Raw genomic sequence first — 71,468 nt, forward strand, 5'->3', positions numbered from 1 at the left:
TGTCCATCTTATCTTTTACTCCTTCCGTCCCAGTTTGTTTGTCCTCTATTCTATTTTGGAATGTCCCAAAATGTTGTATTGTTTCTAAAAATAAAATTAATTAATTTACTAATATTCCTATTATACCCCTTCTTTATTTTCAAAATTATTTGAAAAGAAAACAAACAAATATTTTAAAAAATCAATCTAATTAGGGCACCTTTTTAGTTGCCTCATTAAAAATAATTTTTTTTTTAAAGCTGATAAATCTATTTAAGAGCAGTTTTGTAAATTTATACATTTTTATGAGGTAGACAAGACAATAAATGATATTCCCTTAAAAAGTTTGATTTTTCAAATAGAACAAACAAAGTGGAACGGAGGGAGTAATTTTTTTGGCAAGTAAATTACTAAGTGAAAAAACTGAAGTCTAAATCCAATTATATTCTAAATTATGTGTGTGTGTATATATATATTACACTCATATTTTAAAAATCTAAGGTTTAAAAAATGTGTAAGCTAATAGCATGTATAATTTCAACCCCTTCTAAAAACAATGTATAATTTGAATTGTATAATTGTGATTGTTTTTAACTGTACTCGTGCATATGCTCATTACACACTAGTATTTATGGTACATCTCGCTAATTAAATTTACAGTAAAATTCACCATGAATATGTGATGAAAGAATACCATGTTACCATGTTGATTTTCCTTGATTGGAATACAATGAAAATTTTATGCATACTTTAAAAGGAGCATCATAAGTATGCAATTACATTAAAACTTTTGCTTGTCGTTCCATTTAACATTTGAACCCAGTGAGTTTTAGTTAGCTCAATTGATAAAGTCTCTAATAGTTGTATAAGAGATTTGAGGTTCAATTTCTACCTACACCAAAAATTGATTGGTGTCTTGGTCTGATGATAAAAAGTTATCACCGTAAACGGACGCTATAGGTTAAAACTCTCTTAAAAAAAAAGAATTGGACCCAAATCAGCCTTTAAATTGGTAAGAAAATTGTTGAAGTTAGGTAAAATGGTGCAAATAAGAACCTACCAGCTTACAGAAGTACCAATGGTTTGGATTGGCCGCATTTACTTTGTTTAATGTGAATTGATTGCCTAGTAATTGGGTTATTGATGTTGCTTTGTGCAGGAAAAATAAAATATTGAAGATGCCTTGGATTCTGGGGGCAGTTGCCACTTGCCATTAGCTAAGTTAAGAGTCGTGGTGGGCCTATGAATAAATAATGCAAAGTGAGAGTCTTAGTTGGATATAATCATATCCTACTATAGACTCTTTATCCTAGTTTAACTAAGAAGAATCATATTAATAATGTAATGTGAGTATAGTCAAGATATCTTGACTATTGCTAAATCTGCATTTCGAAAAAATGTATGGATTAATTAAATTAATATAAGAAGTACTTCCCCCAAATCTCGTGCAGGGTGCTCAAAATGCTTAAACTTGGCGCACTAGTCATGGGCTTTTTTGCCTATGTCTTGGTGTTCTTTTCTATGCTTTGTCGTGGTATGTGTGCTTTCCTTGCTTGACCCACTTCTTAGTTTACTGGCTAGTAACTGAAGCTAAATTAATGTATCTCTCTCTCGCTCTCACACACAGTGAGCGAGTGAATGATTGAGAGAGACGGACAGAGGGGTTTGAAATTTAGACATGAAGTTCTTGGAATGAGATCAGCAGGTTCCTGAATTTCACCAATTTGCACTAGCACTTGCACAGAAACAAGTGACATATACACAGGCAATTTGAAGCCAAATCTGCTTGTGCGTTTAGATAAAGTTTGGACTTTAATGGTTTGGCTTTATATTGTCTTCCTATAAAAGGTCCAAACGGATGTGCCCAAATAACTACTACTAGTCTACAGCAACCTATCCCACTTTTTTGTGCATTTAATCTTAATGATTAGTATTCAGATCACGTGAAAGAACGAATGCAGTAATAATAAGCGACTTTTATCTAGAAAAAAAAAAAGTATTAAAAGACTTTAAAAGTCCATTTGTTAAATGATTTCGGCATCTTTAACTCCAACCCCAAGCGATTATGAATAAAAGTCTACATAAAGAACTTTTTTCATAATGTTTTTTTTTTTTTTTCACAATCTTATTAATCTATGATTAAAAAGGATGTAAATGAACGAATAGAAGAGTAATATTGCACATATAAAAAAAAAAAAGTTATTATATATATAACAGATAGAAAGTGGAAAGTATATTTGTAAAAACAAAAACAAGAACAAAAAAGAGAAAAAGAAAGTAGGATTTGTTTGTGAAATCAGAAATTTGGATTTTTTTTTTTTTTTAAACTAAAGAAAGCTAAAAAATGTATAGTTTTTAGCAACTCAAAACATCACTTTATCTATTTTAACACATCATTTTATAATACACCTAACATCAAAAGTTTTATTTTAACATTCAACACATTAAAATAATATAAACAACATAATAAAATAATATTTCTAACCTAATAAATAACAATCACAACCATCACATTAAAATACTTTTTTTAACACCACATTTTTTTTTTTTATAAAAGTTTTAAGCTACAGTGAGTTGTTATCTATAGCAGCTCATTGTAGCTAATACTCAATTTTTTTTGACTTTACCTCCTTTACTATGCAATACATTTTGAGAGTATTGCTTGCTAAATTGACTTTTTACTCAATTTAGCTACCTTATTAGGGATCCTCTTAAAGTTTAGGTTTGTTTTTATTTTGACCATTCATATTTAATTTTGTTTTCATTTGACTTTATTGTTCATTTCTATCAGAAATCTGATTGTTCAATGCCACTTATATTTAACTATTTTATAAAACTCTAAAATGATATCAAATGCAAGAATTTCATTATAGTAAATAAAAGGAAAAAATTATAAACAAACAAATTACTAATAAAAATGAACGATACAACAAATATAAAAATTGAATCTGACGCAATGACTAAAATAAAAATAACCCCTGTAACGACGTAAATTGGTTCACGATCCAATAGACTTGGACAATGGTCCAGTAAGCTTACAAGAATAAATTTGTTAGAGAATAGGTTTAATATTGAATGTTCAGTGAGTCAAGTAAGAATCACTACGGGTTAGTTTAATGTTAGAATGAACGAGAATAACAAGTTGAAAAGAAAAACACTCCTCGCTCAAGTCTGAGGATGGTATGTTTTTGTATTTAGCTCTCAGACTTGTACAAATATTTAAGTTCTTCCTTACAAACTAGTTCCCTCTCCTTTATTTTTCTCCAATCCTCTTTTTGTAAGGGAATCCTTTCCCTTTTATACTCCTTCCCCTTCTCTAATCTTAGTCTTTCACTTGTTGATCAAGTAACTAATCTCATTGATACTTGTCCCATCAGATTCTTTTTGAAATCTTTTATGGGTAGCTGTAAGGCTAGAAGTCACTGTTCAGGTATCACCTCCACATTAATGCGGCCAGTTGGTTATATGCAGAGCATTAAATGCGGTGGTAGCAACTTTATTCTTAGATATTTCTCAATTCTCTATTGGCTCTCTTCTCTCCAAAGCTTATCCTCCTTCCAAGCATGGTTGTCCCCTTCCTAGTACTTGTTGGGTGATCGGACTTCAAGCTTCCACTCTGTTTCCCGAGGAGGTTTGTCTTCTCGGACAACATTACCTGCTTGTCCTGACCAGTTCTTGTCTTCAGCTCGATAACCTACTTGCCTTTACTAATACTTTTTTGTCCTCAAGTTCTTTAACGTTCTCGGGCACGATCCACAACTGAATCCCCTTATCCAAGTCATTTATTCCCACAATCCCAAATTTCAAAAGTTAAAGTTTTTTTTTTTATACCAAAAAATGAATTAAAATTGGATTACAATACCACTCACCAAATTTTTTAGGAATGTACCTCACCTTTCATGTCACCTCATAAAGATCGCCATAAAAGCATTCAAAGGACGGTAGAAGGGTAGAAATGCTGATATAAATGAAAGTGAACACTGGTTTTATTTTCAAACGGAATTTGATGGGCTGAGGTCAAAATTTTCAAGCATTGATAATTTCATTCAGATTACCTCCCCGCTCCAAGAAGGGAAAAAAAAAAGAAAAAAAAAAAAAATTTAAGATAGAGATTATACGTTTTAGAGCTTTCTTTATTTGAATCAAGTGGTACATGTGATATTCACACATAGCTCTTATTATAAACATTTTTGAGAAATGATATGTCCACAACATTTTTACAACAAATCCTAAGTGGCAGGATGTTACTGGTTGTTATTGTTGGGGCAAAAAAGTAATCTTAGTGTTAGGTTCAAATTTGAACCAATAACAACTAACCACCTATGATTTGTTGTAAAAATATTGTAAAAATGTTGTGGACGTAACACCTCTCAACCTTTTTATTTTATTGGAATATATTCATGATATTTTCGTAGAATGATTATGAACAATGTAAATCCGACCATCCAATCTGATACGGCTGAAATTACAAATTTGAAACTCCTCTCCAAGTAGAATAACTCCGATGGACCTATAATAGTCTCTCAGCCCATGTGGACCATGTTAATAGTATTAATGGCTCAACACCAACCTTGTATGGCCCACAAAGCTCAAAAAGCAAGAAATAATTTAGAGCAAGAAAAATTAAAAAAAAAATGTTAGGGTCAGAATCACGGGGTCACATTAGTTTATTCACCTAGTTGTGACATGAGGATCGAAATTAAGGTGTACAAAAATGTGGGGTTAGTGATTGGGAATAGAATTGGTCTCTCACAAGCTGGATAGTAGTATTTCCCTATCATAAGATGCACATAAAAATTTGTACTAATATGTGCTCGATTGAGATTTTTTGGAATTTAACCAAAATATTCAATTATTTAGGCAATAAAGCAGATGAAACGCAGGTGGCAAGCAATTTCACGTTTAGACATGGATGATCACATTCACACAAATCACAACGCCAATGGTCCTCTTCCTCTCTTTATAATTCAGGACATGAACTTTTTCATTTCTATTTCCTCCCCCCGTTTGACATCAGGACATAGAGAGAGACAATGCGTTGGAGTGGTTGAGATTCTGATGTAATTCAAAAACAAAAGGAAAGAAAATTTGGGAAAAGTAAAATCAACCATATGATCCACTTTTTCGAAATTTGTTCATGCCCTATTTGTCCGGTCTGAGATTTTGGATTCCAACACTTTTTCAGTTTTTCCCCCACTTTATTAAAATTTTCTCAAAAAAATCAACCACTTTGACAGTGTAAAAAAATAAACAACAACAACACAAAAGAAAAAAAGAAAAGCGAAGTGATTTACGGAGGTCAAGTCCATTTCCCACCCACCAAACCGCTAGAGAATTTTTGTTGTTAGGGCTTTTCCAAGTTTTTCAACTCCTACAGCTACTACCCTCCTAGACATCCCAGTTTTCCTCTTTGTTTGTTTTTTCCATCTACATCTACTATAAAAGACAAACACCCTCTCTCTTTATTATGTCATTTTTGCATACAATGGATCTAGGTTTTTAGTTTCCTATACCAAATAATTCTCATAGACCCAGATAAACATATAGACAAGAGAGATTTTTTTTTTAATTACCTGAGGCACAAGGCAATGGCGGCGCCTGAGAAACCCATCAGTAGCTCCAAGGGTCAAGCATGGTTTTGCACCACTGGTTTACCAAGCGACATTGTTATCGAAATCGACGACATGACCTTTCATCTTCATAAGGTTTCTTTAATCAATCTCTGATTTTTTTTTTCTTTTTCTCTTCTATGCAATATTACATTCTCTCATTCTTCTTGTTGTGTGTGATATTTCAGTTTCCATTGATGTCCAAGAGTCGGAAGCTTCACGAGCTTATAACGGAGCAAGAAATGAACGCCGGTACTGTACAACCACGACCAACGGAAGAGGAACAAGAAAACAGTGACGGCGACGAAATTGAGGCAATACAGTGTTACATAACGCTAACGGAATTTCCGGGTGGTTCGGATACGTTTGAGACGGCGGCGAAGTTCTGTTACGGCGTTAAGATCGACCTGACCTCCGCCAACGTGGCGCCACTCCGTTGCGCCGGCGAGTTTCTTGAAATGACGGAGGAGTACTCCGAGGACAACCTCATTTCCAAGACGGAGAGGTTCTTTTCTCAGTCTGTGCTCAAAAGCCTCAGAGACTCGATCAAAGCGTTGAAGTCCTGCGAGAAGCTAATGCCTATGGCGGAAACCCTAGGCATCACTCAGCGTTGCATCGATTCGATCTCTTCCAGAGCTTCCTCCGCCGATCCAGCGCTGTTCGGCTGGCCGGTGAGCGACGCCATCGACGGAGGAGGTCGGAGTTCGTATTCGAAGCAGCAGATCTTGTGGAATGGGATCGATGGCGGCGGCGGCGGAGTTGGTGGTGGTGGAAGAAGAAAGAATGCTGTATCTAGGGCTAACAATGCGGAGTTGTGGTTTGAGGATTTGGTGCTTCTGAGTTTACCGTTGTTCAAGCGTTTGATCTTCGCGATGAGAGATATAGATCTGAGTCCGGACATTATCGAGAGCTGCTTGATGTTCTACGCAAAGAAATACATTCCAGGAACTTCTAGGTCCAATCGGAAGCCATCAACGTCTTCTTCGTCTTCGTCAACTACAGCTTCCGAAGCGGAACAGAAGGAACTGTTGGAAACTATAGTCGCCAATCTTCCATTGGAGAAAAGCTCAAGGTCTTCAACAGCGACTAGATTCTTATTTGGATTGTTGAGAACAGCGAATATACTCAACGCTTCAGAAGCTTGCAGAGCTGCGTTAGAGAAGAAGATCGGATTGCAACTCGAGCAAGCCACACTAGACGATCTCCTAATCCCAAGCTATTCGTATCTGAACGAAACTCTATACGACGTTGATTGCGTCGAGAGGATCTTAAGCCACTTCCTCGATGGATTACAAGAAACAAACCAAACCGGCGAAGACGGAGACAGCGGAGTCAGATCGCCGGCGTTAATGCTCGTCGGAAAATTGATCGACGGTTATTTATCTGAGATTGCCTCCGACGCAAATCTCAAACCAGACAAATTCTATCACCTAGCGATTTCGCTTCCAGATCAAGCTCGACTCTTCGACGACGGTCTTTACCGAGCAGTTGATGTGTACCTCAAGGTACAACTCTAAGTAATTTTATATAAAAATTGAAGTAGTTTTGCGAAATTTGAATTTGAATTTGACTTTTGGAACTTTCTAGGCGCATCCATGGATATCGGAGTCGGAGCGAGAAAAGATCTGCGGAGTGATGGACTACCAGAAACTCACACTCGAAGCGTGCACACACGCGGCGCAGAACGAGCGTCTTCCGCTACGAGCCGTAGTGCAAGTACTGTTCTTCGAGCAGCTACAGCTCCGCCACGCGATCGCCGGGACTCTACTCGCTGCCGAAACGGCGCCGCTCGAGTCAGGCAGGCCGTCGGCGCTGTTGCAGCTGCGAGAAGAGCAGGAGGGGACGGAAGTGGAGGAGGAAAGCGAGGAGAGCAACGCGGGGGTTTTGGCGGTTGTGGCTGCGGCGGCGGCGGCGGCGACGACGGAGGAGAGCGGCACGTGGAGAACTGCGGTGAGGGAGAATCAGGTGCTGCGCCTCGACATGGATAGCATGAGGACGCGGGTGCATCAGCTGGAACGCGAGTGTTCCACGATGAAAAAAGTGATCGAGAAGATTGAAAAAACGGGCCCAACTGGATGGAAAGGCTCGTTGACTAAGAAATTCGGATGTAAATTTAAGACCCAAGTTTGTGATTCTCATGAACCAACGGTTGTGGATGGGAGAAAAGGAAGACACCACCATCACCAGCAATAGAGCTTTCCGTATCCAATCATGTCCCCCACGCCTTGTGTCGTGTAATCGCAAATACGGCGAAAAATATATATATATAATTTGCTGAATCCTTGTACATTTTTCTGCCACGTAAACTGTGGAAAAAAAAAAAAAAAAAGCTCAAATAATTGTGTCTCGCTTTATTGGTGATCCGATTTTTTACCATTAATTTTTTGTGGATTCACAAAAAATTCATCGCTTCTTTTGAGGTGGTATTGTTATGTGTATCACAGACACATGAAAGATATGATTTTGATCAGTGGTTATTGCAGTTTAATGACACGTGGCTGATAGGGCCTCTATTGGTCCTTTTCTACGTGAACTGGCAAAAATTACTTTGGAGTTGGAACATGGAAGAAGGTGGAGCTTATAATTATTACTACCCTTTTTTTTCTTCTTCTTTGTCATGTTATTTTTTTTTGTGTGTGTGTGATTGATTTGACGGAGAAGAAGTAGAGAAGAACAAAGGCACATTGATTCATTCATGTTGTGTTTCATAATTCTTTGCCTTGTAATGATTATGATTGTGGGATAGTCCACTGTCTAAGCCTTTTCGTCAAAGAAAGCTTCCTCATAATTTTTAGGGAGGTTGAAAAGGAATATTGGGCCTACCTAACTTTTTCATCATAGGCTAGTATTTTCCTCTCTGTTCTCGTTTGGATAAAATATTAAATGGAAAGCTTTTTGCCAATTAGTTTGGGGTTGGTGTGATAAAACGACATGCCTATGATTATGTTTTAGAGTAATTAGTTTTGGTTTCCTTGGACTAGCTAGCAATGAGTTTCTCTTTTTGACGATGCTGAAAAAGCAAGACTGGGATGACCAAAAGAAACCGTACATCTCAAGTATATAAATCCACATTCCACACATGCACATGATGGTATAATATGTTTGCACAGGCTGTTCAGGCTTTGGCTTTGTGCTGCCCCATCCATTCACGGAAATTTCCCCCTTTCAAATACCTTCATTCTGAGTTGTTGATCAGCATAACGATGTGATTTGTTAATTGGGTAAACTCCCGATAACTAGCCTGAGGCTTGGGTAATGCTAAATATATCCAAGACAATTATAAAGTAACCATTTTAGTCCTTAAACACAAACACCGTTCCAAGCCATTTGTTCACTCTACCTAAAACAAAATGTGCACCGCTCTTTTTTCATTTCCAAGATTGAATGTTCAAAAAGGGTACCCCACACTCACCTACTCCCGCTAGCCTAAATGCATTTTGCAAATGCAAATGTTTACTAGTTTTAGTCCATTTTAGTCCAGCTATGGGACTCATTATTTGATAATAATCCAAACAAACTCAATTGAAATGCAAATGGTCTAGCAAATCACGTGTGATGAATTAGTTGGATGTATACACAAGTGCAGTCCCTAATACATCTTGGCACATATTCCTATAGAATACCAATTCCTATCAACATCGTGAATGATCGATGTTGTTAGACCATGATTGACAAGCAAGAAAACAGAGTTGGTGTTGTTGCTATTAATATCTATAAAACATAGTTTGAAAAAAAAATCAGTAACTCAGATACAAAGTGGCCTTGAAAACACTAGGTTTCTTGGCATAAATTTTTTTAAAAAAAAAAAAAAAAAAGGAAAACAATAATATACTCTACAACCGTTAGGTGCATAGTATTTACATATTTTGCATAATTTTAGGATCATAATAAGTTGTTGCTTGATATTAGGATTTATTGCATTTGTGTTTGCATTTTAGTAGGGTAAGGGAATATGTTAGTCATTTGATTAGATTTATTGAAGACATTTCATAATTGTACGGGATGCTATTACTTTGAAGGCCCAACACCCACGAAACTCATCACAATAATGTCACGTATACAAGGCCCAAAACTTGTTGGGCCTCAGGTCCTAAAATATCATGTGCAAAATCACACACTCTATCAGGTCCATGAACACGGCCCGGATGGTCCTTAGCACCCAACTTAAATCCGGAAAATGCTATGAAGCTAGGTATGATATAAATCGCGAAGGTAAGATCCTGCTTGTTCGAGGAATGTGGTTTCCCAAGAAGATGAGTTCCCGTAAGCCCAGTGAAGCATAGGGAGTATCGTTGTCGGGCAATCCATCCAGCGGTGGAACCAATTCCAATGCCACTCTCACCACTTCCCACTCCCAACTAAACACCCACTTAAGTTAAGGGTAATAGCATTGGACCCCTCCTCCCACTCACCATGAAAACAATCATAATCCTTCCACAAACCTTAGGCTATAAATAAGAGATGGGAATTGGAGAATTGGTTGGTAATTGGAGGGAGGAAATACTGAGGAAAGAGGGTGATCATTCTGGGGAAAATAGGGAGAATAATTCTGAGAACATTGGGAACAAGGGTATTTGAGTTGCTGAACATAGGACCACCCGTTGTAGGAAATCCAAAAGCCCACAAAATAAATAAATTGTGAGCCCAAATAGAGTTTAAACCCAATAACCACATTTTGGGTACACACAATAATTAAATTTTATTCGCCATTAGTCAAGCACATGTGAATAAAGGATCCATAAATCAAGCAACTCCGCCAAGGCTGGTAGCCAAAGTAAAAAATGTGCCAAATAAAAGATATACTTAAATGATATCATTTAGAATATCATTTCATCTAAATGATATTCATGATGAATAAACTTTGATTCTGAAATATCCTCAATAGGATTGTGATGGCTAGTGGAGCTCTTTGATTTTTATTAAGATAAATTGTTCCTAAAATGTAGGGGTTATCTTGAATAAAATTAGTAGTAGTTTATTGGAATAAAATCATCAGAAAAACCATTTATGCAAAAAAATCTGTTAAGGCCAAGGATTTAGGATTCCTTAGTCGATCCTAATTTATTTTTAGTGTTTATCATTTAATTTTCATAAAGATTAAGTTCTTTACGTACCAAAAACTATAACTTAGAGGAAAAAAAAATTCCAAGATTACATACCAAAAGAATCAGAAATTACCAAGAAAAGTGCCAAGAAGCTAAAAATGCAACTTGTAAGTGCACAATTGTATCTAGACCCAAAAACGAATATTAGGCTCAGGCCCAATGTGCCTTATACAATAAAATTTGTAGAGTATGGGTTTGAAATCTAGGTTCGGGATGTTAGAAGTTCGATTAACAGGCCAGAATGTTACAATCTGTACAAATGATGAACAAATATGACAAATAGGTCTTTTCGGATGTAAGCTGATGATGATTTGTATAACTATTCTCTTTCTAGGCCAAAGTTTACAATCCTTAGTTCCTATTTTTTTTTCTTAGCAGAAAGTGCAGATCCCTCTCTCTTTCTTCTCTTGTCTCTTTATATACTTCTTCTTCACTAGTTCCTCCACGTGTCATACAAATCTTCCCCTTAGATACTTGTCCCATCCGCCACCTTCTTGAAGTCTTCAAACAATAGCAAGAAGGCTGAATTCTACTGTTCAGAGGTCATTTTTCCATTAATGCAACTAAGGAGGTAGATGCAGGGTCTTTAATGTAGAGGTAACAGTATTTTCCTTAGATATTTCTTTCACATCCTTGTGTCTAAAGGGTGTTTGGATAGCCCTTTTACCCACCAGTTAGTTCTAGAACTTTGCCTTTAACCCATTTAGCAAATCCCAAGATCTTTGCCAAGTCCGTCCGAGGAGACATTCATCCTCGGACAACTCCTTAGACCTCTGTAGTGTAAGCTGACTTGTGGGCTTAGAGGCCTCCTGACAAAAACAAACTAGTACTAGCTAATTAGGCCCAAAGCCCAAATGTTTATTCGATAGCTTTTACCCCCCACACAACCTACAAAAGAAACCAGAACAAAAACTAAATCAACTATTTTTCAAGTAATTAATACTTCTTCCATCACAAGAATTTTAGCTATATTTTGATATCAATAACTAATTTGTACCTCTCTTCAGATTAAAACTTGAACAAAAACCCTCTTTCTCTTTGCTCAGCCTGAAAATTATTTTTGAGTGAGAGTCTAAATTCTAACTCTGATGAAGATTGAAAAGAGCCATTGAACCACCTAATTTGGGTTACTTTCTTTTAGTTTATATTAAGAGCCCTTGTTGTTCTTTGGAAGAGCAAAAAATGATGTAAATGTGTTGGACTAAATTGTAATGATTTTGGGCTGGCGAGAACAGATGGTGTGGGGTACCTTTTCTGAACATGCAGTCTTGGAAATGAAAAAAAAAAAAAAACAGTTGTGCAGATTTTGTTTTATGAGGAGTGAACAAACGCTTGTAACTGTGTTTGTGTTTAAGGACTAAAATGACTGCTTTTTAATTATCTTGGATGTGTTTGGCATTAGACCAACCTCAAGGTTGTTATCTAGAATTTACCTTTGTTAATTTGGATATAGCCCTACATCATGTTCTCTACTAGATGCCAATTTGAAAGAGCATAGAGAGCAATGTTTATACATGTACAGTCACATACGGTTCAAATACAGTTATATTTTATTGATTTTATCATACTACAACACACTTATTGTGAAAGTTATTGTGTGACTGTGTGTAATAATTGAATGATGTGAAACCATGAAAGAGAGAGCATGCATTAAAAGTTTACGTGATTCAACCTAATAGCCTATGTCTACAATGAAAAAACCCTTAATAGATACATATTGATATTAAGCATTTGTGTTACAATGAACTCAATATAGTTTATATACCAAAGAGTACTTGACTAATCCTAAGCTAAATGTAGACTAAACCTAATGTTAATATACTTATTTAACAAGTATATTGGCCTACAGTAGGTTTAGGCCACTTAGACTATAATACATCTAACACTTATATATAATTAATGATACTATTAATAATATGATTTTCTATTTGAGTTTCAATTTTTTGCGTATTAAAATACTCTCACACAAATTCTTAAACTTTCTAAAATACTTTAAATTTTTAGTTCAATAATTTTAAATTAAAAAACACAAATTAGTTAAAAGAATAATTTATTGTTTCCAAGTTTTATGCTTTTCCTTTTATCTTTTTCATTCGACCTAAAATTTAAGACACTATCTATTTTCAACATTATAACACTAAATCAAAAAAACAAATAAATAACAAAGAGAATTATTACAAGCACAAAGCACACGTGATAAGCCTTAGAGCATCCGTAACAGATGTGCCAAATGTGCCAAATGCCAAATATTTGGCACATCAAACACAAAATACCCCCATTTATCAAATAGGCCAAATGTTGCAAAAATTTGCAACATTGAACAGTACCGTGACAATTTTGCCACGGTACGGACAGATGTTGCAAAATATATATTCATATTTTATTACATTTTCTCTCTCCTCATCACATATCACTCTCTCTTCATCTTCTTATCTCTGTCTTCTCTCTTATCTCTGTCTTGTCTCTTCGTCTTCCACAGCATGCCGATCACCAAAGCCCACCACTCGACGCCGCCGACCATCTATTCCGCTTCGGGTTCTTTTTTTTTATTTCTTTTCTGTTCACATTTTTTGGCTGTGGTTTGATGAGTAGGTTAGGCAATGGGTGGGTTCGGGTTGTGGGTTATGGATCAGTGGTGGGTCTTGTGATTTGGGTGTAGTGGGTTGAGATTTTGGTTAGTGGGTTGAGATTTTGGTGAATGGGTTGCGATTTGGGTTTCAGTGGTGATGGCTGGCCAATTTGGGTTGGTGATTTTCGGTTTGTGATCTGGGTTTCAGTGGTTATGTTTAAGGTTGGCGGTTTTCGGTTTGCTCGCTGTGGATTTGTCGCCATGGGTCTGGGTTTGCTCACCGTGGATTTGTCGCCATGGGTCTGGGTTTGCTAGCTGTGAGTATGTGTTCTGTTTGCCGTGAGTTGGGTTTTGCTTGGTGGAGACCGTGGGTTGCATTTTTTTTTTTTTTTTGGTGTTCAATGTTAATAGTAAATTGTGCGTTGCTAGTGGTGGTGGTGGTGTCAAGTGTGTAGTGCAGCGGTGGTGGGCTGGTACTAGCGGTGGTGGTGTCAGAAGATTTGTGGTGGTTCTATTTTGTTATGGCGGTGGGTGGGTTGATGATGATGATGGGAAGAATTTAATATATTATTTTAATGTGTTGTAAATGTTATTTTAATGTATAGAATTAAAGTATAAAATATCTAATAAATGAGATGCTGTAAAATAATGTGGTAAAATAATAAAATAGGATTTTAATGTTATAAAATGACATTTTTTTTAATGACATTTGCTATGGATGCTTTTAATATATGTGTAGTTGTATACATAACTATCGCCCCTATGCTTGCACTTACAAAGTCCACATAAAGTTAGCCAAGGTTCTACTTTAATTAATGATATAGTACCGTTAAAAAAAGAGATTGATCCTCTTCTATCTAGCAACTCCATTTAGGGAGACTAATTAATGCGCGGATGTACTTAAAAATTGAAAGGTGCTATGCTACCCAATCTGAGTTTCTCACGTACTGCTGTTACTCCACTAGGTAGCTTCCACTGTTTTTTTTTTATTTTTAATTTTTTTTATAATTTTTTTTAATGAGAGAGAGAGAGAGAAAGAGAGGTAGCTTCCATTGTTTTTTATTTTTAAGATAGAATTTTACTCCAGTATAATCTAAGTGTATATGTGTGTGAAACTCCCTCTTGAAAACTTGAAACTCGGCATTTGTCTTCCACACCTTACAAACACTTATACTTATAGAGTGACCATCACACTAAAAGTATTTAACAATGAAAGCTACCTCAAAAGCTATCCCTGCTTTTGAAATAGCTTCACTGTTAAGTACTCTGTACAGTTTATGCTTGCTAATGCTATTTATTTAGTTCCAGCTCTACCAAAATAAAAAGTGATATTTGGAAGTTGAGTAGGTGACCCACCATTATATTGAAACCGAAAAAGGAACTTTGGCACGTATGTACCTTTAATTACCCTTCCAATAGGAAGATATTAGCAGATGTGCAAGCCAGTTTTTAACAACAACAAAAGAATGTTTCAAAAAAAATTATACTCAGCTAAAAAAGAAGAAAGAAAAAAACGTGTTTTAATTCAATTACGATTCTTCGAATTTAGAACAGCTATTTTTCTCTTCTAATTTTTTCTTGGTAAAATCTCTTGTACTTTTGATTGTAAATATATGTGTGGAACAGTGGAAGGAATATCCAATTATGGGAAATGGGCCTGGGTCAGGAGGCCCAAAAGGCCAAGACAAGAAAGAAGACTTGGACCAAGAGGACGGGCCTAATCAAAACGGGCTCTAAAGGGGTCCCTCCATGAGGTCCAGTTTTATGGAAGAGAGGTGACAACTATTGCAAGTCCTAGGAAAGAAATATCTGACAAGGGTCCACCCCTCAGTATATGACCAAGCAGTTATCCCTCCCCGGCGATATGTGATATGTCAAGGCTCATCTATCACTGAGAATGTAGGTAAAGGCTTGTGTGGGCCGAACAACAAGCAATCCAACAGGCTTGAAGAAGGATGCTTCTGGAGGAAGCAATCATCCTCTCCATGTTAAATTCATTTCATCTACCAGCAATGCTGCATTAATTGTTGAATGACACACTAAAATAGTGCTCAATAGTCTGACCACCAGGGAGAGTCAGGATTTAGAGTTAGGGAGGCCAGCTGTGTGCGGTAGCTCTAGCCTTTGACTCTATTATTTTACCACTAAGGATTTTTGTTTAAAACTTTTCAAATAGCTAAGTTCTTTGTTTTGGGTAAAATAGATTGATTGAACTTAATTTTTTTTAGCTTTATGATTGGTAATTTTTGTTGTTGATCCAATTTTTTTGGGCTTTTATATTTTGTTTTAAATTTAATCTATTAATGTTTATGGCCTTTAAAAGGTGGAAAATGCTAAAACAATAAAAATTTTACAAATTGTTAATGTGATGAGTGATTATTGGTAAGTAAAAAGTTATGCAAATATGCGAACCAATAAAAATTTGCTGCCTCAATAATTTGTAAAAATGTTGTAAAAAAGTTTGTGGCTATAACATTATTCTTAAAGGAATTGATGGCATTGTTAAGGGAGGGAAGTGTAATTTTATTGAACAAAATTGCTAAAATTAGTACCTATTAATATACAAATAATTAAAAAAAAAAAAAAATTAGGGGAGGCCATTGCCCTCCTAGTCAATATATAGCTCCGTCCATGCTAACCACCACCCATTTCGGCCTCAAAAAAAGGAGATGAGACAAGTATCTTCTCCACTTAATATCATCCCAACAAGTTAACGGTGCCTCTAAGAGTATAAACGGTGATGAATGCCCCGTGCACAGGAGATCCAAAAAAAAGCTTAGAAAAGAACTAAGAGAGAGTGTTAAGATCAAAGTGAAGAAATACTGAGTAGAACTCAATACCTTTGTAACCCTTCTGGATCTTTCTAATGGCGGTTATTAATGATAAAATTCCTACTTATTTTATGTCAGGTGTTTTTTTGTTATTGTTCAATCAAGATTTATCCATCATTTAGTTAAGCCCTCAACCCATCTTTACAAATTAGTTATTACGGTTTAGACTCATACCCCGAGATAAGAGGTTTTGAACCAACACACCCCCCCCACTATGCATTACCGAGATCATGAATTGGGCTGATAATGTAAGTTGAACTAGGCTACTTGTACTTGACCGATTAAATAGAAGTTTTTTTTTTTTTTTTGGACATGTCCAATTAAAGTAGAAGTTAAAACTAGCATCGGGCTCAATAGCTCTAAAATTGGGCCGGCCGACAATGCATGAGATTAAACAGACAAACACTTGTCACTCTAGCATGAACCACACGTAAGCAAAGAGATGACACTGAAAATAACCGTGCCTCGTGGACAGTGATCCGTAAGTGGCGAAACCATAGATAGGAAGCAGTCAGCCAGAAGAAGCAAAATAATAATAGAGAGAACCTTAGAGGATCCGAAACATTAGATTCCCAATTTCCCATCTCCCTAACTGACTCAAGCTTAAAACAAACACCCAAGTAGGTCCCCACAGTTAAAATTGGCCCCCAACTCGTGTTGACATAAATTCCATCCATTAGATTTGAGATATAGCCAACTAAGCTGCTTCATATTCCTGCTGTCTTTTACTAATTAAAGTCCTTTAGCCACCTTTGTGCGCCTTGTCTTCTTGCTATTTATCTATATCAGCTTCTCATTCTCACTTTGGTCTGCAAATTCCTCTTAATTTTTTAGTGGGTTTAGATCTGAAAGAAGAAAAGCAGAATGGGGAGGAATGACTATTTGGCTATGAAAACTGATCCAGCCACTCGGGATCTAATCAACTCTGATATCGATGAGCTCAAGATTGCTGCTAAGAGACTTATCAATCATGCCACTAAGCTTGGTGGCCTCAGCTTTGGGACCTCTTTTCTCAAATGGGTCGCTTCCTTTGCTGCTATGTGAGTACTTTCTTTTTATATATTTCGATTTTTGTAGTTAGTTCTTTTCTTATATCTTATCGGTTGTTTGGTAGTAATTAATGTTTTATTTAGTGTTTTGGATGTGAATATATTAAGAGTTGCGTTGTTATGCATAGAAATGGGAAAGTGACACTCACTATTTTTTTTCTTCTATGAATGGAATATTCCCATGTGGAAAGTGCTAACTTTTATCGATTTTCAATTAAAATTTTTGAGATTGCTGTTTAGTTACCTTTGTTGATTTTCTTATTGTTAAAGTCAAACTGTGCTCTGTTTAGTGCTTATCTTCCTTTTTGTTTTCGTACACATATTCTGCATAATATTGTGTTAATTGTGCTTTAGTGTAAAACTTTGCCTATTACACACACGAGGTCTCGTTCTTTAATATGTTTTGAGCCCCAAATCGTTAAAAGTCATACATGTAGACAAATTTTTTGATCTTATTATAGGCTCAATATATTAGACTTACGAACCTACATGGATGAAACGGAACTCTTTAAATCATAGATGGGCAATTCAAACCCAATTCAAATCATGGTTGATGTCGTGTCTGAATTACTTTGTGAAAATGTAGACCCTGGTATTTGACACACTTGTGAGGCACAGACGTATGTTTGTTACTTTGTTCTATATCCCACAACTCATGGTCATGGGAATCTGTTTGCTCCTAACTCTATTACATTTACATATCTTTGAATCCTATAACTGAACTTTTAGTGAAGCCCTTTTGGTGAGATCTCATAATTCTGAGATTGTTCGATGATTGACACGAGCCCATATGATATAATTTTGATTCATCAAACAGGACACAAATTTAACAGTATGGTATGCCAAGTTGTGTACAAAATGTCCCGGTTATATCAGTAATCGGTTAAATGGTATGAGTGAGAACTCAAGCATGATGAGGAAGGACTCATGATTTGGAGTGTTATATGATTGCCTGAGCAACTATCTATGAACTATATATTTTCGGGAAAAAAAAAAAAAAAACTATGAACTATGTAAGTTGTTAAATGATCTAGACAGCCAGATCAGAAACTCTTTCAGTATTTCACTTATCTGCAGGCATACCACAAGGCAATAAGGTATCAAGCTTTTCAAGTGTACTTCTGATAATTTTCTTTTAAGGGTATCAGTGGAAAGAGATATGGACCATATGGTAATAAGAACAATTCTTAACTCCCCTCCCCGTTTCAAATAAAAAAAATACATACCTAGAAAGATATAAGTTTATGATGAACAGAACTAACAAAAATATTCAGAGTGAACCCAATAAGATTCAGTTTAGGACTTTTATGTTAATGGTAATAAATGAATGTCTTATATTTGTATGAACAATCTAGACTTGCATCTCCTGCTAATAGTTGTGGTATTAACCCTGATGCTATTGAAACAAACGGATGGCTTATTCTTTAGTGTACTAAAATTCCAAAGTGTATCGTGTTCTGTTCTTCTAATTGCCATATTTTGTGAATTAACAGCATTTTTTTTTTCAATTTTCAATACAGTTATTTGTTGATATTGGATCGAACCAACTGGAGAACAAACATGTTGACTTCACTTTTGGTTCCTTACATTTTCTTCAGTCTTCCTACGGTGCTGTTCAGTTTTTTTAGGTGATAATTCCTACTGGGTGCACCTGCTCTTTTTGATCATTTTTCTTGTTTAAATTTCTTTTCTGACTTCCGCTGAACTATATTTTTTAAATAAATTTTACTACAAAATCATTCAGAGGCGAGGTAGGGAAATGGATTGCTTTCATTGCAGTTGTACTAAGGCTTTTCATCCCACGACACTACCCAGGTATATGCTGTGCCATTCCCTTCTTCTTCTCTGTTCACATTTGCTTGAAAGTTTTTTTTTATAATTTTTTTATAGGTAATAACAGCTTTATTGGTAATAAAAGCACAATGAATTTATGATAGTAAACTCATTGCACTGAAAAGAACACAAACCAATAAAAAAGAGAGACTAACAGAATTAAGAAAGTCAAACAAAGAATGACAATGCGTAAATCTCCAAATTTAGGACCACTCAAACAAAGTCCTAAGTAGCAAAGACTTCACACAGTCTACAAGTCTCTCAGTTTCCTCAAAAGTACAGGCATTGTGTTCCTTCTAAATTAACCACATAAGACATGCTGGAACCATATTCTACAAGTCTCTCAGTTATAATGACAGATTCACCAGTGCAATTGTAACTTCTATTTACCAGTGTTGAATTTGATTTATTAAGGTTTGGGTGTTTATTCTCAGAGATTCTGGATTATAAGTTGTGCGTGACGTTGTGTAAAAAAATCAGTCAATTGAAGCTGGACTCATTATGTACATTCCAATCTTGCAAGTTAGCTGAAAAAAAAGTCAATAGTTATATACAAAGTTAATAGTTATATACTTTCTATTCACAATGAACTGATTTCAAACAATTTATTAGAAAGAAAATCATTCTAACTGCTCATATGAAGATGGCAAAGAAGGCACACACCTTTGCTGTCTTTCTGTACATCAGTTGTACAACGACAGAACAAAGCTAAAGTTGCTTGTGTTAGCTGAGTATATTGCTTTAACTATGTTATAGTAATGGTTTAGTGCCTTCTTATAATCCTGTTAATTGATGACTCTGCAGATTGGCTGGATATGCCATCTTCTCTTATTCTTCTTCTGGTTGTGGCTCCTAGCTTCTTTGCAGACACCTTGAGGGACAGTTGGGTTAATTTGTTGATATGTCTTATCATTAGTTGTTACCTATTGCAAGAGCACATTCGAGCATCTGGTGGATTCAGAAATTCCTTTACACAAACCCATGGAATTTCAAACACTGTTGGACTTATTGTTTTGTTGGTCTATCCTATATGGGCACTGATCATCCACTTCCTCTAGGCTCTAAAATTGTCCAAGCCGTGGTTTTTCTTCATTTCTAAACTCCAAGCAGGCATTTTATATTCAGTATTTATATGTGAGGTCCCATGTATGATATGTGCAAACCATTGTGTAAGACTTCATTTTATTTTCTGCATCTATATGTAAGACAATGTAAATGACTAAGTGGCACTAAGTTATCTACATCTGTTATTAATTTGAATAGATGATGCTTTATTATGATAAAAACCTTCTGGATCTTTAATGCTTGAGTGACTTGTGGCTTTGGCTCTGAGGGAACCAGGCCTCCTAGATGAAAAATGGGGATTAAGTGAGATTCATAAGAATTAGAGAAGGAACAATTGGCTTACCATTTCCATAACATCCCATTACAAAGGAAAGTAGACATTTATGATAGGCATGCTGGTGTACAATCTCATAACATGTGACTTATTCTCTATTAATATCAACTAACTCCAACAGTCTAATTAGAATTAGTCACATTTGTCACTGTCTAATCAGAATTAGGCACACGGAAGGTTGCCAGCTGGTATGACAGTAACTAATTGCTCCTATCAGTCCTAGGAGCCGGTATATCCTATGCCGGGTGCAAGATATAATTTTCGCAGTCCTAGGACTCTGCTAAGCACACAGCAGCCAGCAGCCAGCAGCCAGCAGCTAGTTTAGCTCAATCACAGCAGTAGTCCTATAGCAGCAGTAATGCCTTCATGGGAACAGGCATATAGCTCAATACACATGATTTTATCATATATTATAATGCCTTCAAACTGAGTTAGGAAAAGGAATGGGGTGCAAGTGTTGGATTGAGTTTGTGTAAGCTTTTATTTTGAAAAGGAATGGAGTACAAGTGTTGGATTGAGTTTGTGTAAGCTTTTATTTTTCATATCTCAGGCTCCCTGTGGCCTGTGGTGGGCGGGAAGATAATAATAACATTAACCCAGCAAACAATAGTTATTATTAGCAATCAGAAATTTCAATTATCTTAGAATAAAAAGAGAGGAACAAGAAAAAGAAAATGGTACGTTACGTTGACGCCTTGGACGTGTGGTGAAATTACCTAATACTTGATTTTTAATAAATGACACTCCACTCCCATTCAGAAAAAGGAGTGGACTGTCATTTATTTTGATCATTTTTAGAGCTGGAGTGTTATGTATTCAAAATAGTTTATAGCATATATTTTGTTAGTTTTTATATTCTTATCATTAGTGATAGTATTTTGCAGGATGCCAACTAAAAGGTGAAGCAGCATCTGAACGAAATGTCCCCTCACCCGTCCCTCCTCCAATACAAGATCCTAAGCCACGTATCTTAGTGATTGTCATAATTAATGCTACTATAAAATTGAACTACATGTATTCTGTTTTCCTCTTTTCAATATAATTCTATCGTTTAAAAAAAAAAAATTGAACTACATGTCTAGTAATTGGACCAAAAATTACTTAAATTAGATGAGAAGAAAACATCACAACACATTGCACAAAGTACAACTGAAAAACCTATGATTCAATTATTCGTCATCTACAAACCACAGTCCACTGAATAACGACAAAGGCATTAAAAACCTCTTAGAGCATCTCCAATGGAGTAGCTAAAGCTCAAATATTCTCTATAATAGAGAATGAGAGCAAAAAAAGGTCTCCAATAGATTTTCTAAACACTAAATTTTTTTTGGCTCATGAACAGCAGCTCATCAAATCTGATGGGTTACTGTTCATTCTTCAAATATTTATTATTATTATAATAATCAGGTATTGATTAAAAAAATGTTGGAAGATGTGTAGTTGTTAAAAAAAGAATAAATAATGAAAGAAGAAATAATATTTAAATGAGATAGATAATAGGATAGAGAATCTGTTGGAAAGTGCATTTGAAAAAGTGGGTAGTTAAAAGATAAAAGTCATTGTTCATTTTCCAAACAGTACAAAAATTTGGAGAATCTGCTGGAGATGCTCTTAGAGCATCTCCAATGGTATATGTAAAGGCAAAATATTGCCTATAATAGAGAATGAGACCATAAAACTAGCTCCAAACAGTACAAAAATTTGAAGAATCTGTTGCAGATGCTCTAAGAGCATCTCCAATGGTATATATAAAGGAAAAATATTGCCTACAATAGAGAATGAGACCATAAAACTAGCCTCCAACAGCTTCTCTATACTTGAATTTTTTTTTTGCTCATGAACAGTAGCTCATCAAATCTGATGGGCTACTGTTCATTCTTCAAATGTTTTTTTCTATTATAATAATCAGATATTGAATAAAAAAATGTTGGAAGATGTGTAGTTGTTAAAAAAAGAATAAAGAATGAATGAAAAAATAATATTTAAATGAGATAAAGAATGTGATAGATAATCTGTTGGAAAGCGTATTTGAAAAAGTAGGTAGGTAATAGTTAAATGTCATTGTTCATTCTCCAAACAGTACAAAAATTTGGATAATCTGCTAGAGATGCTCTTAGAATCACCAAAAAAAAAAAAAAAACAAAGACAAACGAAATTTCTATCATACTTTTTACAGTCTACCACTGCCTTCTTAGAGTCCCACATCAGGCTGCACATCACTACAGTCGAGTGTGTAAAGGCTTTCCACATATGTAGCTACTGCAATTACTGGAGTCGGATTACAGAATATGGATCTTAAATTGTCGTGTCGTCATTCAAATTGCACATCATCAACTGCTAGCTCCTCAATTTCTTTAGCTTGACGTGGTTTGAATATTGTTCATTGGTGTTTTCTTTTCATTCAAATCGTACGCTATCAAACTCATACTATCATAACTAGCATCCAACATTAAGACCTCGACATTATTGTTTGACAAGAATATAGCCTTAGAAAAGGCCTCAAATATGGAATAGTGACCAATCTAGTCCCACATAATTTGTTGGACAGAGATAGATACAGGTGCTCTCCAAAATCCCCTAACTCTGATAAATAGCCCCATTGAGCCTAGCTCGTTAATATTTTGTAGTCAACAACGGCATAATCATAGCCAAAACCAAATGAGGAGTCCTCATCAAAAGAATGAGATTTTGGTCTTGATCTTCATATTTCCCTGTAAAATCTAGCAGATGGGTTCCAAACCAAAAATTCAGACGTTTGTGTGTCCCAAATCCAATCAAAGAATTCAACACATACCAAACCATTGCAAGAGGACTACTTTGTGTCAACTTCAATACTTTTTCTTGCTACCCCTCAATGGAAAACCAATATCAACCGCTTCAAATTCAAATCCCTCTTCATAAACATATGGTTTTGAGATAGTGCTTTGTAACTAAATAATTGGTTAGCACGATTTTTGGTCAAAACAACAATGTTCATGTGGTTAAGGTTATGATTTCCTACTTAGCAGTTTCTCAAAAAAAAAAAAAAAACCTACTTAGCAGTTTGGTCCCGCTGGGCTTGGGCCCTTTAAAAAAGAACAATCGGGCTACTTGTTAGGTCCAACATTTAGCTATGGTGGTGATAGTACATTGGTAATTTTAGGTAAAATGAAAACCCAAAAATCTAGGCCCTAACCTTAAAACCCCCCAAACCCTAACGGCGTTTCTCCTATAAAAACAACACTATCTGTGTATAATGTTTCTTACTCAGCCTCCGAAGTCTATGATGCCCCCTTTGAAATTCTCTTCATCTTTTTGCAGTTTAGGTACTTTCTTGATTTTATTTTTGATTCCATTGATGATTGCTTTCTTGTTTTTTAATATTGTTTCATCTGTTTTACGCACTTTGCCTTGTCTCAATTTCTGGGATTGTGCTATGATTTAGGTTTTTTTTTTTTTTTATATAAAAAACATTTTCGAAAACAATGATGATTAGTGCGTGTAAGTACAAGTATTGTGGTTGGGGTTTTCTCGGTGATGAACAAAAAATGATGACGAGTCCGATCTATTTCCATTCTTTTAAATCGTGACGACAAACCGAGGCATTTGTCTGAGAGACAACTCCGTACCCTTTTTTTTTTTTTTCCCCTTCCTCGTATTCTTAATTTTGTTTTGTTTTGTTTTTTTAAGGATAGGCATAATGATGAAAAATTATCTGATAATTTTTTGTGATGAGAATTACCTCCTACTCATACTGAATGCCTGTTGATAAAAAGTTTTGATTTAATTTACAAAGACATGGAATTTCTTTAAAACTTAAATTTGTGTTAATTTTGTTTATGTTTTTTAGTGTTGAGAGAGAGAGAGAGAGAGAGAGAGAGAGAGGATGTGGCGATGATGATAAAGCTATCTCACTCTCGAATTTGATTGAGAAGCATCGATGATTTTCACTTCAAGCACTTTTGAGCTGCTTCATCTCTCTCTCTCTCTCTTACACTTTTTTATTTTTTGGTGAGAGCAAATCAAATGCATATATACCAGGTCGTCGGAGGAGAATTTTGCAGCCGTAACAGATATGATTGGATACGTGCAAGGCTAATTTAAATTGATATTTCTATCTAAATGGAGGAGATTTCTTGTAACTAAAAACACTATTCTAAACAAATTGTTTTATAATCTGAATGTGATAACCAAAAATTTAGAACATTTGGCCGAAAATTTATTCCCAATTCGTGCTATAACCCATACGAATTTCCAAGGAACCAATCTAATTGCATTTATTACTTAAATTTCATATAATGTTAATCGTTCTCATAAGAATTCAATCAATTTTTACTTTATATGAATTAAAATAAGAACCCTAAAGAAAACTCAAGAAGGCTATAAACTTGGTACTACAAGGTTTGACTAAAAACCTTTTCTTTTTTTTGGTAAACGACTAAAAACTTGGTTGTAGTATAAACTACTTATTCCTTTGAAATTTTAATTTTATTTCGTGTATTCATGGTATATATCCCAATACTCATATGGGATGGATCCCACAATTGTGAGATTTACCTCATGTGGGAAAGATGTTATACTCACATGTCACGTTATAAATAATAGCATTTACTTTTGAGTAATTGACCCACTTGTGATTGATAGGTTGTAGAAAACTACTTGCATTTCACTTTGTGGTGGATGTTTTATATTGAATGATTCATTGGGTTTTAAATATGCGATCAAGAAATTTCATTTGTGACATAATATAAGAGTTTATTTTTAGTATTTATTGATTTTTTATTTTTTTAATGTAATTTTCATTATTTTAAGATAAAAAGTTTTATTTTCTTGATTTTAGGTGTTTTAAACCATTTTGCACTCAAATTAGTACGTTACTTTTATGGTAAAGTATTAATTAGTATATCTTTTAGAAGAGATTAAAGGACATGGTGTAAAACTCCTTCCAATTTTAACATACTACATTATTTTATCATATATTTAAGAAGAAGCACAACTACATCCAATAAATTTTAATATCCATATATAAATTCAATAAGATATTATCACGTGTGGTAAAACTTATTAAATATAGTGTAAAACATGAGTTTTACACTATCTTACCAAAATCAAACTTCTTTTAGAATATTTTTAGAAAAATATCTCTTCTTTCTAGTGGATTCCAGATGTTTCCTAAGTGCCTCTTGAATTCATAAAGAAAAATCTAGAATCCAATAGAAATAAGAGAAGAACTTCTTTGAAAATATTATTAATAAAATACTGAACTCTGATATTAAAATCTATTTAAATATTTGGAGGCTAATTAAAGCCTCATAAAATTTGATTGACATGGAAAAATATTTTACAAGAGATCGTAATTAATATTTTTACAAAAAAAATTTCTCCATCAATAAAAATACCATTTTTGTTTTTGAGAAATAATAAAAATTCCAATTTAATATATCAAATATACATTGATTTTCATTCTAGCAATAAAAAGTAAAATCTATATTCATAGAAGATTGAAATGACAAATTTAAAAGTTAGAAAAATTAAAATAAAATAGACTGAAAGTTAGAAGACTAGTTTTATATTTTTGCTTAAAATTTATCTAAGTATTACTAAAATGATGTCATAATATTAGCACATGACTTTTACCACAAAAAAAATAAAAAGGACACGATTGCTCCCTATCAGCTGTCACACATCACGCCCGGGTCTGACTGAGAGAGTATCTTTATCCGAACTGAGAAAATTGCCACGGGGCAAAGTATGAAGACAAGTTCATAAGCTTGAATCCACCAATAAGAAACCTTATCCTATCCACTTATCTTACTCTCACCAAAGCCACCAGATAGCTACTACTACTATCCAACATCCATTGTCCATCCAGCCACACACAAAAAGGGTCTCTTTTTTAGTTTATTTCTCTCAGATTATAGAGAAGGGAAAAGAAAGAAAGAAAGCAAAGTTGAACACAATGGCAGCCTCACTACAAGCAGCTGCAACACTCATGCAACCCACCAAGGTGGGCGTGGTGTCTTCCAGAAGCAGCCTACAGCTGAGGTCTTCTCAGACTGTGTCCAAGTCATTTGGCGTGGAACCAGCTGCAGCTAGACTCACTTGTTCTCTTCAAGCTGATATTAAGGACTTCGCCCAGAAGTGTGTAGATGCTTCCAAGATTGCTGGTTTCGCTCTTGCTACCTCGGCCCTCGTTGTCTCGGTATGCATTTCTGATCTTGAGTTTGCATGTGAGAGAGGACTAAAAGATAAATAACTTCGTAATCTTAGGCTGAGATATGATTGTTTAAGATTGCAGATTCTCTTATCTAAATAATAATAATAATAAAAAAAGGTTGCAGATTCTCATTTATTTTTCTTGTCATTGACTGCTCCATACGTTATTTTGTTGAATTATTAATGTGTGAGATATAATATTAATTAAGCCTCAATCCATAAGCTTACGTATTGGGTTAAGTAATTTTCCTATATGTTATATGTAGTCCTAGTCATGTATTATATATTTGGAACCAATATGGGGATGGGGGGAGAGAAGAGGGGAGGAGAAAGGAAGGTGATACTAAATTTTGAGGCCTTTTTATATGTCCATTTTAGATCTGATGCACAATTAAGCTATAAGATTCAAAAACCATGCTTTACTGATATAAATCAGTGACAAAGTCAGCATTCCCAAGTATTGATGCGGATACTGACATGATTAATTAAAACCATGCCTGTAAGATATCAAACTACGATGTTAATTAGCAATTAAACGGTTGTTTTTATACTATCCTTCGTTAATTTTTGATCTTTCATAGCAATTATACAGAGAATGTTGGTTTTAAATAGTTCCATTGTCACAATTTCATCCTCTACTTCCTGGTGAATAGATATTAGATATTAGCCATCTGAACTGTGTGGACAAACTCTTTTGACTCTTTGTTTTCTATTTTCAGGGAGCTGGTGCCGAAGGAGTTCCAAAGAGGCTAACCTATGATGAAATTCAGAGCAAGACATACATGGAAGTAAAGGGAACCGGAACAGCCAACCAGTGCCCAACCATTGATGGCGGGGTTGAAGCATTCCCCTTCAAGCCCGGCAAGTACAATGCCAAGAAGATCTGCCTAGAGCCAACTTCATTCACTGTCAAAGCTGAAGTTGTGAACAAGAATGCCCCACCTGAGTTCCAAAACACCAAGCTCATGACCCGCTTAACCTATACCCTCGATGAAATTGAGGGACCATTTGATGTTTCTCCTGATGGCGCTGTCAAGTTCGAGGAGAAAGATGGTATCGACTACGCTGCAGTGACAGTTCAGCTGCCTGGTGGTGAGCGTGTGCCATTCCTTTTCACCATTAAGCAATTGGTAGCATCAGGCAAACCAGATGGTTTTAGTGGTCAATTTCTAGTACCGTCTTACCGTGGTTCATCTTTCCTGGACCCAAAGGGAAGAGGTGGCTCAACCGGTTATGACAATGCAGTTGCATTGCCTGCTGGAGGAAGAGGAGATGAGGAGGAGCTTGCCAAGGAGAATGTAAAAAATGCATCATCATCAACAGGGAATATCACCTTGCGTGTCACCAAGAGCAAGCCTGAGACTGGTGAGGTGATTGGAGTGTTTGAGAGCATTCAGCCATCTGACACTGATTTGGGAGCAAAGGCTCCAAAGGAAGTGAAGATCCAGGGGATCTGGTATGCTCAGCTTGAGTCATAGGCCACTTTTAAAAAAAAAAAAAAAATGTTTAGTATTCCTTGTTGGTTTAAATTTTTGCTGTAAGTCGAAGGTATTGCTAAACTTCCCTGTGACCCAGTTGGAGAAGCATTGAGATCGATTATTATCCAGTTTGTATATTATTATGGCTTATGATAATGACGTATTGAAACTTCAAAATTCCATGTTGAAATTATGTTGGAACTTGGAATGCGGGAAAAGGATTATTCAAAGACCTAAACCCTCTACAATTCCTGTGTCTAATGGGAATAATAAAACCAATCTAATGTTAGCTCAAACGACATCTATTTCATTTGGGATTTCAGAGTTCAGACTATCCCCTGCCCCACTTCAGAACTCTCATTCATTTGAGGATGCTCCTCATTGTCCTCAATTATCAATCGAGTTCTCTTATTATCATAAGCAACGTATTATTGTTATGTGAAAACACTAGGTGGGGCAATGAGTTACAAGTCTCTTTGCACTAATGTGTCAAATTTTAAATACAACACAAAAAGATAATGGGTAAGGATTTGCTGCAAACTAAGTTGCAACAACTCCTACAAAATGCACGTGTCAAGTGGCCATTTGGTGAAAAATTCAATCTTAACATGAAAATTTTCATTTAAATATTAAACCTGGACAGGTATTTATCTGAGGTATTGATATGTGTGTAATTTGACAGGAGTTACTGCAACTTAGTTTGCAGCAAATATTTGACCAAAGATAATAGATTCAACAAATTTCATAATATTTTTACAACATATTGAAGCGATATATTATGATTTGTGTAATATCACTTTCATATGGAACTATCGCTAACATCATTGTGAAAGTTTTCCTTTCATTAGAATCATTGCATTTTTTGTCAACATGATATCAATTACAATCATAATATCATACTAATTAAAAATTAGCAGGCAATCAACTTTTGCATCATATAATTTTTTTATAGCTTATTTGCTAAAAGTAAGACAATAAAATAAAAGTTGGTTTATTTTTAAGGAAACTAATTTTGTTACTTATTTGGTAAAAGGTGACACACATAAAAAAAAAAAAAAAAAAACGATAAATTGGTAAATGATGAGTATTTTCCATTCTACAAAGGATCTTGTTGAATACCAACTAGTCGTCATCATGTAATTGAGGTGACATATTCGGATGTAAAAGTAGGGGTGGCAAAATTTGACACGACCCGTGAACCCGACACGACACGACACGAAATTAGCAGGTTATGGGTTGAGGCTTAACGGGTTCGTGTCATATTCGGGTTGACACGACTAACCCGTTTAATAAATGGGTTGGGTTAGTGTTGAACACATAGAACCTGTTTGACCCGTCTGACCCGTTTAATTAAATGATATTTTACCAATATACCCTTCAAACTCTAGGTATATAAACTTATTAGTTGTTGTGATTTATTTTCTTTGACATATTGTGATTGATTATTTGTGATATTGGGATATGCTTTAATTTTGAATGATTATTTGTAATGCGATTCTTTCGTTAGTTTTGAATTTTATATTAAAAATATTTATTTGTTTGTTTTTTCATTAATTTTTATTTTTCATTTTGAGAAAATCGATAAACAGTCGACACGGCGACCGTTTAATAAATGGGTCGTGTTAGGGTTGAGAAATCTTGACCCGTTTAATAAACAGGTCGGGTTAGTGTTGACCTATGTAGTCGAATACTCATGACTTGACACGACACGAACCCGACACGCGAACACGAATTGCCACCCCTATGTAAAAGTGACAAATATCTCTTTTATATTTCCTTTTTTTCAAAAATAATAAATAAAAATTGAATTCCAAATACTTTTGTCAGAAATGAGGTGATATTACATGTATCAGATGTGTGATAGATTTTCTCGTTAGAAGCACCAAAAAGTACCACTTAAATTACCAGGCTTTTGGCTAATTGATACATTACAAGAAGATCTTATTAAGGCAATAGTTGGAGGTCTTAACTACAAGAGTTGACACAAATTTTTTTTTTTAAATTAGGATTTTAAATTCAATAAAAACATGGTGTAAACCCTTTTTTTTTACACGCTCAAATACCAACATTTCACAATAGTGTTTTACAAATTAGTGAACAAAGCCTATCCCACACACAATACTTCCATGTTAATACCTTATATCAGAAAATCAAATTCCATTGTGACCGTAAAAAAAGACCACTTAAAGAAAAAAGCCAAAGAACTAAACAGGGGGTGGTGATAATTGACAAACACAATTTATTTATGAAAAATATAGAGGGGAAGACTCTACAATGGGAAACTCAAACAACTGATCTATTATATGAGACTAATATTCGTATTGAAACATCATTACATTGGAAAACCACTTTTCCCGTGGTACCAAACTTTGATAGACAAGATTTTCTACTCTCTCTCTCTCTCTCTCTATTTTTCTTCGACCCCTTTTCCATTTGCTAGTCCCCCTTCTTATATAGACATATTCTTTGTCCTTATCCTCCCAGCTGTCCTATTTCCAACCGAACTCTCAGGGATATTTTCTCCCTTCTTTATTGGGTTCCCTCCTTTCTTAACTTGAAATAGGACTTTTGGGGATGTTTTTATTGTTCAGGTTTTCTCATACCTATTTAATGCGGTAGAGGTTAGGTAGAGTTCTCCTTATTAATGCGGAGGTAAAGATCTCTGCCACCCTTATCTGTCTAGAGGGTTTCCTGAGGTCATGTCTGAGAATACCGTGGACCATCCATATTCATTACCTCAGATAAGAATTTGCTAGATGTAGTATATCATCAATTTCGTGGGGATGATCCGCAAGGATTCCCTTTGCTCTCTAAATAAATGGACCGAACCCTTTTCTATTCCACGGGATCTTCTAAGCTATTGGGCCTTATCTGAAGCAGGTAGATTTGGCCCATTCCACTCCACAGGATATTCCAGACATTTGGGCCTTAGGCCCTGGTAAGAATTCTTCCACCCCTCACATCCATCATCTTAATAAACTCTGGTTCTATCAAAGACATTGCTAGAGTCTACAAAAATACTTTGATGCACAATAAGTTTTTTTTTTTTTCCATCTCTTCCTTATGTTTTGTAGATACACAATAGTATTTAGTATTTACGTTATTTGTTAATTATATATATATATATATATATATATTTTAGATTTTGTTGATAATATTTAGATAGACTTTGTAGTTGTATGGTACCAACTAACTAAATTTAATCTTTTCTTAAAATTTTTGGTTTTTTTTTTTTTTAAATGCAGGTTGCATGTTTTGTTAAAATTTAATCTCTTTTTATTTTTTGTATAAAAAAAAATCTCCTTTTATTATTATTTTATCTAAAGAAATTAATAAGAACAAATAAACTGTTGTTTTTATAAAGAATAATACACCAAAAAACCATATATATATAGAGAATTTTAAGTTGTGAAGAAGTTGATATGAACAAAAAGGAGTTTAGATGAAAACCAAATACTTTCTTTGTTACTTTATTATTAGGAAAATGATGGCATATCATGTTTATCCCCCAAAAAAATACTTAGTCTAAAAAAAGAACAAAAACTTAGGTTGATACACAATAGCATTTAATTCTATCTTATTTCTTTCTCAAAAAAAATAAAAATATATATCAATCGTATTTGCTTTTTTAATTATTTTTTAAACCTATCTATTTGTACATACGTTTTTTTTATCCCTTCGTTATGTTTTATTGATGATACACAATAGTATTTATTATTTACGTTATTTGTTTAATCTCTTATTTTTTTAGCTCTATCCTATTTTTTTAGGCTTGTTGATAATATTTAGATAGACACAATTGTCTATATAGATAGACACAATTGTATGTTGTAGTTATATGTCACCAACCAACTAAATTAAATCTCTTTTTAAAATTTTACTTTTTGTTGAATGTAGGTTAAATGTTTTGTTAAAACACTTTAATGTAAGTTGCATGTTTTGTTAAAATTTAATCTTTTGTTATGGGAAAATTTAATCTCTTTTAATTATTTTATCCAAAAAAACTAGTAAGAACAAATAAATTGTTGTTTTTATAAAGAATAATACACCAAAAAACATGGTATATATATAGTGAGAATTCTCAGTTGTGAAGAAGTTGATATAAACAAAAAGGAGTTTAGGTGAAAATCAAATACTTTCGTTGGCCTCTCCACAATTTTCCACATTAGTATTTTTTATTTATATTTTTTAATTTGATTTAATTCTTTCAATTTTATGGCACCAAATTTCAGAAAATTTATTAAATTTCTTTTAAAAAAATAAATTTAGTTGTTTGGTGCCATACAAACACTATGCTTAAAAGGAGACCTAAATTATCACTTAATTAGGGAATTTTAAGATAATCCTAACAAACTATATGATAACTCCATTAATATAAATCTATCCCAAAAAACGGAATATATTTCCATTAATTTGATAATTTCTACGTTGATGACATTTAAATAAAAAAAAAATTCTATCATATTAACGTTGATGAAATAAATTCTTTCTTCATTTTTTCATTTATTTTATATTAACGTTGATTAGAAATGATAATTTCAATAGGATTTAAACTCTATAATTTTATCAAATGAGACTCAACAAATAAATATCATTTTTAATTTCAATGGGATTTAAATTTATATCAAATGGACTCTACCAACATATTCATCCTTAAAAAAAAAAAAAAAATTATATAACCAAATTTGATTAGGAATCCATAATCCTAACCAATTTGATTCCACAACCCTATATTATATTATAAATTGTTTTTTAGGAATTTTTTCTTGAAATTTTTTTTAGGAATTATTTGTTACAATTTCAACACGGCTTTTCATTTCTATATTATATTTTAAATAGTTTTTTTTTTTGGATTATTCTTCCTTTCAAGTTATATAGTTTTTTTTTAAGTGAAGTCATAGACCTTTAAGTAAAATAAATACTTTTAATTTTTATTTAACTATTCCTTGTATTGCACTGGTCAACGACTAGTTATTTGAAAAACAATGGCACATGCATGTTTATCCCAAAAAAAAAAAAAAAAAAATTAAGTGAACAAAAAGATACACAATATCAATTTAATTCTATCTTTTTTAATTTTTTTTAATCTTTCCTTTTGTACAAACGTTTTTTTTTTTTCCCATCTCTTCATTATGTTTACTGGTACACAATACTAGAATTTATTATTTACGTTATTTTTTTTAAATCTCATTTATCTTAATTCTAACCTATTTTTTTAGACTTTGTTTTTTTTTTTTTTTTATGAGGTTTTTTAGACTTTGTTGATAACATTTAGATAGATACAATTATAGGAGATTTGTAGTTATATGGCACCAACCAACTAAATTTAATCTCTTTTTAAAATTTTACTTTTTATTAATGTAGTTGGCAGTGTTTGGTTAAAATACTATAATGTAAGTGGCATGTTTTGTTAAAATTTAATCTCATTATTTTATTTTAAAAAATTGATAAAAACAAATAGACGGTCGTTTTTATCTAAAAATTAATGCAATTTGTTGCAGCCATACAACTCAACCGCAACATCGAACCCACCAAACATTTACTATATATTTATTATATGATATATATATATATATATATATATATATATTATGATTGATTTTGACTATCAAATAATAAAATAAAATAAAAAACCGTCAAAAGATTAAGAAAAGAAAAGAAAGAAACACACAAATAATAAAATATAATCAAAGGCAACGCCCTGGCGGACGAGGAGAAAGATGCAAAGCCGCGTAGTCATTACGTAGTTCCTTTCCTTCTTTTCTTTTCTCACAACTCCTTTGCCAATTTGCCATAACATTCACAACAATTACACATCAACTTACCTTGTATGTTAGAATGTCCTTCTCTTCCTCAACTACCTTAAATAGTTATCAATTGTCTAATTTATTCTATCGTCCTTGACTTTGTCATTCCTTTTCTGGGTATATAAGAATTCCTGTTTCTCATGGCTAAAACCTCTGATATATGGAATTGACTATGGTGAGTTGGACTTCTCAAGCAATAGCATGGACGAGCTGCCAGGGTCATTTGGCACTAGTGCCAGCTTGGCTTTGCGGTTTGGTCAGACTATCTTCTCTTTGGCCTCTATTTTCTTCATGTGCTTGGACGTTGCGTTCTTCACCTACACTTCTTTCTGGTATTCTCAATTCCCTTCTAATTTTTTTTTTTGTTTTAGTCCTACCCTTTTGTGGGTTTTGTCTTATTCTCCAATACCCATCTCTTTTTCTGTTCAAAGTTTCAATTTTGATCCCAATTGTTGTGTTTTATTATGTCATGGATACCTAGGCGTTGGCAGTATTAGTGTTCAGTTTTTAATGTTGTGAAAATATGGGTTTGAGTGTTACACGAGTGAGAAGTGTTATTGTTGTTTAAACACTGAAATATGTTGTTTAATGAGCAGTGCCAAACAGCCCCCTACTACCTGGAAATTTTATTGTCTCTGTGATAAACTATTGTTTATTATGCAGTTTAATTGGTTTAAAATATAAGAAGTCAACCGTGGCTGTTGGGTTTAGTTATGGGAAATTTTCTAAGCGCAGGCTTTTTGGGTTCTCACTTGGTTGGACATAGAAGACATGCTCATTGGCTGTGAATGAATTGATAGAAATTGCATCAATTTAAAGACTTTCTGGAATTTATAAGATTTTAAGAGAGAAGGTTTGGGATATTGCTTTTAGATTACTTGCCTTTTTGTTGGATATCTCGTGGATGCTGGCTCGTATTCAGTGAATTTAAGTAATTAGATTATAAAGTCAAGAAGTATAGCGGTGAGTTAGAAGAATTTCCAGGGGTCTATATAATATATATTCAAGTTATATGGTTTATTGAATATCTGTATATAATATATATTCAGTTATATGGTTTGATTGAAAATTATAAGTTGAAGACTTATTCGTGATAGGAATTCCTAGGATCAATGGTCTGAACTCAAATGAATGAATGGTTGGAAAAGAGTTGATTCCCACTCCACACACTTCAAGGGTTGTTATTGAAATAGCACTTGAGTTTACAGAACGCTTGTGAACTGTCTGCACTCAACCGTGTATTTGAGTAATTTTTAGTCTATTTTGTGTACTCTCTGATATTTACTTGCCATGAAATATATCGATTCATAAAAGGATTGCCTAAAATAAAAAACCAGTGTTAAATTTTTTATTTCTAGCAATGAATTATGCAGCAGGGCTTAGTGAGGACTAATTGAAGTTAAGCAATTCAGTGTTTATTCAGGTAGTTTTCTCTATATTTTTGAAGTGTTTGGCATAAAAAGTAAAAACCCTTCCTACTACTCACATTTTCCTAGTCAAAGAAGATCAATCAACATGGTTGAAAAAAACCCACGGCGTATTCTCTACTCTGCCCCCATCTCCCTCCATCCAAACATAGGTAAGGTTTGGAGTATTTAAATTTTAACAACATTTTCCACCCATCTGAGAGTGTTGGTATGAAGAGAAAGAAGGCAAAAGGTTTTCATTCTTGAGTATGTGCTGGAATCTAATGACAATTTGGTTACAATATGAAGTATTCTAAGAGGAGCGCATTCAATCAAAAATAGTATTACTCTACTTTGTCATAGAGATGCAGGGATGTTAGAGTTTTATCTGTGAACACTGAAAATTTACCAATAAATAAATAAATGAATGTAAGAATTGCCAATTAAGAAGCATTTTCTTTTTCATTTAACTCCAGACAAAGAAAAATAAACAAGTACCCGGATGATAAGGATGCCTTTTATGAGGTAAAATATTATACCAAGGAAGGGAAATGAATTTGACCAAGTTTATTTTGGATCAATACCAGCCACATTGGAGGTCATTCTTTATTGCAGATGTGAGTATTTTCGCAAAGAATGGATTCTTGAAGGCACATGAAATGTTTCTTGGGAGGTCATTCAAACTGATGACGACTAGTATTGTGTGATTCTTTTGTTATCACTTGGTGCTATCCCTAAGCTTTATTTGAATTAAAGAGAAAGAATGTCATAGTTTTTTTTTTTATTTGGGTTGGGGGGGGGGGGGGGAGGGGGGTTAACTCTTTAGGCCTAAGTTGTTTTAATGGCATCATCATGGTGTGGTTTCTGGATACAACTGTGGTGACAGGAGCCAAATTGGCTATGGTATAGAGTTCAAATTGGTTTTGAGGTGGTAAGTTCCCATTTGATCTTTTAACTTTTAATGTATCTTCTAGACTGAAAGTATTCTATCCTTGTGTCCTCTGGATGTATCACAATTATGCATGCATGTGTTAGAATTATGGAATTAAGAACTAGGTAATTCGGTACATATCCCTTCTGATGACTGCTTAATGTGTCGTACATTGGGAGGCTTTGCGTTTGGTTTCAATATGCCTCTGAATTGAGGTAGAATTTGTATGTAGTTTCTCATAGACCCTTCTCCACTTTATGAGAATATTGTATATCCTGATTGCTGTTTTTGTTATTGCAATCTTATCTTGTGATGTTTGAGATGTTAGAATCTGATTTACAATAAATTCCCACTGGAGTGGAATTCATACTTGAAACAGTTGAGAACAAAGTTGTGTCCATCAGGCGCTGTGTACAGTGACTATAACTTGTATGTTAGTTTTCATGATAATGGAAGGTCCATATCAACTAAATGGTCTATTATAGAGTAGATATGTCCTCAACATTCTTAAGTTAGAATCAAAGCCCTGAATTTTTTATTTTTTATTTTATTTTTATAATAATATGCATGCTAAGGTACTTCTTGGAAAACTGTAATATATATAGTTATATACATAACTGATGACCATAGCCTTTGTTAGCAAAATAGCAGCAGTCACAATCTAGATAGTCATAGACATCTAGACTTCAGTTCAGAGCAAAAAACAATCAAATGCCTTCTGTCAACAGCAAGCTAGATTTCTGTGTCAGTTGATTTACCAATTCAATTTATTATCTTATCCATTAACTGCAAGTATTACATAATGCCATTTTTTATTATTCATGGGATGTTATGGAATATATTATGTCTATGTAGCTTTGAATATCCAGCAGTGTGCTGTAGAAAAAGTGATGTATTAATCCAGGGAATTTCAAGTTCATCTCTTTAACCTTGTCATTGCTCATGTTGATTTCACAGCTATTTGGTGACAGTCATGGGTTTGGTAATTCCATGGAGCCTTACACTGATAGTGGTGGATGCATACTCTGTCTTCATAAAATGTTTACCTCGTCAACCCAAAATATTGTTGGTCATCATTGTAGGAGATTCGGTATGTGCAGTTTTCAATTATGAACTTTATGATATCATCCTTTTCACTGCTTAAAGAAGGAATATAATGTTTTGTTATATTGTAGGTTTTATCATTTCTCCTACTAGCTGCAGCATCCTCAACAGCTAGTGTCACAAATGTCCTGCTTGCTGCCGAAGGTTACTGCACTGCAAAGCCATGTAGTAGATATCAGTTTTCTGCCGCAATGGCTTTCTTTTCTTGGTTCCTTTCATTGGCTTCATCTCTCTTCAATCTTTGGCTTCTTCCTTCTTTGTAAATTTCTGGCTGGCTGTTGCCATTTATGGAAATGAAAAGGGTAAATGTTGATAAAAAATAAATAAATAAATAAGGAATGATAGCCAAAGTCTAATTTTGTGCAGTGATAGTGCCTCACATTTACAGAAATATCAAATATGCTACAATTGGATCAATCTGAATTTGATCATTCTTAAGCCATAAAGAGTTTAAAGCTCTTTTGTTTCAATGACCCTGCTTTTCCATTTGTAATTTTATTTAGAATTTAGAATAATGGGAAAAGATGTGAAGCAATTTAATTTTTAATTTTTTTAATTTTTTGATTTTTTGTTTTGCTTTAGTTTTTCTAAGACTTAAACCTGAAACCCCATCCCTATGGGTCATTATCTACATGCGATGGCAACATTGGCTAGAAATTTATATTTTCAGAAAGCATTGATGCCGGGGAGTGGAACTGTGATGAGAAAATATAGGAATTGTTCCTTTCCTGGCCTGCACTATAGTCAATGCTGCCCACCTGGATGTTTCGAAGAATTTGTTAAATATGTTACTACATTCTATTAAATTTCAAAATATAACTTCGATTGAATTAATATCTAATAGATTATTTATGGCTGCATTTGGATTAGAAAATTTAATAAAGAATCTTGTGAACAGTTACAAATATAAATTACTTGATCTAAATTTAATAAAAATTGATAACATTTGAGTTTTGAGGATTTTTATTTTATTCTAATAAAAAACACTTGCAATGTTATGGATTTTGACTATTATTTTCCACTTATCAAATTCAAATCCATATATTAATAAAGATTATATCCATCCATAAATTTTATAAAAAAAAAAATCCTATCATGCTTTATTCAAATTCTTCTTGAAATAATCTCAAGTGTTCATCATGACACTTTTGGTTGCTTTTAAAAACTGGGCTTTCATAACCCGAAACCAATCCCATTCTATCCCTTCAAAAGGAAGAGGCCTGAGTTTTTATACGATTTTTAATAGCCTTTGGGTTTTTATAGTATCAGAGGCTGTAACTTTTGATTCATACATTTTCTTTACTTTTATACAAGGAGCTTAGGGAACAGAATACTGGAAAGATTTTTTTTTCCCCCCAAGAGCTTTTTACTATTATTGTCATCATTCTATTTGGTTAAAAAAAATCTCAAGCTGATTAAGTATTTTGGTAAATGGAAGGAAAACTGCTAAAACGTGGAGAATATCTTTAATTGTGACGAACTTTGCGGTGTCTCACAAAAGATAAGATGTTAATCTATTATACCCAGAAAAAAAAAAATTGAAAGAAATCATTTTTTCCATTCAATATATTCTTAATTATTTCCAGCAAATTAGAAACTAGACGAGATGTTCATGAGACATCCATAGTTTATTTTTATTTTTATTTGAGAATCCATGAGACATCCATAATTATTTGTGAGAACAAGAAAGTAATACTAAGTGCCCGTTTAGGACAAACTGAAAATTTCAGCTTATTTGCAATTTCAGCTTATTTTTGGTATTATTCATGGGTCTCACTATACTATTAATCTAATTTTTACCGTTATCTACAGTAATTTTAGCAAATTTTAATTTCATTTAAATAAGCTGTTCCCAAATGGATACTATCCATTTGGCAAAGATTATTTTTGTCAATTTATTTTACTATTCAGCTTATTTTTGCTACTATTCATGGGTCTCGTTGCACTTTGTGGTATTATTCATGAGTCTCACTATACTATTTCAGCTAACTTTTACTTTTATCTATAGTACTTTCAGCAAAAAGTTTTCAGTTTCAGCAAAATAAGCGGATCTCAAACAGACCATAAACTTGTGTTTAGCATTGGCTTAAAAAGCTAGTTTTATTTACTATTTAGCTTATTTTTGCTACTATTCAACTTATTTTTGCCACTATTCATGGGTCCTATTACATTTTTTTGTACTATTCATAGATCCCATTGTACTATTTCAGCTACTTTTTAGCTTTATCTACGGTATTTTCAGCAAAAAGTTTTCAGTTCAACTAAATAAGCTGTTCCTAAATGGACTCTAAGGTTGTGGTTGAGATAGTTTATATTGGGCAACTTCTTTTACTAGTTAGCTTATTTTTGCTACTATTCATGAGTCTCATTGCACTTTTTGTTATTATTTATGAGTCTTATTGTACTATTTCAACAAACTTTTAACTTTGTCTATAGTATTTTTAGCAAAAAATTTTCAGTTTTAACTAAATAAATTGTTTTTAAACGGACCCTAACCATACAATTAGCATAACTTATTATTATAGTTCAAGAATCTCTTCCAAAGAGATATCTTGTGCTTTATTTAATTATTTTTAGTGGGAAATGAAATGATATAAGCCAATCCTCTCCAAAACCATACTTTTCATGTACTATGTGTTGATAAAAAGGAAGAATGCTAAGACCACAATTATTTACACAAATTTTATCACAATGGTGAGTTATGAGTGCCTGAGTAGTAGAAGTGTGGACCCATATAAATTCACTACTTTTTTTTTTCCACTACTTACAACTCACAAAAATTGTAAAAGCAAATTACAGTAAACTTACACGTGATTTGGTTCATTTGCACCTTGCCTACCCGTGGTTTAAAACTTAATACTTTGCCCACCTGTGTTCAACTCTGTTTAGTCTCCATTATTCACCTCCATTAAAATTAAAGGTAAAAATGTATTTTCTCTTCCCTTTTATGCCTTTCTCCTCCAAAAACAAAAAATAACATAAAAAACACAAACAAAAAAGATCAAACAATATATTAACCCCCTAATTTCAAAACTTCTCACTGCACTTTTAGTGACAAATAAGTTAGAAGCCTTTTTTTTTTCCCGATAAGTGGTATAAGTTTTATTAGAAACAAGTTAGATTCCTTTCATGTAGATGGTGGTTATTAGCCCCTACACAGTTCCTTAGACTATAAATGATAAATTGAAGCCAGCAAAGCTAACCCAGGATCCTCTAATGAAGTACTTGAATCTACCAACCAAGAGAAATATGCTTTTGCAGTTTTTGCTCTATTGTCTACATTGACTTCTATTCTCAACGATTTCTACAATGAAATAATTAGCAATTAACAAGAAATTACATCCATGATGTGGTTGATGAAAACATTTTACTTCACTGAATTTTTCTTTTCTTTTTCTTAAGTAAGAAATTGATTTATATCACAAAGGGGCACAATCTAAGTACATGGGAAGTATATATGAGAGCACCCAAAAACAAACCTATTAAGATGCATAATCTTAAAAATTAATAAGATTTCAATCTAACTATCAGTTCCTAAAACACAGACAAATTATCAAACACATAGAACACAAACTCAAAACTCCAATTTTCTTGCACTTTCTCAACAAACAACCAACACAACAAAGACCCCATTTTTATATTTCAAAACAGAAATACAAAAGGGTATCTAAAAAGTGAGACTAAATGAATTATTGAAGCCACACTTGGGCAAGTGATAATGAAGTGGGGTCTAACCCCTTCAAAGCCATGTTAAAAAAGATGCATATTCTTGGGTTTTGAAATAGCACATTTTGATCTTATTTGTTTGTGCTTTTGATGTTATTTTTTGTTTTTGAAAAAGAGAAACATAAAAGAGAAGAGAAAATACATTTTTACCCTTGATTTTAAGGGAGGTAAGTAACAGAGACTAAATAGAGTTAAACACAAATGGACAAAGTATTAAATTTTAAATCATAGGTAAGCAATGTATAAACGGGTCATATCACAGATAAGTTTACTGTAAGTGGCCTAAATTGTAAACTTTATTGTCGTACCACCATTTTTCCAAACAAAATCCAAATATTTCCTCTGTCTAACCCATCACATAAAAAGGTCAGCAAGTCAAACAGACATTTCACCAAAACGGCGTAGTTTTCCACATCCCACTTCAAATTTCAAAAAACGGTTACCCTTGCCATTCCTTTCTATAAGTTCAAACCCAAATTACCTAATGCCCAACTATAATGTTCTTTACTCTCAAATATTGGACCGTTGGTTCCCGCCTTAAGAATTCCCTCTTCTATTTCCACACACTATCCACTACTTTCACCCACAAATTCAAGTCCCCCACACACCAAAACCTCCATCAACTCCTAGAGAAATGCTCTTCCATGAGAGAACTCAAGCTACTCCATGCCCAAATCATCCTCCATGGCTTAAGCAACGAAAACCTCACGCTCGGAAAACTAGTTTCTTTCTGTGCCCTTGCAGACACAGGCGATATTGAATATGCCCGCCTTGTGTTTGACAAAATGCCTGAACCAAATAAGTTTATGTACAACAGTTTGATAAGGGGTTACTCAAATGGTGATGACCCAATAAAGGCAATTTTGCTATACCGCAAGATGATTGGTTCGGGCCTTTCACCAAACGAGTTTACTTTTCCTTTTCTTCTGAAGGCTTGCGCTCGCAAATTGGCATATTGGGAAGCTGTGATTGTTCATGGTCAGGCCATTAAACTAGGGATTGGGTATCAAGTTTGTGTGCAAAATGCCCTTATAAATGTATATGTTGTTTGTGGGTCGAGTCAATGCGCACGGCAATTGTTTGATGAAATTTTGGATAGGACTTTGGTCTCGTGGAATTTGATGATTGGTGGGTATTCTAAAACGGGTTGTTGTGAGGAAGCTTTTTTATTGTTTCGGGAGATGAGAGAATTAGGAGTGGAGCCTGATGAGTTCACCTTTGTTAGTTTGCTTTCAGTTTGTTCACAAAGTGGTGATTTGGAGATGGGAAGATGTGTGCATCTTTATATTGAGATTACAGGAATTAAGGTTGATTTAATTGTGAGAAATACTCTTCTGGATATGTATGCCAAATGCGGGCATTTGCATTCGGCCAAAATGGTCTTTGATCAAATGCTTGATAAAAATGTGGTCTCATGGACTTCCATGGTTAATGCCTATGCTAAACATGGGCTAACTGAATCCGCTCAGCAAATTTTTGATAGCATGCCAATGAAAAACGTGGTTTCTTGGAATTCAATGATTTCAGCTTATGTCCGTGAAGGTAGTTGCACAGAAGCTTTTGACCTGTTCCGCAAGATGTGTGATTTGAGTGTGGTGCCTGATGAGGCTACCTTAGTTAGCGTTCTTTCAGCCTGTAGCCAAATTGGTGATCTAGTCATGGGAATGGAAATCCATGATTACATGGGCAGTAACAATTTAATACCTAGTGTTTCTCTATTTAACTCCCTTATAGACATGTATGCAAAATGTGGTGCCCTTAGAATTGCCATGGATATCTTTTACAAGATGCCAGAACAGAATCTAGTGTCCTGGAATGTTATGATTGGGGCACTGGCACTGCATGGATGTGGCTTAGAAGCTATTGATCTCTTTGAAAACATGCAAGCCTGTGGAGTTTGGCCTGATGTGATCACTTTCACAGGATTGCTTTCTGCTTGTAGTCACAGTGGTCTTGTTGACTTAGGGAGATTTTACTTTGACAAAATGAGTTCTGTCTATGGGCTTTCACGCGAAATTGAGCACTATGCTTGCATGGTTGATCTTCTTGGGCGAGGAGGGCTCTTAAAAGAAGCAATTTGGCTGATAGGAGGAATGCCAATGAAGCCTGATGTTGTGGTCTGGGGTGCCTTGCTTGGTGCTTGTAGGACCTATGGCAATATAGAGGTTGGGAAGCAAATCCTAAAGCAATTGCTGGAGATGGAGCCAAATAGTTCGGGCCTGTATGTGCTTCTCTCAAACATATACTCTGAAGCTGAAAGATGGGAAGATGTGAAGAAGATAAGGAAACTAATGAATTACCATGGGATCAAAAAGTGTAGAGCAATTAGCTTTATTGAAATTGATGGCTGTGTTAATGAATTTTTGGTTGATGACAAGAGACATGAAATTTCAAGTAGTATGTACTCCATACTTGATCAATTAACAGATCATTTGAAGTCTTTAGGATATTCACGCAACCTTTCAAGTGCATATTTGGATGTAGAGGAAATCTAGTGTTGTGCCCAAATTTTTTTGTTGTATCAGTAAGTTATGAGAAAGTAAATTCAAACTATAAGACTCTCGCTCTCTCTCTCTCTCTCTCTCTCTCTCTCTCTCTCTCTCTCTCTCTCTCTATATTAATTGTTAAAATGTCACAAGGACCGTTCTTCTAACTAGGTACTCACGTAAGAACACCACAGTATATGTTTGAACAAGAGAGTACTTTGATTTGTCTTTTGCATTGCAGATTTCTATATTGAGTTAACCCAGTCAGGTCATTAGCTGATGATTATTTGGAAGGCTGCTTAAGGAATTACAGAGAAGTTGATGTCTTTCGTCATGAAGTATACATTTTCCTGTCATTCAATTGGTCAATACTCAATAATAAAAAATTCCATTAACATAGGTTTAATTTGGAGATTTTCGTGGTACTTGTTAACTCTAAGTTGAAGGAACATGGTCATAAGGTTTCAGTGTGTGCTAACTGGTAAGTCTATTTATAAAATTGGCCAAATTGTACTAAAAGGCAACAAGTATCATAGTATCCGGTAATCAAAGGTGGAAAAACAGCATATTTTCAAAATGCCATTGATCTCTGTGGTTGTTTCCTCCAAGCTATAAGAACCTGATAACTCTTATTGGCTCTTGACATATAAAGAGAGCTAACTATTAATCTCAAAGGAACCACTGGACAAAAAACAGATTCAGTGAGATAGATGAACGAGTGGAAGCAGCAAAACATCATTTGGGAGAGAATGAATTCCCTGCCTTTCAAGACTACAGCATAGAAAGAGTCCATATTCTCCATAGTTGTTATTTCCAAGTTCCAACAACCCACCTACATCCTCTAAGGCTTATATCTTTCACATAATCCCCACACCATTAATCCCAAAGAACCATAAACCTCCACTGGCCGTTAAAGATATCAAGGCCCAGATTGTAAAGGCGCGAGTGTGACATACATGGGTCATGACAGGGTTGTAAATGAAGGAATTGTTTAAATACTTCACGAAAATACAAAAAGTATGAATGTGGGCGAAACCATGAAGAGTTAAGCTTCAAACTTAGTATTATTAACAAAATTGGCACTAGAATGTTTTCAGATGGTACCTTGTTTGAGACAAATTGAGATTAGGAAGTCACGAACCAAGCCCATAAAAGAAAATTTGTTGGAAAATTCAATTTTGGTGCCAGAAATCAGCTTGATATACTGACTTTGCATGCAAAGTTAATTGTTGCAAACCATGCATAGTTGATCCAGAAAGTGGCTACTTTAAGAAACAACACATATTCCTAAACAATCTAATTCAAACAGCTTAACTAGATTTTTTTTGGTTTGACAGAAATCGATCGTGCAAAATGAAAAGAAATCATATATATGAAACATTCCAAAATTTGAACCACCCAAACACCATCTGAAATAAATTTTAATAATTGGTCCAAATTGCAAAAAAACTGGAATAAGTGGAGAGTTGATAGCGTAAGCTTTCCAATCATGGTATCTAGAACCTAAGATACACGAACACTTCATTTGGAGTACCGTACTTGTGTTGTATCTGTGTCGTAACGATGTTCAATCTACCATATCATGATATGTTATAATTATTCAAAAATTGTTCGTGTCGCCGTATTATACCCTGTATGTCTGTATCTATACCCGTGTTTGTGCATCCTAGTCCAGAACACTTAAAAATGAAGGTTGACAAAGCCTTCAACTAAATTCCTGAATTTGGGACTTGGGATCTTAAAAATAAATAAATAAATATATGACGAAATCAAAATTGGCTCATGGTATGCCCTATATATGCAACTTATTATTTCCTCAAAAACTTTTTTCCCCCCTCACTAATTAAAATTAAGCCTCCAACTTCAAAAAATCAATCTTCTTATGTAAAATTTCTCACCCACTTTTGTTTTCTCATTGAATTTCTCTTGATTAATTCTTATGTAAGTGATGTTTGTCATGATTTGGATGAATAAAGTTTGGGATTATGTGTCTTGAAATTCCCAAAGAAAACATTGAAGTTAATACTCACATTTTTAGTGTTTATAATGGTATGTTGGAATAGATTGGTATTGAAATACCTCATTCCAATGGATAAGAATAGCGATTAAAAATTTAGAACTGAATTGACAAATTTAGTGGGTAGAGTAAAGAAACGTTTTTAGAGTATTATAAATATTTTTAAATCAATTTTGGAGTATTTTATTTCAAACAAATTTTGAGGTTATTGTCTTCTAAAAATGATTTCCGATAATCTATCCAAACATATATTTTTTTTTTTTAAAATTGTTTATTAGCTCAAAAAAATAGTTTTGTAGAGATTTTTATGTTTTTTTTTTTTAAATCGGTACCAAAGTCAGACAGGACTAAATGCCTATATAAATGTGCACGATGCAACGAACAATTGAAGATACCAAAACGAATTTATATTTTATATTGTCCAACATGAAAGATTTTGTACAATTGCAAATCTATTAGAATTATCTTAGATCAGATTCTCTTCAAGGTTTGTCTAATACTCTATAACCTACGTAATTTTGTGAATCCGGTTGGTGGGGTTTATTGTTTGAGTTGCCAATAATGAGGCTTCCCAATCCAATTGATTTAGCCAATAAACATCAAATCCTTCAATATTATAATGCACTTTTAAGATAAAGGCTTTCATGTACGAAACTTCCACGGCTTCATAACATCTCTTTCTTTTAGATTTTTTTTCCTCTTATTCTTTTCTTTTTGAAAGCTTTTTTTTTTTTTTTAAATTTTAAATTTGGTTAAACAGCATCGTCCACTGAAATAAAATAGAAAAGTATGGATGAGACTAAAACTGCAAAAGCATTACACAGATTTCTTTCCCAGTACTATTTACAGTACACTGAATCACTGATAGAAATAGAATCTTATTTTAGGGGGAAAAAAATCACATGCACAAGCACTATACATGCATACACATAATTTCCTTTGAGCAAATTTTCTTTTTGAATCAAAGTTGATATTTTTTTAGCAATATTAAAACAGGTTACTCAACATTTATATACAAAAAGTAGTAAAAAAATTTGTATCACGATATATATATTTTTTTTATGGTCTGGCACACATACACAGATTGCCTATATGTGTCAATAAATTAAATTATTATATTAAAAAAAAAGGAAAAAGGAAACATAGGAAGGAGGTGAGAAGCCCACGAAAAAAAACAGGTGCGGGGAGGGGGAATCCGCAAAAGATAGGAAATAGTATTTATATGTATCCATTAAAGAGATGCTTTACAGCTTTTGTAAAAAAAAAAAGTGAGAGAGTGAGAGAGAGAGAGAGAATCCCCCAAAATAAAAGTTTACGTGCAAAGCCTTTTTTTTTTTTTTTAAGATCACGATTGCATCTACTACATGCACGAGTGCTTAGAGTTGGGTGGGAAGAGAGTAGAGGTGAAGAAGCTTCAAGGAAAGGACTGGGGTTGGTCTTGTCTTGTTAGGTGACATATATTAATATGAAGGAATAAACAACTTCCAAAGGCAAAGAGTAAGCTTTTAGGGTTTGATTTGAATGATTGGGACAAGAAAAATATTGTAAACAATGTTGAATAAACAATTTTGAACAAAATTTTCCTCTAAAATGGTTCGATGAGATCTCCTCTAACCTTTTAAGTAGTGTCTCTTAATCCTCTATATATATATATATATATATTATTAACAAATCACGTAATTCACTAGACATTATATATTTATTTATTTATTATTTTAACAAATCATATAATTCACTAAATAAATAGATCATGTAAATAAATAGATACGTGAATAATTTTGTCAATCACCAAATAATGGGTTTTGTCGACCTTTCCCCTTTCCTATATTTGACCCTCTATGGTTATGGATGGCTTAAAGGTAAGGATGCATCAATATCTCATTTAGATTTATTTGAGAACGAATATCTCATTTAGATTGTTTATATAACTTGCTAAGGTTGGACGACTCCATTCCCTTTTCTTGTAATTAAAATTTTAAAAAACTAAAAGGCTTATTCATTACTTAATCCTTGGGCCATGTCATATGAGATATAACTGGTACACCGCTGTTTAAGAGTCATATGATAACATGGCATGTTCTTCCTCAATTGTATATATATTCCTGATTTCATTATCTTTCACCTGCTATAAATTAATGTATATAGCTCAAAATCAGAGTGTTTTATTATATCCCGGTCAAATATTTGCATTGACTCTCACATTATAGGCAAGAGAGTCGACAGATCAAATTTGTTAAATCTTTAAAAACTCAGACTCAACCGAGTTACTCATGCACATGTTGTGGAGAGAATAAACGACCAAAACAAAAGAAAAATGATATATTCTATGGTGCAAAGACTTGTAATCTAAACAGAGAAGAATGAATAAAATAAGTACAACAAGAGAGAAAGAGAGAGCAGTGAAGGCAAAGCATAGAGCATGAAATGGTATTTCTTATACAAAAATAGAAATGGGGGCAAGAATAATACATGGACAATGCAAGGTTTGGGGGTTCTACGACCCAGCATACTCAGAGATCACATTACGCCAGCTCTTGTCGGATTGTCGGGAGATTTTTTGAGATTTCCAAGCACCTTCGCTTCTCAGCCACACATACACACACACACACACACACACACATATATAAAGGCTTTTTTACATACGTGGCTGTACGTTTTTAGTTCCCTTAAAATATAATTGTTTAACCTAGTTATTTAGCCAAGTAATTACTTAGGTAAATTATTCAAATCTAAGTTAATACACGTAAATCATATTATGTAAAGCAGTGCGGAAATATAAAGAACACACAATATGATAACTCAGGAAAACCAAACCAATAAAAAATCTGGGAAAAATTTAACCTAGCTATCCTCAAGGTAAAACAGATCCACTATGAAAGAATTGAAGTTTTACAATAGCGACTTAGACCGCTAACATCCTATTACTACCTCGAGTAGAAAACTTACTACCACGACCATGTGACAGTTCTGAATCCACAGACTACTTCTTTCTCAGATCCACAGTATCTACAAGTATACCACTTGTTTTTTTTTTAAATTTTTTTGCAACAACTGAAACGATCACCAAGCTCTCGACATCAATCTCGATCTTGATAACTCTAAGTATGTATGAAGGCAAACATCTCAAGATCTCACAAGAGATTCACACATACAGCATAAACAACACTCCAAAATGTAGCTAGGGTTTTTCTATTTATATGAGACATAAAACTCTACACGTCATATGGGCTTGGGCTGAGTTGAAAAATTCTGCAGAAAAATAGATCGATCGAGTCTAATTTTCAATCGATCAAGCCTTGCAGAAATTGAATAGTAATTTTCTACAATTACTCGATTCTAACTTTACATAAATACACACTTTGAGCAACCTAAATATAAACTAAACGTTTTGATCATAATTTGCCAACATATACATATTGAAATTCTAATATATTAGTTTCTAATTTCTTAGAACCTAACTTTTTCATGCATTGCAGCGAAGCACCATGCAGTACTCGTCAACAATGCCACGTCTCTCTCTTTCCTTTCATGATTCATCACCACTATATGTATAGCTACTGTTTGAAGATAAATATTTACACCCTCCATTTTCTTCAAGACCACACCATTGTACTATATTTTGTCACCCTTTAGCTATTTAAACTTTAATAGTTTGTTTGAATTGATGGGAGGAAGGAGAAGTAAAGTAGAATAAACTAAATTTAATTCAAAATTAACTTATTTTTAATTAATTTTACTCTATTCGCTTCTATTCTTCCTCCTTCCAAACGGCCCCTAAGGCCTCAGTCCATGATTTCACCATACCTCAGTTCATGATTTCACCATATTTGATCGTCTGTAGATCAGGAGAGGGGTATTGTACCATTCTGCTGGTCATAATTCTTTTTTTGTTTTTTTTTTTTGCCCTTTTCCAGTTTGGCATTAAGTATATGGACAAGGATTTTTGGTTGCTTCTTTATACTCCACGTTTTCAATTTATGCATCTGGTGTAAACGTCACCTTTGGTGATGGAGGACCCTCGAATTTCGTAAACTCATCGGGTACCACAAACGGGAATTTCTTTTTTGTTGTGTAAACAAGAGTAGTTTATTATAATGAACAGCACGATGCATGTCTGCTTTTCCATTATGGTCTATACGTAATACGATGGTTTTAGAAAGTGGTGGATTTGTCGAGGCAGTATGACTTTATAGAAAATATAATAATTTCTTTTTCTCTTTTTTTTTTTTTTTTTTTGAGAAGCCTCTTTCTTTTTTTATAGGAAAAGAAAGAAAGTACAGTATAATAATTAATAGTAAGTAACAGTATAATATTTATACCCAAAAAAAAACATTATATAATATTGTAAAACCAACAAAAATCCGTGAGAAACATTTGGTGTATGTCATTGTCATCTTACCACTAAAACAAAAAACAAAACAATGTGTGTGTGAGTTTGATAATAAAAAGTAATTATTATGAAATTAAAGTCTTAAATTCTATCATATTTAACTCAAAAAAGGCAGAAAAAAAAACCCTTGAAAAATTATGGTGTTAAGTTTAATATTATTCAATTAATTCTTATTTCTATCTAAAAACTCATATTAAGTGGAGTAATATATATATATATATATATATATATATATATATATATAATAGTGTCGTGTAACTAGCTAATTTATTTATCATTCTTTCTTCTTGAAGTTGAAAAAAATATGGGAAGCCTAAAAGAAATAAGTGAGTAGAGAAAAATGATAAAGCTTAGGTACAATATTTTATGTACAAAACATGTGCATTAGATTTAATCAACCTTAAAAATGATAATATTATTTATATTTCATTGATTTATGCAATTAAGTGTTTGAATTTTATTGAAAAACGTAATATATTACACCAAGAGACACTCTAAGTTTTTGTCCAAAGAAAAAAAAATCTGTGTACTAATTTACAACTATTATTATCAAATTAAATTTGAACTTGATTCGAGTTCAATATATTGCAAAATTAATTTATACATGTCGAATTGACCATATATGCATAGATTCCTTTTGTATATTACACACTTTTTTTTCTTTTTTACTCTGAAGTTTCAAACTCAAAAAACTTGTGTTGTGTTGAATTGTATGACACTAGCTATCAGCATATGTGTTGTTAACATGGGTGCTCAAAAGCCTTTCAGTATTTTTCCCATCCTCTGAATGTGTGTAGTCCTCCCATATTTGACATATATCAAGTATTTATAAAAGTTTATGAAAAAAAAAATCAAGTAATTATAAAAATGAAATATCTTGGAGATGGTTCCAAGATGTTGGCTATAAATTTTTAACCAAACTCTCAAGAAGCTAATTATGTTTGGAAACTATTCAATGGCGGCCCAGGATTATTTTCTAAAGGGGTCAATAAGAAACATAAATTATACAAAATCTAAAATAATAAAAAAAAACTTGAATACATTGACATCACAATATATATATATACACACACACACACAAAAGCCCAAATACATGAAGTTTTACCATTGTTTTCTACGAGATTTCATATTTTAAAAACACTTTCATTCACTGATCTCTCATTTGATGGATTTGTTTCAAAAATTTTAAGATATAAAAGTGTTTTTTCTAAGCTTTAAGATTAACAATTTCTACTTTTGTTATTGGACTATTTTTTTCTAAATTTTAGATCAAATTGGTTTTTTGTTGGGTTTTGGTGTGTGCGTGTCTAAAAAGACTAAGATATTGTTAAGAGAACCATATTATGTTTGTTTTCCTGCTCGGCTTAAAATAAATTTAAGGTCAGGATGTTCAAAATTTTATTTTAGGAGGTCAAAACAAAAAAGTTTTATATATATATTGTCATTTTCAGGGGGTTCATTTGAACCACCAGGCTTCAAGTGGAGCCGCCCATGAAACTATTAGACCAACTTCTTAAGGTTAAATGCATTATTAATACTAGTATCCTTTATCCAGAAAGAGTAGAAACCAAAATTTAAACTTAATCATTAGTCATAAATTAGAATGAGTCAAGATCCACTCACACCCATTAAATAGTAATAGAAACTCTTATCGATAGTAACCAAATTCAAGGTGAAAATTTGTGAGATTTTGAAAATCGAATTTGACTAATTCATCAACTCTATCCTAAGGGTAGATTATTTTCACTTACCATTTTATTTTGAAAGATAGATAATAAATGAGAGAGAGGTGTGGTTTGAATCACATACGTGAGATATATATCGTGATGAATGTTGTTATTACTAGATTATCATTCAACCCCATTTTCACTTACCGATTGTTACCCCCCCCCCCCTCTCTCTCTCTCTCTTATTATTACATGATGTGTTAGGCATCTGTACTAGTTGGTAATTGAACTTGTATAATGTACTACAATTTGTATAACTGTAGAGGTCAACTAGTAGTTAAGAGCAGGGTTGTTAGTTAGTTAGAATGGGATTGGTTACAGTGACTTAGTTAGTTAGAATGAGATTGATATATAGAGACATTACATAGAATGTAAAGCATTGAACAAGATTGTTGATACCATTGACTGGTTTCTCTCTCTTTCTCTCTCTCTTCTCTCAATTCTTCTATGGAGGCCTAAGTTCCCTCAAAGCAACCTACTAACAATCCCTAAATCAGCCAAGCCCTAACATCCAAATCAACCTAATCCTAACATTGGTATCAGGGCATTCGATCCCTTCACACACCATGATAGAAACTCGCTCCAATTCACAAAATTCAGAAAACAAAAATTGCAACTTTATCTAGGGTTTCAGAAAATCACGAGCTTGCTTTACAAGAAATTCAGAAGCAGTTGCAAGTTATCAATGGCTTCATGCAAAGAATGGTTGAAACAGAGGAGAAGCGACAACAAGTTCCAAATTCAGGTTCTCGTGCCCTTCTTGTTAACAATCATGGGGGAAATTCAGAATCTTTACTTTAGAATTCTATCAAGAACTTGAAATTGGAGTTCCCTAGGTTTCATGATAAGGATCCTACTTGTTGGGTTTACAAGGCAAATCAGTATTTTGCCTATCACAACACTCCTGAGCATTAAAAGGTTATTATAGCCTCTTTTGATTTGGATGATGAAGCTCTGATTTGGTTCCAGGATGCTGAACAAGTGGGTGGATTTGCGACCTGGGAGGTATTTGTGAAGGCTCTTCAGACTCGTTTTGGTGTCACAGCCTATGACGACCCCATGGAAGCACTCACTTGTCTCAAACAAACTACAACGGTTATCTCCTATAAAGGTAATTTGATATTCTTTCCAATAGAGTTATGGGTCTGTCTGAGTCTCATAAGCTGAGTTGTTTTTTAAGTGGTTTAAGAGATGAGATTCGGTTACCAATAAGAATATTAATGCCTAAATCACTTAATGAAGCATTTGTGTTAGCTAAAATTCTGGAAGATTACTTAGTTAGTAGTAAGAAATCTTTCAAGAATGGGTTGGATAATGGCAAAGCTTCTATATTGGGGTTGCCTAAATTGGAAAATAGGAACGATAATAAGGTGAAACTGCCACTTCAAAGGCTAACTAGTACTCAGTTGGAGGAAAGAAGAAAATTAGGTCTTTGTTACAACTGTGATGAGAAGTGGCAAATGGGACATAAATGGAAGGAAGCAAAGTTGTTTCTGTTGGAAGGCTGGGATGTGGGAGTTGACCATAAGTCAGAAGTGCAGTTGGTGGAGTTAGAAGGTGATGGAGTGGTGTTGGAGCATCAAGAATCTGTGATACAGGAGGATGTGACCCTACCTGCTGAAATCACACTATATGCTTTAGTGGGTAGTATTGCATCTCAGACAATGAGAGTTAAGGGCAGGATTCTGAATCATGAGGTAGTGTCTCTCATTGATTTTGGGAGCACTCAACTTTTTAGATGCTGCTGAATTGCCTACTTTACATTTGCATTTAGATACTTCTCAGGTTTTGGAGGTTAAGGTAGCTGATGGAAGTATTGTTAAGACTTTGGGGGTGTGTCATGGAGTACCTATGGTTATACAAGGGAATAAATTTGTGGTAGATCTTAATGTCCTGCATTTGGGGGGTTGTGCAGTGGTTCTTGGTACCCAATGGTTAAGCACTTTGGGGGAAATCAGTTAGGACTTCAAGTTATTAACCATGAAATTCTCTTATTTGGGTAAAATGGTGTTCTTGCAAGGACTGCATTCATCAGGATCTACTCTCCTAGATGCTGACAAACTCTTGGGTAGTTCAGTCAAGAAAGGGTTGGTTCTTTACATTAAGGTTGTCAACACTCTAGGTCCTAGTCAACCCTCACTACCTGCGCTCTGTCAGATCTGTTACAGCAGTTTGCTAAGGTGTTTGAGGTCCCATCCCAGCTGCCCCCATTCTGAGGACATGAGCATCAAATCATCCTTCAAGAAGGTACCCCTCCTATCTGTGAGAGACCCTATAGATACCCCTACTTTCAAAAAGCTAAAATTGAGAAAATAGTGCATGAATTATTGGAAGTTGGTTCCATTCAGCCAAGTCAAAGCCCCTTTTCCTCACCTGTTTTACTTGTTAGAAAGGCTGATGGGAGCTGGAGGATATGCATTGACTATAGGGCTTTGAATAAAGCTACTATTAAGGACAAATTCACAATCCTTGTAATTGATGAGTTGTTAGATGAAGTTGTTGGTGCCACAATCTTTTCTAAGTTGGATTTGAGGTCAGGGTATCATCAAATCCGTATGAAACCTAAGGATATCCCTAAAACAGCTTTTCGTACACATGAAGGTTATTATGAGTTCCTTTTGATGTCTTTTGGCTTAACCAATGCTCCTTCTACATTCCAAGCTCTTATGAATGCTATTTTCAAACCCTATCTTAGGAAATTTGTTTTAGTCTTCTTTGATGATATCTTGGTCTTCAGCTCTTGTTTGACTGATCATTTATCTCACTTGAGGACTGTCTTGGAGATCCTTCTGTCTCATCAGTTGTATGCTAAGATGTCTAAGTGTGTATTTGGATGTGTTGAGGTGGAGTATTTGGGCCACAGAATATCTAGGGATGGAGTCAGGGCTAACCCTAAGAAGACTATGGCTATGCAACAATGGCCAATCCCTACTACTGTGAAAGCCTTGAAGGGTTTCTTAGGCCTCACTGGCTATTATAGGAAGTTCATTAGAGGGTATGGTGCCATAGCACAACCCTTGACTGATTTACTCAAAAAAGATGGGTTTATCTGGACTGATAAGGCTTTCACTGCCTTCAATCAGCTCAAGGCAGCAGTTGCCCAACCACCTGTCTTAGCTCTTCTTGACTTTACCAAACCCTTCACCATTGAGTGTGATGCATCTGGATATGGGTTGGGAGCTGTGCTGATGCAGAATAATAGACCTATAGCATTTCATAGCCAACTTCTGAAAGGTAAGTATCTTCATTTGTCTGCCTATGAAAGTGAATTGTTAGCTTTGGCTGCTGCTGTCAAGAAGTGGAGACCCTATTTGTTGGGTAGGCCTTTTGTGGTGAAGACTGATCACCAAAGCCTTAAATTTTTGCTGGAGTAGATAATTGCAACACCAACTCAGCAAAAGTGGCTTGCAAAGCTCTTAGGGTATGCTTTTGTTGTGGAGTACAAGAAGGGGATGGACAATAAAGTGGTTGATGCTCTTTCAAGAAGATCTGATGATAATTCTGAGTTGGGGCAGCCATCTGATTCTCAGAAGTCTAGTTGCTTATTCCTTCTTTTTGTTCCTGACCCCACCTGGTTGTCTACTCTAAAGGAAAGTTATGTGCAAGATCAGTCTTTGCAGCAATTGATTCAGTCCATACAGTTGGTACTGCTCCCAAGGGGTTTACTTGGCAAAATGACTTAATCTTCTACAGGGGTAGGTTTTTCTTGGGACCAGGATGCCTTCTAATTTCTCAGGTTCTTCATCATGTTCATAGCAGCCCTGTTACTGGCCATTCTGGGTTTCTTAAGACTTATAAGAAAGCCAAAAGAGAGTTTTATTGGTAGGGCATGAAGTCAGCCATCAAGCAATTTGTTAGGGAATGCGATGTGTGTCAACAAATTAAGTTTGAAACCTCTGTCCCTGCTGGTTTACTTCAACCTTTGGAGATTCCTATTACTCCTTGGACTGATGTTAGTCTGAATTTCATTGAAGTTTTGCCTAAATCACAGGGTTTTTAGGTGATCTTGGTGGTGGTGGATAAATTGACTAAATATGCCCATTTCATTCTTGTTTCTCACCCATATACAGTTGCTAAAGTTGCTTCATTATATATGAACTATGTGTTTAAATTGCATGGGCAGCCTGCTACTTTGGTTAGTGATAGGGATGCCACTTTCACCTCCCTTTTCTAGTCTGAATTGTTTAGATTGCAAGGTACAACATTGGTCATGTCTACAGCTTATCACCCTCAATCTAATGGCCAAACTGAGATTGATAATAAGAGTTTGGAACAGTATTTGAGGGCTTTCACTGCTGATAGGCCAAACAAATGGGCTGAGTGGCTGTCACTGGCATAATTTTAGTTTAACCCAAATTTCCACACTAGTCTGAAATTAACTCCCTTTGAGGCATTATATGGTTTTGCTCCTCCAACTTTGCAAAGTTATATTCCTGGCACTACCTGTGTGGAGGCCTTGGATTCTCTTTTGAGTCAAAGAGAAGCATTTTTTATCACCCTTAAGTCACATTTGGCTACTGCACAAGAAAGGATGAAGTTTCAAGCAGATAAGCATAGGCAAGAGAGGTCCTTCAATGTGGGTGATTGGGTTTACTTGAGGTTGCAACCCTATAGGCAGAAGACCTTGGCTTATAAAGGGAAGTGGAAATTGTCCCCAAGGCTCTTTGGGCCTTTTCAGGTTCTACAGAAAGTAGGGGATGTGTCTTACAAGCTGGCTCTACCACCTGAGTCTAGATTGCACCCTGTATTTCATGTTTCATGTCTAAAGATGAAGCTTGGCTCAAAGAAGCATTCCATGCCCACTTTACCTCTAGTGGATGAGGATGGTCAGGTAGCCAATGAGCCTGTTGCTGTGCTGCAGTCCCAAACCAAAACACTAAGGTCAAGAGTGATTACTGAAGTTCTAGTGCAATGGTTGGGCTGCCCTCCTGAGGATGCTAGCTGGGAGTCTCTACATCAGCTTCAGAATGCCTTTCCTCACCTTGTGGGCAAGGTGTTTTGAATGGGGGAAGTAATGTTAGGCATCTGTACTAGTTGGTAATTGAACTTGTGTAATGTACTACAATTTGTATAACTGTAGAGGTCAACTAGTAGTTAAGAGCAAGGCTGTTAGTTAGTTAGAATGTGATTGGTTACAGTGACTTAGTTAGTTAGAATGGGATTGATATATAGAGACATTACACAAAATGTAAAGCATTGAACAAGATTGTTAATACCATTGACTGGTTTCTTTCTCTCTCTCTCTTCTTCTCTCAATTCTTCCATGGAGGCCTAGGTTCCCTCAAAGCAACCTACTAACAGACCCTAAATCAGCCAAGCCCTAACATCCAAATCAACCTAATCCTAACATGATGACACCCTATACACTTTATAGTCTCTCACTCGCCTTAGAATTGGTCATAGGGACCTTTATAGTTTATAGTCAAATACTCCTTATCCTTCATCTTTTCCGAAGTGTTATTTCAATTTGGCTTTGGAAAATTTTGCGAAAAGTGATTTTTATTTTATTTTTTATGCATAATCCGTCATTGCTGTTTGATCTAAGAAACCAAATGCACAGTTTATAGTGTTTTGAATTCACTGAATCCTAAGCCAGATGCAAAGTTTCCAATGAGTTGGCATATAAACTTTTGCAAATAAGGCTAAAGTAAAACACTAAATCTTGATGTCAATTAGTCATATATATTGCCATTTTCAAGGAGTTCATTTGAACCCTTGGGCTTCAAGTGGAGCCGCCCATGAAACTATTAGACCAACTTCTTAAGATTAAATGCGTTATTAATACTAGTATTCCTTTATCCAGTAAGTGTAGAAACCAAAATTTAAACTTAATCATTAGTTATAAATCGTAATGAGTCAAGAACCACTCACAAGTCACACCCATTAAATTGTAATAGAAACTCTTATCGATAGTAACCAAATTCAAGGTGAAAGTTTGTGAGATTTTGAAAATTGAATTTGACAAATTAATTAACTCAATCCTAAGGGTAGATTGTTTTCACTTACCATTTTATTCTAAATGATAGATAATAAATGAGAGAGAAGTGGGATTTGAGTCACATACATGAGATATATATCATGACGAATGTTATTATTACTAGATTATCATTCAACCCCATTCTCTCTCTCTCTTATTATTACATGATGACACCCTATACACTTTATAGTCTCTCACTCGCCATAGAATTGGTCATAGGGACATTTATAGTTTATAGTCAAATACTCCTTACCCTTCATCTTTTCCGAATATATAAACTTCGGAAAAGATTTGCATTGACTCTCACATTATAGGCAAGAGAGTCGACAGATCAAATTTGTTAAATCTTTAAAAACTCAGACCCAACTGAGTTACTCATGCACATGTTGTAGAGAGAATAAACGATCAAAACAAAAGAAAAATGACATATTCTATGGTGCAAAGACTTGTAATCTAAACAGAGAAGAATGAATAAAATAAGTACAACAAGAGAGAGAGAGAGAGAGAGAGAGAGAGAGAGAGAGAGAGAGAGAGTAGTGAAGGCAAAGCATAGAGCATGAAATGGTATTTCTTATACAAAAATAGAAATGGGGGCAAGAATAATACATGGACAATGCAAGGTTTGGGGGTTCTACGACCCAGCATACTCTGAGATCACATTACGCCAGTTCTTGTCGGATTGTTGGGAGATTTTTTCAGATTTCCAAGCACCTTCGCTTCTGAGCCACACATTTGTATATACGTGGCCTTCTTCATGCATTGCAGCGAAGCACCATGCAGTACTCGTCAACCATGCCACGTCTCTCTCTCTCTTTCCTTTCATGATTCATCACCAATATATTTTAGCTACTGTTTTTAACGATAAATTTATGCCCTCCATTCTTCAAAACCACACCATTGTACTATATTTTGTCACCCTCTAGCTATCTAAACTTTAAAGCCTCAGTTCATGATTTCACCATATCTGATTGTCTGTAGATCAGCAGATGGGTGTTGTACTATTCTGCTGGTCATAATTCTTTTTTATTTTTTTGCCCTTTTCATGTTTGGCATTAAGTATATGGACAAGGATTTTTGGTTGTTTCATTATACTCCACGTTTTAAATTTATGCATCTGGTCACCTTTGGTGATGGCGGACCCCTCGAATGTCGTTAACTTATCGGGTACCATAAACGGGAATTTTTTTTTTTGGGTAAACAGTAGTTGTTTATCATGATGAACAGCACAATGCATGTCTGCTTTTCTATTATGGTCTATACGATGGTTTTAGAAAGTGGTGGATTTGACCAATATATATATATATATATATATATATATATATATATATATATATATATATATATTATAATTAATAGTAAGTAACAGTATAATATTGTAAACCAAAAAAGAAAAAAAAACAGTGAGAAACATTTGGTGTATGTCATTGTCATCTTAAGGTTAAAGTTTTATAACTTACCACTAAAACAAAAAACAAATCAGGGTTGTAAGAACTAAGAGTTTGAGGCCAAGCTCACTTTTAACAATAGGGTCTAGTACTTCAAATCAAGCCCAAACAATAAAAAATTATTATGTAGAGGGTTGGAAAACAATTCCAATGCAGTAATGAGTTAAGTTTAGGATTAAGGTCATGGAGCCCAAACAAAGAAGAACAAGTCACGTAGTAATTGAGAATAAAACTCTCATCGGTTAATTCCGAGTAGGTGTTCTTATATATGATTAATTGACACAAGTTTTTATCAGACAACACACTGTTCACTTTCTTGTTTCTCTCTTTCTTTTTCCCAAAAAACCTCCACCCCTCACTTGGAAGCTCTCTCATTCTTATATATCCTTCTTCTTTGGATCCTAGCCCTCCACTTGTATGTCTCAAGGTCTTTCTCAAGATACTTGTCCTATCAGGACTCTATTGAAGGTGGTAGAAGGGGTTGCTAGCTGTGAAAATATTGTTCAAATTTCATTTTCTCATTAATGAAGCTAATAAGGTTGTTGCAGAGCATTTAATGCAGAGGGGGAAGGTATCATTTCAAAAAGTTTCCTCCCACCGTATTGACCCCTTCCCCAGGTTCAATTCCTCTCAATCAGGTACTAATAAAATGCTACTTCACTTTTCCATCCCTTCTCAGGTCGATGAAGTCCTTGGGTCGGATGCGCTCTTACAAGTGGGATCGTATATGATACTCCGCATTCAATTCTCCTCGGTCCTCGGACACCCCACAAGGGTGTGTCAATTTGATAATAAAAAGTAATTATTATGAAATTGAAGTCTTAAATTCTATCACATTTAACCCAAATAAAGGCAGGAAAAAAAAAATCCTTGAACAATTACGGTGTTAAGTTTAATATTATTGAATTAATTCTTATTTCAATCTAAAACTCTTATTAAGTAGAGTATTATATATTCCTTAATTAATAGTGTCGTGTAACTAATTTATTTATCATTCTTTCTTCTTGAAGTTGAAAAAAAAAATTGGGAAGCCTGCAAGAAATAAGTAAGTAGAGAAAAATGATAAAGCTTAGGTACAATATTTTATGTACAAAACATGTGCATTAGATTTAATCAACCATAAATATGTGTATTCCTTTATTTCATCCCCTTTTCCCTATATATGTGTGTGTGTGTATGTGTTTCTCAAAAAAAAAAACCATAAATATGATAATACTATTTGTGTTTTATTAGTTTATGCAACTAAGTGTTTGAATTTCATTGAAAAACTTAATATATTGCATCAAGAGACACTCTAAGTTTTTGTCCAAAGAAAAAAAAATCTGTGTGCTAATTTACAACTGTTATTATCAAATAAAATTTGAACATGATTCGAGTTCAATATATTGCAAAATTAATTTATACATGTCGAATTGACCATGTATGCATAGATTCCTTTCAGTATTTTTCCCTTCCTCCGAATGTGCGTACGTAGTCCTCGCATTCGACATATATCAAGTAATTATAAAAATGAAATATCTTGGAGATGGTTCCAAGATGTTGGCTATAAATTTTAAACCAAACTCTCATAAAGCTAATTATGTTTGGAAACTATTCTATGGCGGCTCTAGGATTATTTTCTAGAATGGTCAAGAAGAAACATAAATTATACAAAATCTAAAATAAAAGAGAACTTCAATATATTGACATCACAAAATATATATATATATATATATATATATATATATATATATCCATAAAAGTCCAAATATATGAAGTTTTACAATTGTTTTTTACGAGATTTCATATTTTAAAATTGTTACATGATATCTTCATTATAAATCTTACGATCTCTTGTTCATTTCTTTCAATGTACATAGCCAAACAATAATTCATTCACTGATCTCTCATTTGATTGATTTATTTCAAAAATTTTAAGATCTAAAAGTGTTTTTTCTAAGCTTTAAGATTAACAATTTCTACTTTTGTTATTAGACTTTTTTTTTCTAAATTTTAGATCAAATTGGCTTTTTGTTGGGTTTTGTGTGTGCATGTGTCTGAAAAGACTAATATATTGTTAAGAGAATCATATTTAAGTTTGTTTTTGCTGAGCTTAAGATAAATTTAAGGTCAAGATGTTCAAAATTTTCTTTAAACAAAAAAAGTTTTAAAAATTATATATGTATTGCCATTTTTAGGGGGTTGATTTGAACCCCCGAGCTTCAAGTGGAGCTGCCCATGAAACTATTAGACCAACTTCTTAAGGTTAAATGCATCAAGTGGAGCCGCCCATGAAATTATTAGACTAACTTCTTAAGGTTAAATGCATTATTAATACTAGTATTCCTTTATCTAGTAAGAGTAGAAACCAAAATTTAAACTTAATCATTATTTATAAATTATAATGAGTCAAGATCCACTCACACCCATTAAATAGTACTAGAAACTCTTATCAGTAATAAAATTCAAGGTGAAAATCTGTGAGATTTTGAAAATTGCATTTGACAAATTCATTAACTCTATCCTAAGGGCAGATTATTTTCACTTACCATTTTATTCTAAAGGATAGATAATATATGAGAGAGAAGTGCGGTTTGAGTCACATACATGAGATATATATCATGATGAATGTTATTATCACTAGATTATCATTCGACCCCATTTTCATTTACCGATTGTCATCTCTCTCTCACTCTCTCTCTCTCATTATTACATGATGACACCCTGGCCTATACACTTTATGGTCTCTCACTCGCCATAGAATTGGTCATAGGGACCTTTTATAGTTTATAGTCAAATACTCCTTATCCTTCATCTTTTCCGAAGTGTTATTTCAATTTGGCTTTGGAAAATTTTGCGAAAAGTGATTTTATTTATATTTTTTTATGCATGATCCGTCATTGCTGTTTGATCTAAGAAACCAAATGCACAGTTTATAGTGTTTTGAATTCACTGAATCCTAAGCTAGATGCAAAGTTTCCAATGAGTTGACATATAAACTTTTGCAAATAAGGCTAAAGTAAAACACTAAATCATGATGTCAATTAGTCATATATATAATATATTAGCAAATAAAACTCATGTAAAATGCCGAAAAGTACTTTTGTTTTTAATTATTAATTGTTCATGGAAATATAATGATAGCAAATTTGAAACACCATGTCAGAAAAAGAGAGCACAAAAGTTTACGTTCCAATCAAAACGCAACAAGTGCAGGCAAATGGTAAATCTTCAACATTCCTCTAATCTCATACAAAAAACCAAGCTTTTCTGAATTTGACAAAAGAGAGCACAACAAGTTTTTCTGACAAAAGTTTACGTTTCATGCATGTATCACTGGATGCTCCATGGCCTACCATAATAAACTTTTCTGAATTTGACAAAAGTTTTTTCCCATTTCGTTACAACGCTATACTTTATCACTCTATATCTGATGCCATAAATGGAAGATCCAGTACTATTCAAGATAATGGCTATTAGGTAATGACCCCATAAATTCCATCCTTCAGTTCTTCACGTGAAACCTTTAACCCCTACACAAAAAAGGGTGAAATCTTTAGCAAATTGTCCTACTTTTCTTGGCCTCACTCCCCAGCACTTTCCCCCAATATTTGAGCATGAGAGGAAAGAGCCAAGGGGAATGGATTTGGAATTTTTTATTTTTTTATTTTTCATAATTTGATAGTGGTAACTTAAGAGTAATTACTTATAACAACACTAGAATTGTGATTGAAAAATTAAAAGTGCACGCAGCTAAGTGTACATCCAACTGCATTTTACAAGAAATATTGTGACTTTAATTCAGGACATCCCTTGTAAAATGCAGTTGTGTGTATTATGTGTACACTAGAGTGTATGTAATAAACATGACTTAGAGTCAATGGTGATTTAAACTTAAATTCTATTAAAAAAAGGAGGTAAATTATATTATTAAGCTACAAAACTCTTAACAATTGAGATTTAATTTTCTCTAATTTATATTTTTTAAAGAAAAATAATAATTTAACCGTTGAGGAGGAATTTCAATCTTTTTTTAATAAATAATAAATAAATAACATTCCTCCAATTTTGGAATTTTTTTTTTTATAAAAAAAAAATGCAATAATTGTGGTGGGATGATTTGAATCCTAGATGTCTCTACTAAAGACAACAAATAATGCTAGTTAAACTACAAAACTCTTACCAATTTTGGAGAATTTTAAGGGAAAGTGATTCAAGTTTATATACTTTCTATTTTATCTTTAATATTCCTTAAGTATAGAGTATGATAAATGTAAGTCATAATTGTCGACTAGCATGTAACTTCATGCAAATGCATGGATGCATTTAAAATTAAACAAAATTTTTATTGTAAAAATATAAATAATTAGTCAAATTAATTTTTTTAAAGCATGTAACACATGCATTCATGCATACATATAGATGCATTTAAAATTAAATACAATTTTTATTATAAAATATAGATAATTAGTCAAATTATTTTTTTAAAGTAAACTTAATTAGTCACATATTAAAATTCTTATCTAAATTTAATACTACTTATGATCATTTTTTTTTCTAATTTTTAATAAGATAGAACGTGTAGTGATTTTTGTTATGTGGTGATTTTTATTTTATTTATTTATTAAGAAACACGTGGTGATTTTTATTGAGTAAATGTGATTGTTTTTTTTATATAGTTTATTAATATTACATTTTTAGTATTTTGCACTCATTGACTCACTTGACACAAAGATTAAAAAATCTAAGTACACACATGACCCAAAAATATAAGGGGGCAACTTGACCCTCAGCCCAAAAATGGCTCAAACAGTGGCCCAATAAGCCCACCACAATAGATTTGTTAGAGAATGAGTTGGATATTGATCACTCAACAAGTTAAAATTAATCACAATGAGATAAAAACACGTATGGAATGACTAGGGCAGCAAATTATGAAGAAAAAAAAACTCCTCAATTTGGCCCGAGGAACGTCTATTTTATATATGTATGTTTCTTTCCCACTTATACAAATATTTCAGCTCCTAGGTACAAAGTCCTTTTCTTCCTCTTTTTCTTAATCCCCCCTCCTGTGGATCCTAATTTTTATTTTATATTTCAACACAAATCATCTTAATCCTATACTTGGAGGGCTGAGATTGCATTCCTGGGACTTTTGTCTCATCCGGAACATGCTAGTAAGCCTTTATTTTACAATCTTAGTTGTGCCACCACTGTTCATGGTCATTTCCTCAGTAATGCGGCCAAGGAAATGGTTGTCTTGTATTTAATGCGAATGGGATGACTTCTACACCCTTCCTCCTTCATTCATCTCGTATTTTGTGCCGAGTCTGCTTTCTTCCCTTTATGATATTTTACCTTCGTGCGACTCAGATAGCTAATGTTCGTCCCTGAGGTCCAAGGTGTATCCTTAGGAACAATAGTGGTCGCCCACTTAAATTAGATTAGAGATCCTCATCCTCACAATACCCTTAAAATTTTTACTAATATTTAATATGAGATATGAACCATGAAATCAATCAATTTCAAATAAAGGGAATGTTATTATTCACAATAAATATTAGTTACAAAAATGTTAAAAATATTATAAGTTTATTACATAAGGTTTACTAAATAACCTATTAATTAATATAATTTGTGAATTTCAACAAAATTAGAAATGAATGTCAGAATTGCTCCTTTGTTGTTTGTGACACAATAATCTATAAGTTTACAAATATAAACTCATAACCATATTTGTTTTGGGTAAAAAAACATATGCAGAAAATATTTTACACCCAACAAGGTGTTCACAGGTAAAACAAAAAATACGGTCAAACTGAAATCAATCTCAATTTGACCATAAAATTGGGGTCTCTTCCATGTAAAATCTTTTATACTTCTATTTAACCTTCAACTGAATAACACTTTTAATTTTTAGCCTCTACCGGTAATAAATTTATATGCAAATCAAACACTAAAATCTATTTTTTAGTGTATTTTCTAGAACGGAATCAAACAATTGGAAATATGTTCACCTAAAATAATTTCACTCAAAAAAACGTTTTCCATCTAATCAAATACAGCCTTTACAAATATTTTGCAGTAAACAAGTAATTGTAGAAAATAATAAATAAATTAAACAGAAAAAGAAATATGATGACCCTTATTTTCAGAATGAAAGTCCAGAGACATTACAGAAAGCCCCAGTCCCTGACTCCGTAATATCATCTTGAAAAGTGGGGCTACTCTCTTAAATCATAAATATGACCAATGCAAAAGTGCGTACAACCTGTCACCACCAAACTCACAGCCTGGCAAGTACTACTACTTCCCATTGATCGAAAAATTGTTTCTCTGCCTTGCACAAAACGACAACGCTGACGTGTCAACCCTGGTACAAATTTCAAAGCATCCCCACTACTTCTTCTCTACTATATAGCCCACACAACTTTCTCTTCCACTCTTACCTAGCTCCTTTTCCATTCACACCTCCACCGCCGAGTTCTCTCAAAAAAACCCTGTACTCAGATATATGAGAATATTTTGTTGAGTTGCGACTCTTGAGTGCAGTGTATAATTCAAAATTTTCAAAATGGGTATTTGCAGTTCGTCTGATTCGACAAACGTGGCAACGGCAAAGCTGATCTTACAAGACGGTCGGCTACAGGAATTCTCGTACCCAGTAAAGGTTTCCTACGTGTTACAGAAATACCCGTCGTGTTTCATTTGTAACTCCGACGAGATGGACTTTGACGATGTCGTTTCGGCCGTGAACGACGAGGACGAGCTTCAACTGGGTCAGCTTTATTTCGCTTTGCCGTTGAGTAAGCTACAGCACCCTTTGCAGGCTGAGGAAATGGCTGCATTGGCTGTTAAAGCTAATTCTGCTTTGACGAAAGGAACTGGGGGTGAGAAATGTAGGTGTCGCCGGAAACCGGTGTTTTCCGGCGGAGAGGTCAAATCTCCGAGCAGTGTCGTCGCCGGAGATGGGTTAAGGAGAGGGAGGAGTGGTAGTAGTAGTAGAAAGTTTACGGCATTGTTGAGTGCAATACCTGAGTAGTGGGGTACCTTATTCTGGGGTTAGTTTTGTAAATACGGCAATCTGGGTTCATATTAAAAAAAGAAAAAAAAAAAGTAAGTGATGAGTGAGTGGCACTGTACCCATTTATCTAAGGGTCTTGTTACAATTTTACCCTTGTTTAGGTTGATGAGCCATTTACATGAGCACATAATGATAATGATAACGACAATCATTTTGCTCTTCTTTCAAATTAAACTCTAGCTAGTCGAGAATGAAGTAAACAATATACTATAACGGAGGAAGCTGCGTGCGAAATCCTCTTTGTGTATAAAATAACAAAAGAATAGGATAAACAATTAAACATCGTTTTCATTTCTGGGATTTCATGGGGGTGGATAGGCTGGGCAAGATATAGACATTAACAAAAATATGTATGATGTGTGTGTCGTTAACAAGAGGGCCAAAGATTTCGATTTCTAAGTTTTGTTTTTACTTTTGGATGCGATGCATAGAGTAATAATTTAGTTTTCTTTTTCCCACCATCCATGTGGAGGCAAGTTTATTTGTCTCGTATTGCATAATGTATATATGTAAACAAAGTAGGTCGATTTTTACGCGGAATGGCACAATGTGGGGTTTGGCAAGTTTAAAGTTTAAACAACGCGTTAATGGGGTTAGATTTAGACAGATTCATGTAGTGTTTTTGCACTCAAGCTTCACCCGATTTGGATTATAGTTTAAGAAGAAGGGACTCTTTTAACAGCCGTAACAGTCCTATGAGGCATACAATGATTATACATACCAATAATGATGATAATGGGTCATAGGTAGATTGAGGCTTGTACAGATAATCATGACAAAATGATGGGTTAACGTCGGATTAACAAGTTGACGGTGACGATGATGGATCATGTTTACTTTTCAAGTGGTTGGTTTTTGGGGCCATGAATTTGCTTGGCTGTATTTTTAAGGGTTGGTTTAGAGAGAGAAGAGAGGGTAATAATTGTGCGGTTTAGTGGAATACATGTTGGGTTTTTGAGTTAAATGCTTTGCAGTTTTGTATTGTAAAGGCACAGCTGTTATGATCGAACTTATTATGATATGATGAGTTCACAATGTATCCAATGGGGGTCCAGGAATATATATACTTACTTATCAAACAACTAATTTCATTATTTATGGAATGGATTGGATCATTTATAAGTTGTGACTTTCGAAACATTCCCCTTTTAGAGTTCATATATAATGCACACGTAGCACTGTAATTAAAACAGTCAGATATGTGGGAATGCGTAAACCGTGTAAAAGAAATTAAGTAAATAAATGGCGACAGCTTTGACAATAACTGCATCCCGTGCAAAACTACCCAACTTGTAAAAGTAGAAAGCTTAAAAAAAAAAGGAAGTAGATCAGATATGCATTTGTGACATATAATACTGACCAAAATTAAGTAAAAGATTCAAATGACCCACAAATATACATCATCCTCGTTGAAAAAGCCCGTGAGCATGAGTTGAGAGAATATAGCTATTTCTCTAAGTGTTTTTAATTTTCTATTGTAAGATTTAAACCTAGGACCTTGTAAGAGTGAACCCATGACCAATAAAGCAACTTTCAAACTTAAATTTCCTGCCTAGATCATAGAATTGGTCGTTCATCACTTACTAATGAACAATCCAAGAACAAGTATATATACCCTATAAAATAAATGTAGTCAAAATTGACGACCTCAAATATTATTATAGGAGTCCCTTGTTGGTTCCAATTGGTTTGAAGCCTTTAAGGTAATTTAAAATTTATAGGTCCGGCTCATGATGAAAGCCAGCTGGTGGAGAATCCGATGTTGATTGCAAGGCCGAAAGAAAACAGTGACCTTAGCTGAGGGAAAATGTGAATAGAACAGCACGTGTGTTGAACAAGTGGGAAAGAATTTAGATCCAAACAAAGGGAACTGTCCGAAAATTAGAAAGTGATATGCTAATTGGCGCGGGACCCAAACAATGACCAATCCCAACTATCAATATATATACTATGTCTATGTGCAACTTGGAGTTTGTCCATTTCAAAGCTGTATACTGTAATAACTATAGAATCAATTTGTTTTACGGGCTGTAGGCTTCACGTTTTCTATGTATTTAACTACCCATTTGCATCTTAATATCTTACTCATTAGGAATTTAATGTTTAAAACAATAGAGAAATTAACTATTTCACATTGAATTTTTTGACAACGGGTAATAAATATTACATCAATATAAAGAATGTAAACTTGTCTCCAAATTATAAATAAAGAGTGTGAAACTACTAGAGTTGCTTGGAATTTAAAATAGCTCATATACGAATGTAATCCTATTTCATAAAGCTGAAAGTTTATTTTTCGTCACTTTTTTTACAAAAGTGTATATAGCTCTTTAAAATAAAATTTGTCTTATAAGGAGACAAACTAAAAGATAAAGAATAAAATGTGACGTGTTTTTGTTTACAAAGTGGTCTTTTACTAATAATACAAACTATCAACACAAGACTTATTGTAGTACAATAATACAAAAGAATGACAATAATGATTTTTCACTATTTACAACCTATTGGCTACAATAATGTCTATTCAACTATTTACAAAACAATTCTTGTCTGGCACTTGGAAACGAATGTTCAATAATAAAGACTAAAGAGTAACATTCTACCCTCAAGTCTGCACATATACATCAATTTAATTTTTGAAGACATTCTTTCAAGCTCGAGGCTAGCTAGTTGATTGATCACATTTTCGAGTGTGGTTCTTAGGCTAGAATAACCAATTAAGTATGGTTGAACTGCACTCTAGAATGACCAATCACCACAAGGAGAACCTTATGTAGACTCTCACAAACCAGAGAGCAAAATATGCACTCCATCATCTTGTTTTTGAGCTAGTTTTTTTTTAATGTCTTTACTAACTTGACTGTTGGAGTGCCTCCGACCAACCCACTGGTTGGCCTCCTAAGAACAGGAGAACTTTTTAATTTCTCAAATATTACAATCACAAACCCATCTAACAAGGGAGTGGACAGTAACACATGAGGACATTCTTTTGTTTAATTGTTCTGGACCAATTGAACCATTATGCTTATGCATGTCTCTAAATTCTTAGTTTTTTAATACAATCTTTATTCACTTAAAAAAAAAAAAAAAAAACTCAGATTCCATATATAATATAAGGATTTTTTTAATGTGTGTCCTAAGGGCACACAATAATCATTCTTTTTTTTTAAAAAAAAAAAATTCGAAAATTGAAAAAGTATTAACATTTTTTTCAATTTCTGAGAAAATTTTACCATAAATAGATAGCTTAATGTGTATTCTAAAGGCACACATTAACCAGACCCATAATATATAATCCATTAATATAAAAATATTTACTTGTCTTTTAAAAGTTGAATGGTCCAAGACTGAAAGTACGTTATGGACCAGGGAGTCCATTAAAAATACACACTCTTTTCTCTTCCAAAGGCTGAAAAATAAAAGTGAAGTACAGGCATTCACAATAGAGCTCAATTATCCAACACTGCACTGCACTGCACATTGAGTTCAATTAATATGTATATATATATGGTTTTAAGTCTCAGAATAACTTTGGGTGTGCTGTCCTTCCCTAGTATAATTTCCAGTGATTAGGGCATATTTGGTTGTGTGGTTCTAACACCCATTTTCACATTTTAAACAATCTTACACACATTTTCACCCACATATATATTAAAAATATCCCAACAATATCACTCAAATTCCTCTATAAAACAGGCCCTAGATGAAAAGAGAAGTGCTTACCCTATGGGTATAGGAATACAAGGGAAGCTTCCTGGCTTTTCTACAATGGTTGTAGAGTGTGTTCCTTCAATAATGTTTTTTTTTTTTTTTTATGAACAATGTGGTCCTTCAGTAATATCCATGGACAATCAATGCAATTTTCATCTCGGAGAGCTAATAGGTTTGTCTATACTCTATACCCTATGGCCAACTTTAGCCGCAGGTCCCACTCTTTTTTTCCAGCGTGCTATTGGTGACTTATAAATCCTCGCAAGCTGAGCTCTTTGAATCCAGCTGTCATTGCACTGGGTGCTCCAAGCTTAAAAAGAAATTTATAAAAAAATATATTAGTAAATGAGTTTCGCGAATGAAGAACATTAAAATATTTGTTAATAAACTATTTTATGATGGTAATTTTAATATAAAAATTGTAAAAAAGAAAGTCTATTATTTATTTATTTTTCCTCAATTTTTTTAAGAAAAAACATCCGATCACTTTTTCAAATGTAAATAGCAAATAAATCCGCCTCAAAAAGAGAAAACCAACCATTAAGTTCTAACACATCTTTCTCCCTAAGTAAAGAAGGGTAATAGTAATAACACATGTGATTATAACAGTGTCACCAGTCTGGAATTAGAATATTGTAGAGTAATAACAATAAGGAAAACTGATTAGAGAGGATAATCATTAAGGAAAACAGTAACTGTAATACCCGGGAAAAAAAAAGATTAAAATGAAGGTATTTAAGTAAATCTTTTGTGGGGTTAATTTTATAATTTATAATTATAAGGGAGTTTTTAGAAAATAAGGTTGAAACCCTAACTATATATATATATATAAGCATATTAAATTAAGGTATATGGGGAGATATTTTGAGAGAGGAGACTACTCAAATGACTGAATTAGAGAAAGTTTGACTACACTCTTGAGGTAAGAGCCTAAGAATTTCTTTCTTGTCAAATTTAAGCTTTATTTGGAATTAGAGTTTTTTTTTTATGTGAGTATTTTGACCAGAGAAATTATTTAAATATTAAAAAATTTTAAGGATGCAAACGAAGAGAAGCTTAGATTTATCTTTTGTAAACTAGACGACGTACCTGCAGATTTTTCTAGGTTTAGTGTTGAGTGCATATTGAAGCTGCAAGTTTAAGTGGGTGAGGGATCAGTTTTCTGCACAGTGTTTGTGCCAGGAAACTGCACCGAATTGATGGATTTGGAGAATAAACAAAAAGGTCTAGTGAATATAGGTTTAGGTTTGAGTTCTAACCAGTAAAAAAAAAAAAGGCTATACGTAACAGTGAATTTTGTTGAAGATGTCGGCTACAAAAAAAAAAGTAGGTGCAGTACTTGGAAGGATGGCCCACATTGTCCTTCCCAGAGTGATATAGCACTAGCCTTTTTCTTTCAAGGCATTAATGGTGGCAGAATGAATGAATGAATATTTATATATATACTATGATAGGTGGAATTTTGGTGTGAGATAAGCAGAAAATTATGGGATATTTTTAATAGTCTTTTTTTGGTCGGGCACTATTATAAGTCTTTCTTAAATTATTTTATTATTGAGTAAATTGTGCTTATAAATTGTTAGGTGAGATCTAAGGATTTTAGAGAAAGTGTTAGGGAGAAGTTCTTT

General features: G+C 34.0%; 7 protein-coding genes and 2 non-coding genes across 9 annotated transcripts; all 9 read left to right on the top strand.

Moving 5' to 3' along the window:
* Positions 1 to 5,441: 5,441 nt before the first annotated feature.
* Positions 5,442 to 8,121, top strand: LOC142625769 (BTB/POZ domain-containing protein At5g66560). Its single transcript, XM_075799482.1, has 3 exons — positions 5,442 to 5,684; positions 5,777 to 7,093; positions 7,176 to 8,121. The coding sequence occupies exons 1-3, from the start codon at positions 5,568 to 5,570 to the stop codon at positions 7,779 to 7,781; spliced, it is 2,040 nt and encodes a 679-aa protein (XP_075655597.1). The 5' UTR covers positions 5,442 to 5,567; the 3' UTR covers positions 7,782 to 8,121.
* An 8,405-nt stretch (positions 8,122 to 16,526) lies between these two features.
* LOC142625918 (cold-regulated 413 plasma membrane protein 2-like) lies at positions 16,527 to 20,261 on the top strand. The gene is made up of 4 exons (XM_075799673.1): positions 16,527 to 17,133; positions 18,663 to 18,770; positions 18,887 to 18,957; positions 19,780 to 20,261. The coding sequence occupies exons 1-4, from the start codon at positions 16,958 to 16,960 to the stop codon at positions 20,031 to 20,033; spliced, it is 609 nt and encodes a 202-aa protein (XP_075655788.1). The 5' UTR covers positions 16,527 to 16,957; the 3' UTR covers positions 20,034 to 20,261.
* A 3,624-nt stretch (positions 20,262 to 23,885) lies between these two features.
* Positions 23,886 to 23,975, top strand: LOC142626554 (small nucleolar RNA SNOR75). Its single transcript, XR_012842550.1, has one exon. It is a non-coding gene; the product is annotated as a small nucleolar RNA SNOR75 (small nucleolar RNA).
* Positions 23,976 to 24,048: 73 nt separating this feature from the next.
* On the top strand, positions 24,049 to 24,114 carry LOC142626526 (small nucleolar RNA Z105). Its single transcript, XR_012842522.1, has one exon. It is a non-coding gene; the product is annotated as a small nucleolar RNA Z105 (small nucleolar RNA).
* A 2,040-nt stretch (positions 24,115 to 26,154) lies between these two features.
* LOC142623573 (oxygen-evolving enhancer protein 1, chloroplastic) lies at positions 26,155 to 28,227 on the top strand. Its single transcript, XM_075797013.1, has 2 exons — positions 26,155 to 26,558; positions 27,292 to 28,227. The coding sequence occupies exons 1-2, from the start codon at positions 26,316 to 26,318 to the stop codon at positions 28,048 to 28,050; spliced, it is 1,002 nt and encodes a 333-aa protein (XP_075653128.1). The 5' UTR covers positions 26,155 to 26,315; the 3' UTR covers positions 28,051 to 28,227.
* Positions 28,228 to 33,756: 5,529 nt separating this feature from the next.
* Positions 33,757 to 37,771, top strand: LOC142624032 (CASP-like protein ARALYDRAFT_485429). The gene is made up of 3 exons (XM_075797532.1): positions 33,757 to 34,189; positions 37,152 to 37,284; positions 37,370 to 37,771. Exons 1-3 carry the CDS (start codon positions 34,059 to 34,061, stop codon positions 37,559 to 37,561), a joined length of 456 nt encoding a protein of 151 aa, XP_075653647.1. The 5' UTR covers positions 33,757 to 34,058; the 3' UTR covers positions 37,562 to 37,771.
* Positions 37,772 to 41,444: 3,673 nt separating this feature from the next.
* On the top strand, positions 41,445 to 43,554 carry LOC142626039 (pentatricopeptide repeat-containing protein At2g22410, mitochondrial-like). The gene has a single exon (XM_075799807.1). The coding sequence runs from the start codon at positions 41,522 to 41,524 to the stop codon at positions 43,517 to 43,519; it is 1,998 nt and encodes a 665-aa protein (XP_075655922.1). The 5' UTR covers positions 41,445 to 41,521; the 3' UTR covers positions 43,520 to 43,554.
* An 8,775-nt stretch (positions 43,555 to 52,329) lies between these two features.
* LOC142625421 (uncharacterized) lies at positions 52,330 to 56,646 on the top strand. The gene is made up of 8 exons (XM_075799083.1): positions 52,330 to 52,389; positions 52,614 to 52,755; positions 52,899 to 53,341; positions 53,430 to 53,568; positions 53,665 to 53,891; positions 53,993 to 54,976; positions 55,019 to 55,288; positions 55,990 to 56,646. The coding sequence occupies exons 1-8, from the start codon at positions 52,330 to 52,332 to the stop codon at positions 56,644 to 56,646; spliced, it is 2,922 nt and encodes a 973-aa protein (XP_075655198.1).
* An 8,835-nt stretch (positions 56,647 to 65,481) lies between these two features.
* Positions 65,482 to 66,285, top strand: LOC142623995 (uncharacterized). Its single transcript, XM_075797487.1, has one exon. The coding sequence runs from the start codon at positions 65,620 to 65,622 to the stop codon at positions 66,085 to 66,087; it is 468 nt and encodes a 155-aa protein (XP_075653602.1). The 5' UTR covers positions 65,482 to 65,619; the 3' UTR covers positions 66,088 to 66,285.
* The last annotated feature ends 5,183 nt before the right edge of the window (positions 66,286 to 71,468 follow it).

The sequence above is a fragment of the Castanea sativa genome, chromosome 2 (assembly GCF_040712315.1).
Source record: "Castanea sativa cultivar Marrone di Chiusa Pesio chromosome 2, ASM4071231v1".
Classification (NCBI taxonomy): Eukaryota; Viridiplantae; Streptophyta; class Magnoliopsida; order Fagales; family Fagaceae; genus Castanea; species Castanea sativa.

Excerpts from the sequence above, each read along its gene's own strand:
- LOC142625918 (XM_075799673.1), top strand. The coding sequence starts at position 16,958 with ATGGGGAGGAATGACTATTTGGCTATGAAAACTGATCCAGCCACTCGG. Across the intron at positions 18,771-18,886 it reads GTGCTGTTCAGTTTTTTTAG|AGGCGAGGTAGGGAAATGGA; the intron begins GTGATAATTCCT and ends AAAATCATTCAG. Across the intron at positions 18,958-19,779 it reads CATCCCACGACACTACCCAG|ATTGGCTGGATATGCCATCT; the intron begins GTATATGCTGTG and ends ATGACTCTGCAG.
- LOC142626039 (XM_075799807.1), top strand. The coding sequence starts at position 41,522 with ATGTTCTTTACTCTCAAATATTGGACCGTTGGTTCCCGCCTTAAGAAT.
- LOC142623573 (XM_075797013.1), top strand. The coding sequence starts at position 26,316 with ATGGCAGCCTCACTACAAGCAGCTGCAACACTCATGCAACCCACCAAG. Across the intron at positions 26,559-27,291 it reads CCTCGGCCCTCGTTGTCTCG|GGAGCTGGTGCCGAAGGAGT; the intron begins GTATGCATTTCT and ends TTCTATTTTCAG.
- LOC142624032 (XM_075797532.1), top strand. The coding sequence starts at position 34,059 with ATGGACGAGCTGCCAGGGTCATTTGGCACTAGTGCCAGCTTGGCTTTG. Across the intron at positions 34,190-37,151 it reads TTCACCTACACTTCTTTCTG|CTATTTGGTGACAGTCATGG; the intron begins GTATTCTCAATT and ends TTGATTTCACAG. Across the intron at positions 37,285-37,369 it reads TCATCATTGTAGGAGATTCG|GTTTTATCATTTCTCCTACT; the intron begins GTATGTGCAGTT and ends GTTATATTGTAG.
- LOC142625421 (XM_075799083.1), top strand. The coding sequence starts at position 52,330 with ATGGCTTCATGCAAAGAATGGTTGAAACAGAGGAGAAGCGACAACAAG. Across the intron at positions 53,342-53,429 it reads GCAGGATTCTGAATCATGAG|GTTTTGGAGGTTAAGGTAGC; the intron begins GTAGTGTCTCTC and ends GATACTTCTCAG. Across the intron at positions 53,569-53,664 it reads GGGTTGTGCAGTGGTTCTTG|GACTGCATTCATCAGGATCT; the intron begins GTACCCAATGGT and ends TGTTCTTGCAAG.
- LOC142623995 (XM_075797487.1), top strand. The coding sequence starts at position 65,620 with ATGGGTATTTGCAGTTCGTCTGATTCGACAAACGTGGCAACGGCAAAG.
- LOC142625769 (XM_075799482.1), top strand. The coding sequence starts at position 5,568 with ATGGCGGCGCCTGAGAAACCCATCAGTAGCTCCAAGGGTCAAGCATGG. Across the intron at positions 5,685-5,776 it reads TGACCTTTCATCTTCATAAG|TTTCCATTGATGTCCAAGAG; the intron begins GTTTCTTTAATC and ends GTGATATTTCAG. Across the intron at positions 7,094-7,175 it reads CAGTTGATGTGTACCTCAAG|GCGCATCCATGGATATCGGA; the intron begins GTACAACTCTAA and ends GGAACTTTCTAG.